Below are 71,632 nucleotides of genomic sequence, written 5' to 3'. Positions count from 1 at the left end.
GATACGCTAAATTATAGCAAATTGTATTCATGCTTGTATCGCAAATGAAGAAACGTATCTCGATATTCTATTCTGTTCGCGACAAATGTGGCAGAATGTACATGTAAGTGTACTAAATGTCAAGATGATTTTATGACACGATCAAGCGACAATTTTTCTTAATCCCTAACTTCTAATAACAAAATGAAAAAAAAATCGTCTTTCTTTGTGGAATAATAAAATCACATCGTTTCTTGTGACGTGTATCAACTTATATTCGAATATTAATCAATAATACGTTCGCAAAAAATCGAGATTCTCGTGATGACATGTATGAATGATAAGAATAATACAATTAATTTTTTATATGTAATTAAAAATATAATTACAGTATCAAATAAAAATTATATAGTCTGGTGCAAATGATGTCTAAATGCATGGTGACAGCAAACGTACTGAGCATAACACTCTGCTGCCTGTACACTAAGAAAAAAATACTTGAAAATTTATTTGTGAGATATAAGTATTTCACGAAAAAAAAATTTTAATATGATGAAATAAAATTTTATCTCTATTAAATATAATGATCCATCATATTTATTTTACTAATGAGATGTATTTTCAAATTAATGAGATAATTTCACAGAAATGTATATTTCGTCATTATACAGTTAATTTTTCTTATAATCAATAAATATTGAAGAAAACGTTTTCAACAATATTTTTTTCTCAATGTACATACGTTTGTTTAACTTCAATATATTTGCGCTGCATATAAATTATTAGTATAGTAAAATGATGAAGTTTCCGACGAGAAATGTAAAATCATTGACAGGTGTTAATTCATTCATTCTCTTATAGCTTCCGTATTTCTGCCGTCATGTTCAAATTAATTCTTAATAGTTAGTACCAACAAGTGGTATTCAATTTATCCGTAGCAAACGGTTAGCAACGTTTAATATTTAGATTGTTATCTTTAATGTATTAATACTGGTACGTATATGATCCGTTTTTGCCCAGAGAATCGATAAAAATCGCAATAACCGTTATTTTCGCTTAAATTCAAATATGTCGTCTGTCCACGACAATATCATGAATGTTTAATTATGCTTATTCAGCATCATCTGTCAATTAGCAGGATGTCATACGGGTAGTACTCAAAGTAAGGCGCCACCTGTAATTTTATCATTTGGGGTAACGTATGTTAATTTATCACTTTGATAAATACATAGTCATTAAGTAAACACATTATGATTATATCTGTGTCTCATTATCCCGATATTTCTTATATTCGCTCATAAATTAAAATTTTATGAATTGCCACTATTGCAAATTCTCAGTCATCGGTTCTCTACGCGTGTCAACAGTATATTCATATAATTTTAACAGTTTTTGTATAATGTACAGCTACAACTAAATGTACGAAACTAAACTATTAAATATCTATACTCTTGTATATCTAATACTATTGTTGTATCTATCTTGACGTATAATTTAGAGAATTTTTTTTTGTAATAGATCGCGTGCATACACCGGAAAAAGAATTTAAATTCTTACTTGGAAGCGGGTAGCAACATAAGGGACATACATGACTCGTTGCAATCTGATAGCAAAAGAAGGATATGTGTATTCTTTTTTTCTATTTTATCTCTAATGATTCCTCAAAACGAGCTTTACGTCTTGAACGGCTTATCCGTATTTGGCGCGTTGCTTTTATCGCGATGTTTCCTATACTCATCACCGGCTCGAACCATAAGGCGAGAGTAACCGACAGGTGGTACCGATCAGTCTGAAGACGAAGAAGAAAAAAATTAAATATCGTCATGATGCTCTTGTCATTATGCCTTTCATAGAGACATAAAAACAAGTCTGATCGTGGCAGGTAACCATTTATTTCACTTGATATTTTGAGTTTTCTCACGATAGTGAAAATAAAAATATTCTACCGAATCTTATCATTATCAATAATATTTCAATCTTATTATGTGTAACGTAATTGTTAAAATATATTAAACATATTTAATATTGGGTTATTTTTAAAATAAATTTGAGAGAGAGAGAAAAAAAAAGAAAAAAAGAAAAACCAAAAGAAAATAGAAAATCGTACGTACACGTAAATAAATTTGATTCTCTATAAATTTAATTAGAAGACGAATTACTTATAATTCAATTACAGTTTATCGTGTAAAACTTCAATTCTAACTATTCTAACTAATGTAACTATATTCTATTATATTTTAGAAATGACATTCTTTAAAAAACAATTTTAAATATAGATACCTATCTTAAATGAATTAGATATTAAGAAATATTTGACATGAAGTTCTACGATGTCATTGAAACAAATAATTTTTTATTTCAATTGTCTCTCAGTGTGTGATTGATTAATTCGTATGTATGTCGATATATTTAATTGTGCGTATTCAATTCACAATTTATGGGGCTCATGCATAGTGTCGCCTGTTCCCGGAATTTTAACACGAATAGTATTATGTGCTTAGAAAAACTTAAGTGGCAAAGCGGGATGGCGATCAATTACTGCGAATTTTCCTTAATTAATTGCACGCCACGCCGGGCCATCGCGTGCTCGCGAGGCACCGCGATAAATACCGGGCGCTCCGCGAAAGGCCAGAGTCGATTCGTCACCGTCGCCCATTCGAGAATCACGCAGGCGGTCTTACGCTCGATCGTATAATCGCATCGAGTTCGAGAGCGGAAAAACTACGTTTCCTAGCACGGCGGAAAAGGCTTAATGCGCTCAAGAAATAAATCCTGTATTCAAACAGTTATACGATCCGACATCGATCATACAGGAAAAAGCACCCGCTCATTGCGATAGAGAAAAGTTAATGACAAAGTACGACGATAGAGTAGCAACGTTCGTCATTTTTGTTCTCAGTAGTTAACGATGATCATATCCTAAGGGAAGCATCAAGCAAGGATAGTCAAAGAACTACAGCCATAATATCTAAAGAAGATAGATGAATGTGTAGATTTTATAATTTTACTGTTTTTTTCAAAAAGTTACATTAAAATTAAATAAATATATTTCGTTTTTCTACGATTTAATTTTCAATATAGGATTGTACCAGTAAAAAAATTAAACGTAAAATTATATGGATATAGATAAAATAAGAACATATATGTAATAATTAAATATTAAACAGAGAGAGATATAAAAAGAAATTTCATAGTTTCTCTCTGTTAAATCTTAAAATAATTATAATTAAATAAATAAATTAATTTTTTAAAATAATATAAAATTATTTTATTGTAATAAAAGTATAATATTTTGAAATCATTATTATTGTGTTTATATATATAAATATATATAATTAATTAATCCGTAAATATATATATAACATAATCCTCGTGTAAAAAAAAAGTTTAAATCGTTCTGACTTCTGAACCTCACATACTTTTTAATGTTTTCAAGTTTTATCATCTACAATTATTCTTAAAAATGTGACAGCAATAAAAGGATGGCGGTTCCCTGATGTGATTTAGTTTACTGCTCAGTGATAATACAACGACAATGACAAATCTACCACGTCTCTTATTACCACTGGTATACTGAAGAGAAGAATGGCAATACACAGAGGATACCGAATCAGTAAGCAAAGAATAATTTATTCTCATGAAACGTAGTTCACGGGGTTAATCGAATACTCGTGTCGTGGACGGTTTAGCGTCCTGGTGCTAACCACCACGGACGTTTAGTTCCTCGAGTGCCGTTCTTCTTCTCTCCTCGCAATATGTACGCGGGCACGGGTATGTACGACCAAGCCAACGTGGTGAGTAACCAACGATCACATACGCCTACGAGATAAGGCAGATTGTTTGTCAAAGCCTTGCCGATTCGTCTTGCCGTGCCAACTTCAACAGACGTATATTGTCGCCTCGCCCACGTGCATATGAACGAGATTTTCTCTCTACACCGTGTGTCATCGCTTGCCTCCTCAAGGATGCATTTATTTATTCAGTACCGCTGTCCAGCTGTGTTTGAAATGCGAAGAAAGTGTACCCTGCATGATAACAAGCATGTAATAATATTGTGTGTAGAGATTACAGCGTATGCACAATACATACTTTGATTTTCTTTTCAAGTATATAACATCTTAAAAGTCGATCACAAAACTTTATTGTCCTAAAGATGCAGATTGTGTGAGACAAATCTAACATTTATTTAAACATTTATATATTATAAACGAAAAATCAATGTCTTTCTTTTATTATTATTATTATGTCTTTCCGTTTAAAACAAGTCATGTTCGTTGTTAAAGATATACAAAATAAATTATCCTTTATATATCGTGATTTGTTTTTTTATGGTTTACCATTTGTTATTTACGATCAAACTAGGGCGTACCTAGTTCATTAAGTTTTTATATGCCGTTGCGCTATAGCAAGAGTTCTCACATGCTCATTGTAAAGAACGCAAACATAAATCTCTCAAGTGAGATACTATAAAGTTTATTTACGTAATACGTTACACGTGGAGTGTTATATCCGCATATTGCAGTTTTAGCGCTCTGTTCACGAATGCTCAAGACGTTATACCTCCACTGAAACGTTAAAGTTTATATAGCATCTATGTTAATCTGCATTAGCAAAACATATTAACCGATTATTAATGTGCTATTTTTCAAATCAATTTAATATTCATATCCAATATTATATGTATATATTATAGTTATAATATTATTAATTTTTATAATAAAGACTACTCTCAATATTAGGTAAAAATCGACCGATGAGATTAAACACATAAGTGAAAAATACTATATTCGATACGTCTTATAAGTTAGCGGAACAAAGTGAGCAAAATCGATTTTAACTAACATTTTTATTTGTTGCTCATTTATTGCTCTTGAAATATGCAAGTTACGAATTTGTCGCTTGCAAAATAGGTATAAATAATAACAAAAAACTTCAGCGTACTAGTGGAACAAGAGTAAAGTACCAGTAAAAAACTTGTTGTTGGCTTAAATTGGTACTAAAATATCGTCTAAAATTGTTTAGACTTGTTTTACAAGCAACAAATTCAGACGACATTTTCAATTTTAAGCGAGCAACAAATCTTTCTTGATAGGCTCTGCTTCAGCAACTGTACGATAAAATTACAGATATCGGAGCTTAGATCTAATGTCAAATACATGAAACTAATCGAATTAATTATTTATTTTCAATTAAACATCATTCAAATGTTTACGTTTTTCATGACCTAGCAATCATTTCCAGGAAATATAATTTTGATGGCATAATCGCGCGCGTCGATTTCTTGCTTAAAGACAGAACGGGCACTGCATCCTTCCATTAACTTTTTGTTTAGAATATGAGCGCTGAATGCTAAGTGAAGTGGCATGATGGAGTAAATTCCGTCGCGGAAGGGTAGTGAAGACGTACGGTGTCACTTTCCATGTTGTTATAAACGTTGTTTTGAGTTACAGGAAATTATGCACAAGGCACAGATGCAAGCCGTCAGCCAAGCTGTCAGCCGCTAATGGCGGCATCATACATTCCACGTAACGTAGCGTGGCGTCGTAATTATTATTAATAGTAGCTCGTATATTCCGCAAACAGAAGTGGAGATCGTTTTAAAATGCGCGAGCCTAGAACTAATTTTATGTCACGCATACTGTCGGTGCAACCGAGTAATTGTACGGAACAAAAGATTGATATTTATGAGCCAGTTCGCGGCAGAAATGTAAATCGCGTGATACGGTTGTTTTATATAGCTGCTGTGAATTAGAACGTATGTATAGCTTTTTTTCTTTGTTTTTGATTGAGATAAAAATCAAAGACAAGTACATAGAACTAAGTATGTGATACATGACAATGTATGATTTGTAATAATATCACAGAGAATTTACGCGCTTCTGAAATTACGAAATTATTGCAGAATAAAAAGCACCCAATAAAGCGATCTATCATTCTTTTTTATCCTTGAGATAAAGTGACTTTTTAGTAGGTGTTATCAAGAATATCTATCTTGGTCAGTAATAATAATCAAAGGAAAATAAAAGTGTCAGTTACAGAATAAAATAATTTTATATATTTCTTACGGCTTATATACTAGAAAAGTTAGTTGGAAAATATAGCGATTCATCAATAGGAGATAAATGTACTTTGATAAATTATAAGTAAAAGCGGCACACAAAAGTATATATTGCGATGTAAAATTTGTGTATAACGTGTATAAAATTATATACCCGTTAAATAATTGCAGATGAATTCTTTAACCTTTTTGAAACGATCGCTGCGAATACAAGCAACTGGAAACCACACGGTTCTACAATGTCGATCTTCAAAGAGTTAAGAATATATAAGGTGATTAATAAGGAAAAGAAGGGGGCGAATAGCGTTACGGATACACGTATGCGAATAAATTGAATGATATTGCAATAGCACAATTACATATTTATCCCTTTCGCTCGAATATCATAAGAACCGATCCAAAAGTATGATCATCGCGCCTCGGGGCCGATGTTATCTCGCGCTGCCGTGGCATCGGCTGCCTACGCACGAACGTCCCCGCGTGACGGACATCTGAATGTACATGCGCGCAGCTGCGCTTCACACGCAGGACACCCACCGGCAATTATGCACGCATTGTAACGTACGAGAGCGAAAAAAATCGTTCGCGCGAATAAGGGTGAGAGAGAGAGAGAGAGAGAGAGAGAGAGAGAGAGAGAGAGAGAGAGAGAGAGAGAGAGAGGGACGCAGTCCATACGCACGTAAGTATGTATGTATGTAGGTATACGTAGGAAAGACAACTCCGAACTCTCTCGACTATTTGTCAACGGCTGAGAGACGGCTGCTGATTTCTCGCGACTTCTCTCGTCGCCTTATGTACCGCGAATGCGAGTAAAAAGAGGCAGCGAAACATCGCTGCAAGGGAAGCCGCGAAGGCATCGTTCTCCGTCTCTTTCTCTTCTCGCGACGAGATGGTACGCGTTCTTCTTGCACGTGGATCGCAGGTACAAATCGTCGCGGTGAGATCAAAAACCGGCGCGTATTCGCCGCAACACCGTGTGCTGAGCAGAAAGCTATGCACGCGCTCACGTGGTCAGATAATCCGCCGTATAATTTCGTCGCCGCAAATGCAGCACCGCGCACCGTTATGGATGGTGCATCGCGTGTATCTGCAGGACGGGTGGTTCTTGCCGACGTAGAGACTCTTCTGTGAGAAGAAAATATAGAGCACAGGCGTGATGCGAATCTCATGCGGGTGGCAAAATCAATATTTTTCATCTACCTGCGCACTCGGAAACCTCGTAATCCTTTGTAGCTCTCTGCGACGTTGAGGCCGCGGCTACGTCAATGCAGCGTTAACGAGTATCTGTTCGCAGATATACGATATTGCGGATTGTCTCGGGAAAATACATATTTTACTCCGAGGCGTAAATAGCAGTTAGTTTCTTTAACTGTCTAATAATAATGCCAGGGTGAAACGAGCTCCCTAGGCTCCTGCCGCTGCAGGTCGTTTGAAAGAACTCAAAGATTGTTTATCACGGTGTTGCCTCACAAAGAGAAAATCTCCCGGCAACGTTCTATTACAAAGTGGCGACTACATTTTATCGTATACGCCTCATTGATGAAATAATAGAAGCAGAAACCGGATACACTCTCGCGCAAACGGTATTTAAGCAAGCCCCCGATAAAACAGAGTGTGACACACGTGAGCGTGGATAAGCGGTAATGCTTCATTCGACGTGGGCAAAAATAGAATTGCCGGCTCCGCTTAAAACTTATACGTGCCTCCAAATGCCATACATTCTCAGGTTCTATCTCGCGGTCTAGTGGGAAGACATTTTTCTGCGGTCGGTTAAAATATGCCGACCCGCTCGATATCAGCCTTGCAAGGCTGCCCATGACAAAGAGATCTCGCTTAAAATCAAGTAGTAAACCCGTTGTGGCGTGACGTATTTAAACGCGCTCCCGACAAATCAACGAGAGGCCGGCTCTAAACCGGCTCATATTTTGCAATTTCTATATTTGTGTTCCGGCATGGAGCTTTAACGCGGCGCGTATAATAACTCGGCAACGCAAGGAAAAACGGGACTTGCGAAATTTAAACGGGCGCGATTAACGCGTTATCCAGCTGCCAACTCTATCTTCCGCTAACCTAGGTAAAACGTGTGAGCGTATTTTATCTAGTTGTTGAATTATGCATGTACAGAAGATAAAGTAAGATAAAACGAAATTCTGCAAGGTTGCAAAACAACCATCTAAGAATTTAAGAACAGTTAAGAATTTTTATTACACACGTATTCTTATGTATGTAATACTAAAACTGATCAAAAAGACGAGTTTGTCTACACTCCATAAGATCCTGGACGGTTATTGTGTCATAATTATGACTCATAATTATACTGCTTTCATACGTCAATGTTTAAGAAGAATAAACATAAATAGGATTTATTAAGACAATCACAACAAAATGTTGCAACGTTTAGCGTACACTTTTTTGCTTTGTTAATACCTAACTTGTTGGTAACATTCTTTTATAATTTTCATATGAAGCATGAAATTAAAGATTAAAATTATGGATGATATTCAATATAATATAAATAGAAAAACTGATTGCCGTATGAGTCATGAGGGTAATAGGTGTACGATATAATTATTGCACCATATATCATAATTATATGTATATTCATAATATCGAAAAGTTTATATGATTATGTTTCTCTCTATAGGCAAACATCTCTGACCTGAATGGAAAGTCCAGTGTAGGTCACCGATGACCCACGCGACACGGAACATGTTAAACAAGAGAGTCAGCAATGTGCAAACTTGTCAGGTGCACGATGTACGTTCTTTTTCTATAACGGTAAGTTCTTTATTACGAACAGCATTCGAACAATGTGTACATTGGTTATTGCGTATATTCAGGAGACAGATGCACGCACTTCCCATCAGTCATGATCACAATCCTCATTGCCATTACGGTCATCATCATAATCCAGATCAGACCTTCAGGCAACAAACCTATCTTCGTTCAAAAATCTAAAAACGAAGCGGATAAACGTATACTGAGAATCCATTGCAATGCAGATAATACAAGTTTTTACATGGCCTTTGGCAACATTATACATACCTATTACAATTAAACATTTGTAGCATAAGTTTTATTTAATATGTAGTTAATATCGTTATGTGGATCAAAATGAAAAAGATTACTACAAATGTATTATCATTTATCAATGACTATATAGCACTATTTTTTGTGCTTAATTATTATAACAAATTGTAGTAATAGCAAAATTTGCTATTTATCTATAAATGTACAATACGCCAATGATTAATAATACGTATCTAATGATACATGTTTTTATGCTAATATTTGTTTTAAATTATTAACTATCAACAGTCATTAATAACCATATCCGTAGATAACATAAAATAATATAACAACTTTTTTTATACATATAAAATACGTATACGTATAAAAACATAATTACGCCAAAAGAATTATACTGTGTATTTGAAAAATCATGTATATTATTTTATTGCAAGAGCATATAATTTTCTTCCTTTTTCCGTTTTTTGCATATTTGTGCAATATGTCAGAGCCAACGGGACTCTGGTATATTATTTTCCATATTAGAGATAATTACTCGGCATCAGAGTAATATGTACAAAGTAATGCATACGAGAACTTCGCACAACATGTATGGCAATGTTAACTGCTGGCATCTGTTTTAAATTCGAGAGAACCTCGTGTGATTCTTCGTGTAACCACGATTGTGGTATAAGTTGTGCCTTCTGCACGTCCTGCATATTTTCGCGTACGCACACTCATTGTATGCCTGTTACAGGCATTGCCTTAGACGAACCGAGTTCCCTACAGTTCTATAAATACTCGCTTGTTACACACTTTTTAATAAAGACATAAAAACAAATGTCCTTACAATACGACTTCTTCATACTTAATTAATTAGAAAAATTGTAATAAACTTTAAATCATAAAAATTTATACAAATAAAAGAACAAAAAAAAAACAAATAATGCTATATGACATACAAAAAAGTAAATCACAATAATTTTATTTCTTCATTACTAGTAAAAATATTTAATTCATACAAAGTAAGATTGGAAATGTTTTAAAATTTATGAGAAAATTTTTAGAAGCTTAATGAAATCTTGAGATAGTGTTATACAATATGGTTAATTCAGACGACAATAGTCTACGAGTATTCATTGTAATGAATAACTGCATAGTAATTGCATATCTTATCGATAACGCAATTAGCCGATACTTCTTTATACATATAAATAGAGGAGTGTCATGGAATATTATACGGGTATTATGAAATTCCAATTTAACAGATTTCTGATTAAGTAAACGCTCGTTTGTGTCTAATGATCTAAATTCCACTAGATCCCGCTCTAATTGTTATTCATGTTACTACACCACGGCAATTTCCTTTATAGTCGGTTTTTTCGCGTGCGAGGCAACTCGTTGATGAAGTTGTTTAAACACGTGGTTAATTAGCAAACTTCAATAAATCTTTAATGAATACCGTAACCAATCGGTTTTACACACATATTCAAACAAAATGCTCTTGACGTTAATATCATTAGCGTCGATATTATTAATGTCAAAAATACTCATGAACATGTGTTTAAAACCAATTGGTTACGGTATTCATTAAAGATTTATTGAAGTTTGCTAATTAACCATATATTTATGATCAGAACAAGATATGTGATTATTTTTAAGTACGTCATTTCCTTTATATTTTTTATTTCTAATTTTAAATAATAATGATGAAATAGAATGCCCAAGATATAAATTAAATTAACCAAATCAACTACAAATTCAAATAAATAAAATGTAATATTACTATTGATACAGCTTCTTAATAATGTCGCAACATTATTTGAAATCGTATATTAAAGCTATACACTCAAACATATGTGAAGTTAGATTTTCAACAATAAAGATCAACACCAAATTTCAATATAAACTACCATTGTCAAATTCGTTACATATAAAAATAACTTGCGTCGAAACTGTCAATAAAAATAAGAAACAAGAGCATTCCTCATACATATCTTTGTAAATCTAAGAATTTCTGTAGATCTTTATATTTATAAAATTATATTTCACAAAAAATTAGAAAATAGAAGCAGTGTATAGAGGTATAAATAATTAATTTACATATTGTATATACCTTCTTAAATTTACTAAAGCTAGATGAGAGTTGCGGATGTTTGTCGTTTTAAGAAGTGGGTCGAGATCTACACAAGTTGGGAAGCCCTACTCTATAGTATATTTAACAGTTTACTAAGGAGTAGCCTTAACGAATCAATTAGCGACGAAGAAGGACAAAAAGGAAAAGGTGGACATAAAGGAAGGGAATAGGAGGATCGAGATCGAGGACTCGATCTTTGCGGGGTCGATGCTAATTTCTGGGGTCGAATCGTGCGCCAACCACGCTCGCGATTGGTCTATGCAAGTGGCGGCCCCTTTTTGTTCTTTTAGCCAAGAACCACCGACATATATATATATATATATATGGAACAACCTGGCGACGATCGTGATATGTCAGCCGGCACCCACGCTCCTGCGACTTTAGTCTCGTTTGCCACCTTTGCCGCTAAACCTTTCCGACCCTGACCTGTCCTATCATCACTTCAAATCCTCTCATAAAAATTTATGTCCTATTATTTTTATGCTATCAGATTACAAATTAAGATTTTCATCCATACTTTTTCAATTCTTAGTAGAGTTTATATAATAATAACATACGCAATAAAATAATTTTCACGCGCGCCGTTCAAGTTTCTGTTAAATTAATATAAGCATTGCCACATACAATAAATTTGACTACCTACTAATCTAATCGCATTATTTCCAAAAATTCTCATACAAAATATAAATGCGTACAAATTTGAAAATATATCACTTTTCACGTACACTTATAGATATCATAAAAAACACATTAAGAATATTTGCTTCAATATCAAAATGTGAAATATTTTGTTTTAGAAATTAATTAATTTCTAATTAGAAATCAAAAGTTTTTAGGAACTTGGAGTGGATTCATAATCGAATCTTATATTTTAAGACTATCTTAAAGAATAGTCTTAAGAAATCTCATGAACCAGAGAGTCGTATGTATTAGCATCTTAAGATATACATATTACTGAAGAAGGTTTTAAAATAAAGAACTATGAATATACCGCCCATAGTATTTAGAAATATATAGATCAATAACAAGTCTGGCATAATTATATCAAATCATGATCTATTATCAATTTCATTTATTAATATTATTACATTACATATACTATATGTATTGGGTTGTAAGTCTGATAAAAACGGCTAAATTTTTATAAATAAAAATAAGACCGTTTATACGAATACATCACCTAAATCTGAGAAGAGCCACTACGATCAAAATTAGATGTTGAACTAATACATATATATATTCTTTAAATGAATTTATTTTAGAATTATGATTATGTGCCGCAAAATGGAAAATATGTAGTACTACAAACAAGTATCGCATCAAATTAAATAAGAAAATACTAGAAAAATATTCCACTTACATTACTGGTAAACAATAAAAACTAAGATAGATAATGAATTGAAAGACGTTGTTTGCGCCTCTCTGCTGTATTTTACTATCGCTGATATCATTCTTGTAATGTAACAATATTGTTATTCTAATCGCCCCTTCTCTTTTGCAGAAAAGAAGGCGCGATGGCTGACAATTACATTCGCCATCCACTACGATTTTCTCCCACTACTAGCACTTTCTGTCCTCCTACTCTGATGCCAGTTGGGCCACCTCTTTCTGAAAATGATGTACCATCACCAACCATTGGGTGCAACTGAAATCAAGGCTACTGATTGGACGGCCTCTAACGCTCACCTAGGAATGCCGCGACCTCGTATGGAGATGCAGATTAACGTAATCTCCGTGAGCCGTACGTTATCGGACCGCGATCGGCGACGCCTTCGAATTGCTCTATGCGAAGGATTTATGTTAATTCTAAGTAACCTTCGCTGAAATTAACCGTTTTGCGTAACGCTTAAAGATCCTTCCCGGATTGAGAGAGAACCTTCAATGCAATCAATTTTTTGTGCAGATCTTACAATTAAAAGACAACATGATATGTCAATATTAAAATTCTGTCAATATCATAAAATCATGCCGATTTTTATCTGATATGATAATAATAAACAACGTGAAATAATTAAACATATATGATGTGTACTCAAAGTGTTTATACATATTCAATGTTATAAACATTTTAAAAAATGCATTTTAAGACTCTGTTAATAAATGCACTTCTATATTTTTAAAATTTAAGAAAGCGCAATATTTCTGCAAAGGACAAATTATTTTCTACAAGAAAAATATTTAAAATCCAAAAACATTTAAAATATTGTCTATTTATATACTGTAGCAGTTTACTCTCTTCCTTAATATTAATTTAAAATATATTGATATAATCAAAAAATTTCTATCGCAATTACATCAAAATAAACTATGTAAGTAAATTGATATCAGTAGAGTATGTCATATTAATATTTCTATAAGAAAGAATTTTCTAGAAATACTCTTTGTTTACGTATCATGAAATAATGTTATATCATTCCTAAAGTATTATTAGATAGACCTGTTCGACGATGTCGCTTTTATTGCAATCTAGCTGAAATTATTCGAGATATGAGGAAGTATCGGAGTTTGAACCGACGCGACAGGGACGATAGGAATGAACGGTTGATGAGGAGAAAGGTGGAGGGCCGTTAAAGCTACGCGGGAAAAGAAACGGTACGTAAGAGACAACAGCGAAAAAGTCTGGCAAGTGGAATGTCGGTTAATTTGTAGCCAGGTCTAGTCCATGCCATAATCTCTGTATGTATCATATTCTCATACATGCCGAGACACACCGATCAGGGTGTCGCGTGCATATGCACATAGAGCATATATTATTAATTATCATCATATAAGAAACAAATAATCTTTATATATTATATAATATTATGTTGCAACAACAGATTATCGTCAAATGTCGAAAGATAATCAATTAACCGCGAATTCGCGATTAGTTCTCTATACTTGACAAAATTGCAAAACGTAATTCACAAAATATGATGCAATAATATTTTAATAAATAAAAAAAAAGAGAATTATTAATTTGTGTTCTTGACCTGGGAGGTTTATTAAGTTTAATTTGAGAGAATTATTAAACTTTAATTTTGATTTTTTAATGTACAATTTCTTGATATCTATAAATATTTTATAATTTTTGTTGTAAAAGAATATTGTATTCTTGTATTATTTTAAAATAGAAATTTTATTATAAAGATTATAGTACACTAGGTCAATATCATAAATTTGATATTATAAATTATAATAGTATTTTAATGTAAAATATGAAAATTACCTTTTTAAAAAAAAGGAAAAAAAGGCGCCAAGTGTGTTAGCCTCACAAAATAAAATGAAATCTTTTTAAATTGCGCCAATTATGAAACCTATGTGATCAAGTCACCAAGCGAAATATACAACAAGCATTTACCGTAATATTCAGAATACCGGTACATAAGCGGTGTCTTAACTATGGCAGGAATTTATTACTAGACACCGAGAATATGTTACAACGTTTGCGCACTTCGTTATATCAACGCTGTTTTTCCAGAAAACCGCGGAATGTACGAGATCTTCGAGACGTGATGTGAAAATAGAAAATGCTTAAAAACGTTTGTTGCTTGATTACGTGAATAGATACGCAAGAGAAATAATTACATTGCACATTTCATGTTTTACGCTCTAAAAATATTATGTATTTATGCTTTAACACATGATTTTAATCTTAATGAAAGAATAAAAAATATAAACTAAGCGCATGAAACAGTGAGAAACACTGACCAAATGGTAGTTACAATCTTGTAATACTTTATCGTTCAAGTGAAACTATTCTACGTAAGACCGAACGGAAAGCTTCCTTCTTGCTCGACACTCTCGTATAAGTAAGCGATTCAAGTGCCGCTCCGTACAGAGAGCTACGAAACGTGAAACAGAGCACAAAAAGAACAATCCACGAGGTGGATGAGAAGGGCACATAAGGAAGCCGAGTTTACGAGATGATTGTCCTACGGACCCTATTCATTCGACATGAAATCTCCAGGTGGATCTCTATTGTAGATTATTGTGCCATTGTCCATTGTCGCAATCCAACTGATCTTTTTAGATCTTTTTGACATAAGCGGAAAAAGTTCAGTAAAAATAAAGAAAAAGAGAGAGATGGTAGCATTAGATTAAGATGTTCGAAATAATCGGGTATGTTAAGTTAGCACCCCAACTATAGTACTCAGAAGTTCTGATTAGAGTTCCCACTTCCTTTCGACGAGACGAAGAGTTCCCTATAGTTAATAACAAGAGTTCCGCTCAATAAACATTCTTTTTACATTTTTTAAAAATGGGGTGCTAACTTTTTATCGAATTTCGAGATGGAATAGTTCTGAGCGGCTTAATAGCTTCAATTTGCGATTGCCTAGAGTTCCTGATATGTAAAAAAAATTTTCGAACATTAAAAAAAAAATTAAAAATTTTTGAAAAATTAATTTTTAGATACAATAGTTCTGATGATAATTTCTGCTTCTTTTTGACAATACAAAGAGTTCTCTATGATTTTTAATGACATATGCGCTTAATAATCATTTTTTGAAAATTTTTTGAGAGTACCGAGTAGTTCTGAGTTGCGTTTCTTATAGTACTTGACGAGTTCTATCGAAAACTGTAAGGTGGAAAAGCGATTGGACCAACGGTTTCTGAGATATACTCATTTAAAAATTGTATGATCTTACAAATGTAACAAATGTCGCTGTATCTTATAAACCGTTGGTCCAATCGCCTTTTCACCTTACAGTTTTCGATAGAACTGGTCGAGTACTATAAGAAACGCTACTCAGAACTACTCGGTACTCTCAAAAAAATTTTCAAAGATTTCTACTATTTTTTTATAAACTTTATTATTCTTCAAAAATGTTTTTTATTTATCAAGAATTCTAGGTATTCACAAAATACTTCTGTTAAGCTGATTAGAACTATGCGACCTTGAATTTCGTTAAAAAGTTAGCACCCGATTTTTTAAAAATTATTAAAAAATGATTATTAAGCGCATATGCCATTAAAAATCATAGAAAACTCTTCGTATCGTCAAAAAGAAGCAGGAATTATCATCAGAACTATTGTATCTAAAAATTAATTTTTCAAAAATTTTTAATTTTTTTTACATATCAGGAACTCTAGGCAATCGCAAATTGAAGCTATTAAGCCGCTCAGAACTATTCCACCTCGAAATTCGATAAAAAGTTAGCACCCCATTTTTTAAAAATGTAAAAAAAATGTTTATTGAGCGGAACTCTTGTTATTAACTATAGGGAATTCTTCGTCTCGTCAAAAGGAAGTGGGAACACTAATCAGAACTCCTGAGTACTATAGTTGAGGTGCTAACTTAACATACCCGAAATAATCAAGATTATAAAGACGCAAAATGCCTTTCTGCATTAATTCACTAATAATATATCATTTTTAATATCTTATTGTTTAAAATTCAAATTTTTCAATGCGTTTCGTAGTTCAGTATTAAACAAAATTAAACAAATTATTTTAAATATGAATTTAAATGTTAGCTTTATTTTCATGTTTATTTAAATTATTCGAAAAATAGTGACTGTGTTTTTTTTATATATTATATATTGTAACAAAAACTATCATAAATTCGTACCATTCAATTCAACATTTAAGTAAAAAGTTCTTAATCGTGTCTTAATTTCAATTATACTTTCCAATTTAAGAGCAAAGTCGGCAGGGATGTTAAAATTAACAGTAATTAGCAACAATTAACAGTACGTGCATCCCGCGGTAGGCGTTTAAGAGAAGAAAACAGCTTACACGCAACGCGAGCGCGGACAAGGAGGTTTTACATCCTACGGGACAAACATCGATGGAAATATCGAATGATGCGGAACAGGCACCTGCGTGGGTACAGGCAATTACGTATGAATAACTTCGACGAAAAAGTTGCCGATGCGATCGCACACTGACTCCGATCTTATCGACATGGTGACGCGCGCATTGCCGAAGGTCCTAAGCCCAGTATGACGGTGCAATTATCAATAATTGAGAAATTTTTTTCGAGTAAAATTCAATATAATGAACTGGTACGCTCATTAATTTGATATTATAAGCACTGTCTCCGAACATTCCCGTTATTATATTGCGGTAAGACCATTAACCTCTTTTCGCGATACGCAATTTATGTTTTTTCTTCTTTTCTTTTTAGTTGCGATGCTCCGTAAATTTCGAAGACAAATGTAATTTGGGTCATATGCATGGTTTCAAGATAATGCCCAAGTTATTCAAAGGGCATAAATCAACAGATGTGTGCAATCTCACTTTAATTACTCATATTAATTAAGAAAAGATCAATTGATTATATACATAATGTATATACATATATATATGTATATATGAATATGATAATACATATAAAGATTATTAACAGAAACATGTACTTATATGTCATCAGATTAAAGTAATTATGTATGAATATTAAAAGTCTTGTATAATTACTGACGGAAGCCATAATGAAATTTACCATTTTTAATTAAATAAGTGTATTCATATAATTCTTATAACTCTTAAAAATCATTTAAAATTATATGTAGTACATATATATACAAGCAAAAAAAGTTATTCCCAAAGTGTAAGGTCGCAAGTCGATTTTTGGTGGGCCGCGAAAAATTTTTTAATGTTAAATTACGTTTCATTACTAAACGCGTTTTCAAACCTATGCACATGCGACAAGTGCGTGTACATACATATACGAGTATGTATATGAAATTGGCTTTTCAGTGTGATGGTAGGAATTAAAACTAAATTGCAAAATAAGTTACAAATATCAAACTTCACACATATTTATTTAAAAAATAGTTTAATAAAAGTATATTTAATGAATAAAATTTAAAAGAAAAAAGCAATAAAATATAAAGTATAGATAAATGAATAATAATCAGCAAAACAATATCTTAATTTAAACGACCAATAATTAATCGAGCAAAATGAGATATGTTTCAATAATTTATCATTATTCTATAATATACTGAGGAAGACTCCGTGAGTCAAAACGTGTCTCTCTTTAAACGTATTAAATTATTAATTATTGAATTATTAGTTATTATACTTATTGTTATAAGTAATAATCAATCCTCTCTCGCTTTTCCTTATTTACTAAAGCTAGGTCAGTCGCGGAATTTGCTCTATTCTAAAAAGTGAATCACGATTCACAAAAGTTTGGGATTTTAGTTTGCATCATTTTTAATATTATAAAACTTTTAGGAAATTAATATGGAGAGAAATAAATTATGTATATACAAAACAATAAACAATCTCATAAGTTACAGAAATTCACTTGTTAATTAAAAACAATCCGAAATCGAGAGAACTGGGATTACATTTCGAATGAATAATCAAAAATCAGGAAATTATATCAATTACACAATCACCTACCTTATTAAGCCGGTCTCCTTTTGCTTGCCAATGAGGAACGTCAATACACCATCAGTCATCTGATTCGCCCATGGTGGTTTTATCCAAATCAGATTCTTAAAATGACCCGCGTATGCTGCAGGCAGAATCCAATTCTCGATGCTGATCTCGCTGAAAAAGCAAAATGCTAATTATAGATAACTATCCGCTTACAAAATTCGTTAACAGATTGGAAAATTATGTATCTCCATATTTTCTTTTATCTTTCCATTTTTCCCGGTCTACGTTATCAGAAGTGCACATTATACACTTGCACCATAATTAAATAATACTAATCTAATAAATTACTTCTGATATATTCTGCCTAGAAAAACTAATATTTTTTAAAAATTCAAATTCGAATACAAATGTAATCGTTTATCAACTTTTGCCAAAAAGCAAATATAAATGAGAAATGGAGAAAATCATATTCGATGATCCTTCATTGAAATATCATACAAGACCTACAAATGTGATTGTTATATGTATCTAATACGTACGACATACATACCTGAACAATTGATTTTTCTCCCACACTGTATCGGCTGGCATCTCCTTCGGTATCAGCATATCAGGATGTGAATCCAGATGTACGAAGGTGTTATCTTCGAAGGGCAGATGCTTCGATCCCATACACCGATATATAAACGGTAAAGCCTACGAGAAGATGATAAAAACGACGTATTTTATTATCAAATATATTCGTTTAAAAATTGAATCACGCGTCGCGTCGCAAATTCGCGGATTTGATCGACGCGCTAACTGGCGTCGAAATCTCGAACTTAAATCTTGAAATCGACGATTTGAAGTTAGATCAGCTAATCGCAAATTTTCAACTGACCTCCTCACTCTAACTTCAAGACAATCAAAAAGTATATTCGAATTCAATTAATTTCGTTACAAAGTTGTAATATGTATTTAAAATAAGCACTTATTTACATTCAATTTATAATATTTATTTATAAACAAATAAATTTCAGAACCGCCGAGATTTATACATTACATGAATATTACAAAATATTGAATAATTATAAATTATAATCTTAATCAAATTTGGTTGGATAAATTTTAGTGCTCACCGCGGTGCAAATTAAAGCCGTAATGTAATTGATTGAAGTTATCTGAGTGTAATAAAAGTAAAATGCAAATATTTTGAACTATAAAATACATATTTTACCTATAACAACGTAAACGACATATTTTAGAATTTTAGACGTTTATTAGTCAGGTGGGATACTCCGATACATATATAATACATTAGAGAGAGAGAATACATTTATAATCTTTTATTTTAATTTTACATAGTTTGTATATGATTTACATATAGTTTTGATCTTTAAAACAGGAGACTGTATGTATGTAACAATAACAATTGGATTATTATGAGAGCGCACGCGCGCGCACTGCACCACTAATGCCGCGACATCTAGCGACGCAGAGCGTATAGCAAAACACAGCACCGTCCGCGGCGTAACGAACACAAGAACGGCGTTCGAACCCACCTCATCGTGGTCTTCCACCACGTAGACCGGCGTCCTCTTGAAGTATTTACGTATATACGACATATCTCCCAGTGGTCGGATACCCGGATCTAACTACTGACTGTCGACGGAACACGACGATCGCTGGACCGATAAAACGCGCGCGTTAAACGATCGATTTTCCAATTAACGGCACGACAACGATATGTACGCGGACACTGGGAATCGCGGGCACGCGACGCACTGCTTCGCGCGGAAGCACGTGGTCACCGACTGAAATTTGCTCTTAGGCGCGCACCTCAAACACAATCATTTCGCGAATAAAGGGACAGGGGCACCAGACAAGGGTTTACTCCGAATTTCTCACGAGACGAGTTTCGTAAGGTAGTTCCCCTTTTTTCTCTTGCTTCTAGCCCGGACCTCCCCCTCCCCCATCCCCCCTAAAGATGAGGACGCCTTAGAAACCTGATCCTTCTAACATAGCCGGCAGGGGCGACCGAATGTCGTAGAATATTATTCGACAACTTAGTATGAATAAATTTATTTTCAGGCAGCACGAATAGTGCTTTTAACGAGTCACTACCGAATAGATCTCGATAAGTTTTAAACATTATATATTTATATTAATGTTTTTACTCTTATATTCATTTCTACTAAAAAGTAAATATATTAACTTTTAATTTATTTTTTTTATCCAGTAACTATGCGTTTCACGGATATTGTCCAAATCTATTACTAGAATGCTAACATTTCATAAATTTACAGTTCACTTCATCAAGACTACGAGTAATGTCTTTGATGCTGTAACTTATTCTTTACCCTTTTCTAATGCTTAAGACTAGAAAAAGTTAAAAAATTAAACTGAGATTAAAGTTAATTTGATAGAAACAGGCATTAGTCAAATTCACATATTTCTCTCTGTATTCTATTTTATTCATTTTTATTTTCATTAAAAAAATGGAGTGTTAAAATAAATCAATGTTTTTAATTAAAAGTAAAACTCGATATTTGCCATTATAAAATATATTTACAGATAAAAAAATATTTATATATAAGAAAATAATAAATTGTTCTTATTAATCGCTCAACATGTAGATCGTATATGATTTGTTAATTATAAAATAAATGCATGATATTTACATGTGTTTTAATAGACGTTAATTTATATAAAAAAAGAGTGATTGTACATAGTAAAGTATCCTTACTGCTGACAACCGACAATATTCGATCGATGAGACTATACAAGACTCAATCGCAAAAGATCAACCTAATTGCATAACCGCAGGTAGCGTCGAATCGGTAGGAAAAGGTTACCCTCGGCACACAGTTCAAGTCTCGTCGATGCGTATTAAGTATCAGCGATGCGTGACCTTTCGCTATCGATTCACATGTCATTCTTCGCCGCCGCTTGATCATAAATACATCGTGAGAAAGGATTTGACGAAAATGCGCTCGCAGTACAATTTGAATGTCCCTCGAATAATTATTCAGACTTAGTATCTCGCTTATTAATCTAATTATACATGATAAATTAATCACACTTATTGACTATTGTTAGTCTAATTCTCCAACATTTGCGATTTGTAGATCTCCAGATGCAACTGATCAGTTTGCATTCTCAACGACGATAGAAATCGGTCGATATCTGTTTCACATGAATAAATATTGTTTACTAAATCATCACCTGATTTGTGAGTTTTTAAATTTGTATAATTATCATTATCCTGTCTCAAATATCGTGGTAGAGCGTGATTGGAGCGTGACTGAGCATGTGAATATGCATGGGAAGAACGTGTAGATATATGTCCATTCCAGTAATTGTGATACATTTGATTTGACAAGCACGCTTCCTCTTCTGTACCTAAATCGTAGCATAAATTAGTATCTGGAATTCGCGTATGGCAGCTTTGCACTGGATTCAACATAGATTGAAGAACCTTCTTAGCATTTCTATTTGTACGTGAATTTAGTATCCTTGAATTCGCCTTTCTTGTGGAGGCGATCGAATTACTTATATCTGTGCTATTCTTTGTTTCGAATTTATGAGACTTTACATGTTTATTATATTTGCCAAACACACCCACATTATTGTAAACAACGTTATTTGTTTGTATAGGTATATATCCAGTTTGTATATTTTTAACTTTATTATGTTGAACGGTTTCCTCATCAGATTCTTTTTGACTACTACTGTCGGAGAGCAATACGTTCTGTCGATTGTTTAAAGTAACTTTATCAATACTTGGATACATAACATCTTTCTCAAATGAACTAAATAAGATATTTTCGCTTGAAGTACTGTGGTGAATTTCTTCATCTTTTTCATCATTTATTTGCAAAATTTCTACCTTCTTGTATCTTTGATCGGAGAATGCATTAGTGGAAACGTCATATCTTGTATTTTGTTGTGCATTGTGTTTATCTTCATTGACAATGTCATTGGTAACTTGATAGGAACAAACTTTTTGCATTTTCTTTGTCTTCAAATCATTTTCCTTTATTGTATTCATTATTGGAGCATCTATTTCAACAGTCTTATGCAATGTATCATCATCTTGATTTTCCAAAAGTGGCAACTCCTCACACGCTTGTGAATACTCCGTCAATTTATCACTTTTCGAAGAATTTTTAGATAATAAATCTTCCGTTAATTTATCATGTTTTTTATTTCTTTCTACTGTTTCTTTAAGAAGCACTTTCATATCCAAAAATGACAAATTTTGTTCTCTTACTTTTTTAATCAAATCACATGTTTCAGTTTCATTTAAACATGCTGTATAATCTATTATTTCTAATATTTTTTCATTGGGATTTTGATAAGTTCTAAAATATTGTAATGCATTGCGATATTCTTCAATCTCAGAGTTTGATATCATTAAATTTGGCATATCTTCATCAATATTTATAGGATAAGGAAAAAATGCATTAAATTTAGTTCCTAATATATAGAAACGACTCTTAAAATCTTCTATTTCTTCGTACATATCTAACAAATTATTATCTGCATTAGATGCTGAATATATATAAGTATCCTGTACCTCTTTATCATTACGAAGTTGTGGAAAAACACACAAGAAAGCTCGTTTTTGTATATTAAGAAAAGTTTTGAGAGCTGAAAAATGTTCTTTATATATTAATTTAAAAAAAGAATCAGTCATGCCTTTATATGTATTATCTAATAAATTAATTTCAAATTCAAGTAACTCTTTCCACTTGGAAGCTATGTTCAACAAAGATTCTTCATCATTACAAACGTTATTGTCGTTATTGACAACTTTTGTAGCATATATTAATAAATAATTATTTACTATTGATCGTATGTAATCATTTTCATTATTATCCAATTCGTTTATAGGTAAACTATGCACAAAATCTGGATTTTTTATAGAAAAAGTACTCTGAGAAATTTGTGTAGACATTTTTTCATTTTTATCCTCTTTATTGTAATTAGACACTGATGCATTTTCTTCTTTTTTATTTTCTTCCTTATTTTCTTCTTTGTTAATTAAAGAATCCTTCATATACTGAATAATATTTTCAATGTCTGTATCAAATAATTTGCGATTATTCGTATCTGATAGAGCTACTTCAAATACGACATCTTTATTTAATTCTTCCAAAGCAGAAGAAGCATCAGAATTAGATGTTATTGTAAATTGATATATATTTTTTGATTTAGATGAGTTTAGAATTGGTACATTGTTTTCTTCAGAATTTTCAACTACAGATTCTACAGTTGATTCTTCTTTACATTCTTTAGAAGTATTAACTGCAGAATTAGCTTTGTTTTGAACGTAATGTTGAAATAATGAACTAACTTTTATTCCTTCATCTAAATTAGATTTTGATTTTATATAAGTATTATTTCCAGAAACAGTTTTACATTTCTTTTTTGACAATTTATGTTTTCCATGTTTTTTAATATTTTCAACATTATTATTGGTCGATAACATATTGGTCGTCGTGTGTTTTGGTGAAACACTTTTACATTTGTCATATTCTGCTGACCAAATGTTACTGTTTGCTGTGCCATTGTTACATTCTTCATGTTTCATAGTAGAAATATTTGCAACATTATTTTCTGATACATCATCGACTATTGAAGAAAATACATGTTCTGTAGGTATTGTTATAGGAATACCATTTTCAGATTCAAGAACAGTTTTATCAATGGTTGGCAATTTTGTGAGACTTCTCTCAGATCCCAAATAAATTTTTTCAAATACTGAAGTATCATCAGCCCAAACATCTTTCGTATAATCAAAATTAAGCTTGAACAAGTAAAAATCCACTCCACTAATCGAAATTAATAATTGTTTGAACAATGGAAGCTCACTTTCGGTAACAATTGTAATAGAAATTCCATAAGATCCATAACGGCCAGCTCTACCAATTCTATGTAAATATGTCGCCGGATCCGTAGGTATATCCAAATTTATAACCATGTTAACATTTTCTATATCTATACCCCTTGCAGTTAGATCCGTGGTCAACATAATTCTACATTCTAAATTTCTTAAATTTTCAATTGCTTCCAATCTTTTAGTCATGTCTTGATTTCCAGCAATATATGAAGATGAAAAACCTAATGAATTAATTTTATTGCTTATTGACTGAGCCCTGTAATAACAGAAAAAAAATAGAATAATTAAATTAATTAAATATTAAACATTAAAAAATAATTACATACCGTGATTGATAATTTGAAAAAACTAGAGTTTGCTTAAATGGAATCTTGGTGAAAATTTTTACCAACTCATCAATTTTTGTTTGTACCTAAAAATATGAACAGATGGATTATATAGAATATTTGTTAATAAAATAAAATTTTATTAGTTTTGTGATTAAAGAAAATAAGAAAAAAAACCTGTTTCATTGCATTAGGATGAGTCGGAACCACAGCCACAAATTGTTTGATTCCAATCAAAACTGGTCCATCAATATTTGGTGATGTTAACACTGGAGAAGACATATAAGTTTGTAGAAATGTTTCTAAATCTCCAGGATAAGTAGCACTTGAAGCTATAATTTGCTTCTTAGATGGTAGTTTAGAAAACATATAACTATAAAAAAAACATTAATATAATTTTATTAATTTACAAGACAAGTTTGTATAATAACAAATTTAATTGGATACAATAATATATATCAAATAGCACACATTAAAGTCTATTAAACACTAATCTATCTAAAAATCTAAAAAATTTAAACATTTTTGAATAATGGATTAACATATTGATAAAATAATATAAATAATAGACTAATTATAAATAGAATTATAAGACTCATAAGATTTATAACTTTATGTAATATCTTTATAGAGATAATTTCTTGTTAGCCATAAGATTTACAAAAAAAGCATATTTACAAATAATTGTATATCTTATGGTATATATGCATAAAAATTCAGTTATATGTTCTTCCAAGTTTTACAAGAACAGCTAGAATCTAATGAGTGTGCTTCGAATTTAAAATTATGTTAATCAAGTTTAATCAGCTTATATATGTTATGCATATATTTCTGTATACAGCAGTCTTTAATATGTATTAATATATTATATGTACATGCATACATAAATTTAATATTTAATTTTAAATTCTATACTAACTTGATATCCTTTTGAAAATTAATTTCCATTAATTTGTCTGCCTCATCAAGAACAAATAATGTGATTTTTGAAACTTGAAGAAATCCTTTCTCAATTAAATGTTTTATTCTGCCAGGTGCACCAACAGCTATGTGACATTTCTTCAGCTTTCTTTTATCTTCTTCTATCGACATTCCTCCCACAAAATATTCAACTCTTAATCCTAAAATGACAAAAATAATTGACAAAAAGATAGATACAATTTGTTTTAGGAAAAGTGTGTACATATGTGTATATATATATATACATATAACAATTATATTCAAAATTATTACATACCTTCTATTTTTGAACCTATTGTTTTAATGACATGGGTTATCTGAATTGCAATTTCCCTTGTAGGTGCTACAATTAGAACTTGTGGTGATTCTACCAAAATATCTAAAGTTTCAAGAGCTATTACACTAAATACTATGGTTTTTCCAGTTCCTGATTTTGCACGTACTATCAAATCTGAAAATTATCAGCATTTTTAAGACAGATAATATCATAATTACTCTTTAATATTATATAGATAACTATAAATTATATTACCAAATCCATAACGACCTAACGGAATGGCTTTCAACTGGATAGGAGATGGTTTTTGAAATCCTGCAGACATTAACCCATCCAGAATATCTCGTGGAAGTCTCATTTGAAGAAATGTAACATCTTCTTCTATTTTTATATCACTTGTCCTCTGTTTCTTATTTATATCGTGTGCAATATATTGAGCCATTTTTCTAATAATATTTATATATATATAAATACATGCAAATGTAAAAAAAATACCAATTAAAATAAGTAAAAGCATAACAAAAAAAGAGCATTCCCATTTTATATGACATTATTTATATTAATTTCAAAAAAATTCTATCAAGGAATAAATATTTTTCCTTGTTTATTCAAATTCCTTCGCAAAATATATTAAACGTGTTAAAAACGATATAATATAACCAACAATATTTATTATAATTTTTAACATAACATTAATATTCAATACGTAAATATAATAATGCAATTTATACGTATAGTTCTACAAACTTTTATGCCGGTTTATTTCACGTGTTCGGTGTTCTCCCACAATCTGACTGCTGACAAAAAAGATGCATTCACAAGGTGCATTCACAAAAAACGATGATGCGATGATCACCTTCTGGAAAAGATCTAAAAGCATACACCAATTAAAAACCTTTTACTTGATAATTTGGATCTGCTATGTTTGGAAACGCAATTGTAATTACAGTTTCTATTACTATCAATCGTTACATCTATGTGTTTATACTCCAAATAACTTGAACGTAAATTCGGAACAATATTGTCATAATAAGAACGTTCAAAACTGATACTTGAAAACCAAAATTCAAACACTATCAGTATTCTGCATCAATTCATCAATATTAACCACACACGATTAGTAATATTGTCAGTATTTGTTCTTCTTTTTAATTTAAAATAGCCCAGGTTCCGGAGGTCAATATTTGTTAATATTGACAATATTATATTGACTAATTGATCACGTAAGGTCGCCTTTATAGGTTATTTTTGTAATGTATGTTTTTGATAAAGCGACTCGTAGTCGATAGCGGTGAATTTTATAACTACCTGCAATTTTCTGTAGGATAAAACAGGTTAAGGCTACTTCATCAATCATGTACTAGTTTTCCAGTCAAATCGTGTCTTCGGTCTTTGGAGTATTGGGCGCCCTGTTTTCCTTGAGTCAACGTAAATAAAGTTGAAATTTGCGAAAGTTTATTGAGCGCATTATTATTCCGATTGTTACGAAAAATATATAAAAAAGTCTGTGAAAAATGGGACGCCGTTCGATCAACACCACAAAAAGTGGGAAATACATGAATCCCACTGATCAAGCACGTTAGTAATTGAGAACATAACCAAATCGAGAAACATTTTCAAAAAAATAATCTTTAATTAAATGACTGTTGATATTTAATTATTTTTTTCTTTTTATTTATAGGAAAAGAAGCGCGTAAGAAGGAATTAAAAAAGAATAAAAAACAACGACAATTAGTTAGAGCGGCTGTTTTAAAAGGCAAAGATCCAGCGCAGATTATCGAAGAAATGGAGAAGATTGATCAGATGGGTTAGACATTATAATTTTAATTTTTAGAACATATTATATGTAGGGGATATATCTTTATATATATATTTCTTAATTTTTAGAGTATAATGTAATGCAACCACCTCCCTTGAATGAGAAAGTATTGAAAGATAAACGAAAGAAACTTAAGGAAACTTTAGACCGTGTCTTAAAAATGTATGTAAGTATATAAATAATATAATAATAAATTTTCTTCAATACAAAGTATTGGTAAGCTTATCATGACATTAAAAATTGGATTTTACTGTAAGATAATCAGTATATTGTTTCTTTATTTTTTTTAGGCAAAAGATGATCAAGAAAAATGGGCTGAATTGAAAGAACAATTAATACAGTATGAACGTAGAAGAATAGACTTAGTTTCCTATTTTGAAGCTGTACGACATGCACAACAAGTGCAAGTTGATGAAATTCCATTGCCATCAGCTGCCACTGACATATCTAGAATGTATCCAGGTAAGTATATTTAAATATTAATTGAAAAATTCTGATGAATTATGCAACTAAAAATATAAATTTTTATTTAGTATATAATATCCAGCAAAGTGAGTTTGATAAAAATGTTATCACTTTTTTTAAATAGTTACAGATAGTGCAAACATTTATTATCAAATTTATGAAATAAGTAGGGAGATATATTTTGATGACCTTAAATAACTTTAAAATGTTCTTGGTTTTTCATTAATAAGAAAATTTTGTTTGTAGGAAATAGTATTTTTTGTTTATCTCTAATCATTTTCAAATATAAACTTTTTATCAGACGCACTCTGTGTATATTTATAGTATTATGAATATATAGGTATATATTCTATCTTTTATGTGATACATAATTTTATAATGTATTTTTACTTAGTATAAATAATATAAATCTCTTTTCACAACAGGTTCTTTAACATCACAGATTCCATTACCAGATATGCCACAGCCACCTGCACACATGTATCCACCTCATCCTCATTATATATCACAACACCATACTATAATAAATATCCCTGTACCACCTAGTATTTTGAAAAAGACCAGTGCATATGCAGCTTCTCCAGCTGTGCCTACATTGGCACCCAATAAAGAACCGCCTGGTGTACCACCTTTTCCACCTCCGGAATTATCAAGCGATGATGAAGATACAGTTGAAAATGTATGTAAATTGACAATTTTTTGTTTTGCTATAACAGAAAAATTTTGTACAATAAGTGATTAAAAAGTCTTATCAGTCTAAGCTGAATCTTAATATTTAAGTAATACTTTGGTTGTGAATTTATATACATATCCAGTTCTATAATAGCACAGCAAATCATATTCAATTTTTAAACAATCTTAAATCAAACTAGGGTAGTAATATCACAAATTAAATTACCAATCAATAACAATAGTAATGTTAAATAAGCATCTTAAAAAACTATAGTTCATTGCGATAAATAATTTCAATATTTATAAAATCAACAGGTAAAAGATCCACCAATAAAATCAAGAACAATACGATTTGCCGATGACAAGGAGGACAACAAACAAGAGTCAGAAAATAAGGAGAAAGATGCAGAAAAGGAGAAAGAGAAAGACAGGGACATGGCGAAAGTCAAACCGACCACATTACAGCAAAAAATGTTGGCAATGGCGGGACAAGATATCGATCAGTTTATGCGAGAAATGGAAGTTGTCCATAAGAAAAGAGAGACCGAGCGTGCTCAAGATCTAAACGCGCGATTGTCGCTGCTCGAGACAGAAAACGAACCCAATGCTAAATCTAGCAATAATAAATCTAATAAAGGAGAGTCCGAAGAAATAGAACCGTCTGGGGCATCGGAGCATCTCTCCGGGCAACACACATCTCATTCTCACGCTCAGCATACACAACATGGCACAATGCCACCAATGGGCATGCCACCTCCGTCTCTACTTTACAGGCCACCTCCACCACCGTTGCATCTTAGAATGCCACCACCGCCGCCACCTCGTATCGGCCTCCGATTACCACCTGGTAATATACTAAAACGTTTTCTTTGCATTATACTTAAATTTTTTTATTTTGAAGTCTGCAATAACTTTCAATACAAATTTGACTTAATTTAAACTGTAGTTACAATGTATTTGTACATATATAAAAAGAATACGAATCGGATAATATAAGGATACGAATAATCATTTTAGGTCCACCACCTGGAATGCCGAGAATATTGAGACCTGGACCTCCAAGTATACCTAGAATGCCACCACCGCAAATGCAAATGTCGAATATGTCAAATATAACAAATCCTCAGATGCAAACGCAATCTGGAACTATCGCACAGCCCAAAACACCCAATGTTCTTTCTGCTGCACCACAATTAATCAATAGAAAGGATAAAGATGGAAAAAGTACCACTACTATAGAGGCGAAACCACAAATTAGGAATCTGGCTGCTGACGTTACTAGATTTTTACCGACATCTTTGCGCGTGAAGAGAGATGATAAGAAGAAATCCAGCAATATTTCTAGGATTACAGATAGGATACCAGAAATCCAACCACTTAGAACAATGCAACCTAAGACAAAGGATGATGCATATATGCAATTTATGCAAGAAATGGAAGGATTACTCTGAATTTAAAAAAATGTATGCTTTATTTAATTGGAATCAATATATAAATTTTGTACAATATATAATGTATGTACATGATATTTTTCTGTTATTTAGTATCATTTAAATAATGTCAATATTTTTTTTAATTATGTAATGAAAATAAGACGCGCGCCGCGTGCGCAAACACACACACATACAATTCTAATTAAAGAACTTGGAGAATCAATGTATTAATAAACTATAAGAATTATTTATAAAAGATTAATATTAATACATTAATATTAACTTGTATTACATTGACATTAATTAATGTTTTATATTTTATTTGACTTTTTAAAATTTGTTTTTAAAATGCACACACAAAAATCTTTTCTTTATAATTTAGCTTATAAATAAATGTATAACTATAGTAATTTTTTTTTATATAAGGCTTTTTACCTCAAATTTTTTTCAGTGTTGAAGAAAAGAAGTGAAAGAACAAAAATTTTTAACATGTCTTTTTTGCTGTTTATATAATGTGATAGAAAACTTAAATTATAATAAATCAAATGTTAAAAAAATCCCCATAAGCAATATTTTCAACCCTGTATTTGTAAAATATTATTTATCATCAAAATTAATTATATAAATTATATCTTGGTTTAGAAATGGAAAGAATAGATCAAGAAAGCATCTGATGAACATGAAGATTTACGATATATATGAAACATTTGTAGAAATTGTTAACAAATTAGAATTAGCATTTGATATTAAATTAAATCCTAAAATACAACTTTTTTCTTTCTCTTATTCTGGCATTATTAAATATTAAAATATTTCCTTCTTTCTCTTGTTCCGATATTATTAAATAAAATTAATCATGATGCAATGGATGCAATGTCTCATATATAAGTTAAACCTAAAGAGTGTTAAGATCTCTCTTTGAACACAAAATTTATTATCAAAACCATAAAATCTGATAAATTAAGGGCGAATGAGAGTACAACATCGTTGTTGGTACGTACAGTAATAAGAAGTGAATTTGTTCAAATTACTCCTTTGTTCTATTGAAATAACAAAATTTAAAACATTTCGACTCTCTTTGGAGTCATCTTCAACTAATACAAATTTAAAATAGTGTAATTGTTTATTATCAAAAATATTATTTAGCTTTAAATAATCATTAATTACAGACTAAATTTCTCACATAAACTTGACTGGATAACATTTTTAATATCAGACGAAGAATACAATATAAAAAATCAAGAGCGGCGCAGCAGTGAAGCGGCGAGCGATAGCCAATGAGAGCTTTGCTATTGCTGGATTCACACTGCGTCCGAGTTTCGTCGTACGACGACTGCAACCAATCAGGAAACAAATTTTTGCTTCGTATCGATGATACGATTTTTCTGATTGGTTGCAAAGTCATCGTACGACGAAAATCGGATGCAGTGTGAATCCAGCATATGCCTTATCACGTGAGAAAACGCAGAATTTTCATTGGATACGCTCAACGCATCTAGTGTATAGTATAGTACATTAGGTATTAAGGCCGCAGCACACACTTTTGCATGACGCATAAGAGAATCAACCAATCAAAATGCTTCTCTTCCGTGAAGTGGGAGGAAAAGAAGGATTATGATTTGTTGATTCTTTTACGCGTCATGCATTATGCGTCATGCAAAAGTGTGTGCTGCGGCCTTTACTTCCGATATTCCAAAAGACAACGTCATTTCCCCTTCCTACGTGACACAGTAGTAAAAGCAGACTACACTGGTCGACGACGTTACGTATCACGGTGGTGAAACGTGCATGAAGCGATAGTTATTCGATTATCACATACATAAGAGCAAAATCTTCGACTGCGAGATAAACGTTTGACTCAACTCGTTTTCTTTACACCGATTTTGTTTTTCACATTGCCAACTGAACGCAGTTTTAATCGAGGTTGTTCTACGTAGCATTTATTGCTCAAAGATGTACACACGAAGCAGACAAAATCAGAACTACGGTAACGGTATGATATTTTCAATAAAGTAAACATTTTCGTTTATATATCATCGTATATTGTATCGTGTCGCATCGTATCGACGAAACGCAATAAACAAAAGTGATTCCTTGTAGAGGAAAAAAATCAATACCGTATACGCCGGTTAGTGCGAAAATGGCGGTCTTTCGTAAGCTTTCTCGTTTGTGCTTGTTGAGAATATGGCGCGACGTCATGCTTCACCGAATATAGTTGATTATCATGAATTGTCTGCAATTTTCGCTTGGTTAATACAAATATCCGGGGATGAAAAATTTTTCCTTTTTTTTTTTTATTGAGAATTTATTAAACAAAATTTTTGTGATTTGAAATATTCTTATACTTTGAATATATTAGTAATTTGGTATTGCAGGACGTCCTACAAATAGTTCCCAAGGCCAAGGAAACCAAGGAAGCCAAGGATCTTATACAATGCCTGTAAGTTCTCTTTCTCTTTATTTTATGATGTTTATGACTAATTTTTACATATAATTATAAGATGCAATTCATTTCATACTGAAAATGCTTTGAAATATTCTTTGATAGATTAATTTATACAATTTTTTCTCCTGATTGGTCTACAAAACATTTACAGTGTTAAGTGGATTGCACCTATGGCAATATAAGATTTATTTGCGTTGTATACTCCAACATGTTCCTATCATAACTCCTATAAACTTAAAACATGCTCATTAGAATGGGTAGAAACATAGAACTTGTTGGAGCATGTGATACAAAGAAATCTATAGATCAGTAAAGATAGGCAAGTTAACTCTTAGTACACATGATGGAATCTATACATTTAGATTCTATATATTCTTTGAAGAACTAGAAGCAAATATAGCTAGTTATTATATTTATGTACAATGTTTTTAAATACACAATTTTACAGATATTTTCTAAAAATGTTTAAGTATATTAAGAATTACTATTGTCTATTTCCACCAATGTAGATTAACTTTAATGTCCTCTTTTTAATTCTTAAAACTAGAAAAAGATAAAAAATTAGTTAATCTATATTAGTAGAATTAAGCATAAATAATTTTTTTATATTTGTTAAAATGATGAAAACTGATTTGGGAAACAATCCATTTTGTGTATAATAAAAGACCAGGGCCTCCATTCCTGAAAAGAAACACTTATATATGAAAAACTTAGAAAATAGTATAGTATATACAGGGAGGGGCATTTAAAACAGGTCGCCTGAAAAACTCGCTTGTTTTTGACAATAGAAGAAAAAATGTCAAACAAAAGTTGCTTGGTTTCGAGGGGCACATAATGTGATGTCAATAATTGTTTTTGCAAAAAACACATAGTTGCGTATTTAAAAAATTATCCATTTTGTATACATATTTGTTTTAAAGCAACTATGTGTTTTCTTTACACCATTTGATTTATCTCATTATTCTGTTCACAAAAGTATTAAGGTACAATAATCAAAAAGTCAACAGTTTACGAGTTATTTAACATTTTGTGTCAATATGTATCAAAATAAAGTGTAAAATATCTCGAAAACTATTGGTTTTTTGGTATCTCTACCTTAATACTTTTATATGCAAAATAATTAGGGAAATCAAGTTATCTAAAAAAAATTATATAATTCTGTTTAAAAAAGTGGAGGTGACCTTTATATCTTTTTAGCGCCTCCACCACAAAAACAATTATTGACATCACATTATGTGCCCCTGGAAACCAAGTAACTTTTGTTTGACACTTTTTCTTCTATTGTCAAAAACAAGCGAGTTATTCAGGTGACCTGTTTTAAATGCCCCTCCCTGTATAGCATACTATAGTGTATTTCTCTAGTTTTTCATATATATTTGTCTACAAGTTTGCTCCCGCCGTTTTCATATAGATAGTTTTATACCTGTAAAAATGGCAAGAGCAAACTTGTAGACCTATATTTTCAAGAATAGGAACCTAGAGAATCATTGTGTGAACTAAGAGTTAATGCAAGCCGAATGCGATAATTTTGATTTAAAATTATTTTATGTAAGCACACCCATTGTTTTTGAAAAAAATAGGAATATAGACACTACCACATGTTTATAAAATTACATATATATTTTTAGTTACATATTATATATAGGATAAAATTTTAGATACTTTGGAAACTTTCGAAAAGATATAGGAAGAAAGTTTTAAAAGTATTACATACATAATTAATCCTTATAGGTATAAATATATTTACCAATACAGAATATATGAACACTTTATGTTTCTTCAAATATTAAGTCTTGTAATTTCAATAGATTCATATTCCCTCAATATCGATGCATTTATTTTATCGTTATGTACATATAATACTATATGTAGTAATATATAGAGCACATTAAAATGTGTCCAGATTATCAAGTCAAACTTTATTGTGTCTATTGTAAGCCGAACATGCACAAAACACACAATTAAGAATGGACCACAGAAATCTCAGACGCTCTCATGAGGTTTGGCTTGAAGCTTTTCTCTATAGGTTTATCTCTCAATTCAACTCAATAATCTGAACGCACTTTTATAACATACATAATATTTATTAAAGTTTGAACAAATTGATGAATTGCTCTCATTTTTCTTATATAAAGAATAATTATTATTCAAGAACATATTAAAATATGATTAATGATGCTCTTCTCACAACATCAGATAATCCTATTTAAAAATTAAATTATTTAATCTTTTGTAAAAATATTATTTTAGAACATATTATAATTTTTTTACAATTAAAAATTGATTTAATAATTTTTATAAGTTTTCTTACAAAAACTCAAATTACTCATCGGTTGGAATTTGGATATTTTAATAATATATAATTGATTATATCAGGAGACACTTTAGTATTTCGATGCTAAGTTCGCGCAACAATGAGATCAAATATATTTCTTAAGTCTGTAAAAACAAAAATATGCCGTAATATTGCAATTTTATATAAATGTGGAGAACAAATATTAATTTAAAATTTTATAATTACTTAACAGCTATTCAAATAATACAATTATTTGATAAGATTTATTGTATTATAAAATTGACTTTTCTATTATAATTTTGGTTAGTATCATATTTGTTATTATTCTTCTTCAATATAAATACTTCAGAAAAATCAATTCTTAATTTATAATATTATTGCTATAAATCTATTTATATAAAAATAAATATTTTTTAATAAAAAATATTTACATTTAATGTAAATTTTAATTTATTTTAAAAAATAAACAGACTCAAATATATTATGTTAAATAGTATATGTATTTAAATTTAGTATATTATACAAATAACAAGCATTTTTGAGTATTGATTTAAAATATTGATTGCGAGAGTAAAATTAAAAAGTACAATAACATGCTTGTTTCTATATACATAATTCAAATTCCATGCTGTCGATAAGATTTCCAATTGCATGTACTAATTAGTGGTCCCTACTGTCCCTTTCCCTGCAACGCAGGTACTAGTAGCTATACAACAATACCGAGGAGGTGCATTCGACCAAAGACTAGGTCGTCAGTTACCCACATAGCATACCCTACCGTAGGCCGTTTTCTTGGTAGTTCGTGCTGAACTCGTGCCTAAGCAAATTTTATTTTCATAAAGATGCTATATTATTATAAACATTCTTGCTGCATTAAATGCTTGATTCCTAGACATGTTTAAATTAAATAAGAGATTATATGGATCTTTTAATTTACAATATTTACATTAAGATACACAATATAATATAATTTGTTGCTCTCTTTCTACTTTTTAACATGTATTATAAATTAACAATAAAAAACATAATTTACTTTCTTCTCTTCTATAAATATCTACTATGTACAAAAATGCTGTTTAACGGTATACTTTTAATTCCACAAACTTAGCTCAGTCATGAGTAAAGAGACGTTGGCCACAGAGAGTAAAGGTAATGGTTGGTATGAGCTATAGGGGTAGCATTTAATTATTTTAACATACGATACTAGACCTTGGTGGGGTAGCACTACCGTAGAGGTTCCTTGTGTAGCGGCGACCCACCCTATGTTTTACAGTATAATACACAAGGAAGTTACCAATCATCGCAACCTACGTCCATTCAACCAAGCAATTATAAACAAGACAACATACAAAATTCACAAGGATTCAAATCACAGCAGCAGCAGCAGCAGCAGCAGCAACAACAACAACAACAACAACCGTCAACACAAATAACAGCAGCTGCAGCAACACGGCCTGTACCAACTATAGCACCTACACAACTAAAACAACTTCAAAAGCCTCCTCAACAACAATTACAGCAGCAACAAGGACAACAGCAAAAGCTACAAATGCAGCAGCAGCAGCCGCAGCCGCAGCAGCAGCAGCAACAACAACAGCAGCAGCAGCAATCACCGCAGCAAATAAACCAATCACAATCAGTTATACAGCAACAACAAACGTCAAATGCACCTCCATTGCCGCAACGATTGAAACCGATTTTAAAACATACTACAATAAGCGCGCAACCTACTATTGGACCAACTGTTACTCCTCAGCCTTCTATAGTTGCTCCGAACACATCTAATAATAATTCTGAGATAGATGATAAATCTGAAAGCATAGATGTTGATATGCAAGATGCCCAACCAAGATGGCGAAGAAAAATACCTGGATGTAAGTTACAAAATAACAGAAATATATTATTTTGTACATTTTTTTAATCTATTTAGAATTTGAATATTTAGAACAATGATATAAAAGTAAATGATATAACAAAGATGTGTAATCCTATTATAATGTTCTAGTGCAAGTAATTAACATAAAGTTTTAGTAGATTTTTGATCATTTTTTGTGATACATTATCATACATAATAATCGTATATAATTATGTATAACATTAAAAAAAATCTTAAGCATAATTATAATGCTGATTCTTCGTTACTTGCATCGTAGCAAGCGTTGCAAATCGATGTCAAGCTAGCTCGACTCTGATTGAAGCGCAACACTTGCGACACGCTTGCTGTAATGAAAATAATGTAGAACTGGCTTTAATCTAAATAAATTAAATAATTTATGATTAAAATAATGAAAATTGCAGCAAAATTCATAATAGAATAGAGCAGGGTTTTTCGTCCATTTCTCATATTTACATTTATAAACAGCACACGTTGATTATTTAAAGGTTGTGTTTGTGTTCTCAAGGAGATTATAATTATATTGTATAATGTAATTATAAGCACGTTACTACAAGCAAATATTGTTTGATACCGTAAATATTTGTATTTAAAGTTGAAACTGGTGAAATATCCTGCTCTGTCTTATGTGATTAGAAACTGGTGATGACATTTCACTGCGCAAATTTGAAGATTCAGGGCTTGGAATGCTCTTGACACAATTATATTTGAGCATAGACTTCTGTAATCAATGTGAAGTTGTTTACTGATATTTAAATTACATTATAATTCTTCATATTATATTATGTACATATATTACTAATATAATGATTTTTGTAGTTAAAGTAAATAAAAAATTAAAACGTCTTCGTATGAATCAACGTCTAAGAAAAACTCTACAACCCAAAAATGCAATCATGGTATTAAACGAAATGAAAGCTGGAGTCCAATTTACATTCCCTGAAACACAAGGACCCATGCCGAACTCACTTTATCTTGTTCATGCTGAAGTAATTATTTTGTTACTTTAATTAACATTTTTTCTGATTCTTACAAAAAATAAATGTTACTTAACATATAATATGACGTTTAACATATTCTATAATACAATGTTAAAAATCTCATCTTTAAAATGCTTTAATAATATTTATTTATAGCTTGATGGTAAAACTTATGTTGGACAAGGATTATCTAAACCACTAGCTCGCCAAAATGCAGCTGAAAATGCATTAAAAGCTTTATTACTGGAAAAAATGACAGCAGCATCTATGAAAGCACGTCTAGATGCTGAATCAGATGGACAAATTACTAATACATGTATGGATGAAATAAAAGAAGAAAATGATGATAGCAACGTGATGGATACAAATTCTGAAGATGAGATTCCATGGAGTTCATTGGCCAGTTTTGCACTTTATAAACTCTTTCTTGAATGGCATAATCAAGGAACATCAGTTCCGGTCCCTCGACCTGGTTTACCAAATGCGAAAGGAGTTAAGAAAGAAAATCCTAATGTTAAAACTCCTACTCAAAAGGAACTTCCACCTAATCCTACTAATATGCATCCAGTTATGTTACTGAATCAAATGAGACCTGGATTAACATATGCAGAGATCAGCCGTGTTGGTAACCCACCAAATACAATGTTTACTCTAGCTGTTGAAATTGCTGGAATTGAATATTCAGGAACAGGTATGTATATATTCTGCGAATTATTATGAACTACTTTTGATATCATTAACAATAATTTTTATATTTATTTTAGCTAAAAACAAAAAGGATGCAAAGAAAGCCGCAGCTAAAGCAGCATTACTAGCATTATACAACTTAACTTATCCGGAAGATGTTAATAAGCAGGATTTAATGGCAATTGGTTAAAGAGTAAATATATCTTATACTTCAATATAAACTTTTCAAAATGTTATACACAGTTTTTTTTATTTGATCTTTATTATAAAATATTAATAATTGTTTTGATGATACTGCTACTTGTATTACTTACCCACGCTGACAATCTTGAATTTTTTGGCATAATACTTCGCATTTTACTTTTCTAAGTATAATAAATGTATACATAATGAAAGTTAACATATGATTTTGTTATCTATCAAAATATAAATATACACATTAAATCACATGATTAAAAGAAACTTAATTAAATTTACACCTAATTTCTTGTCATATTATTTTCTCAATTTAGTTTTCAGGAAAACACTATGTGACATAATTTACAATATGTATAAGAAAAATCAAATATTTGTACACATAAATAATATAGAGAGCAATAAAGCCAACGTTGAGTGTCAATAGCGAACATTAAGATTCTTTGTCAACGGTATAATATATTATATAACAGTACAATATATTATACTGTTGACAAAGAATTTTTCAAATATATAACGTTCGCTATTGACACCCAGTGTTGTGGTTTTATCGCTCTCTCTTGTTTGTATTTATATTTTCACAGCCACGTTCTCTTCTTTTTTCTTATTGTTTAAACATTTGTATATAAAAATGTTTAAATCTTTAATAATTTTGCATAAATCTAGACAAAAAAAGGCCATTATCTTGAAAATTGTAATAGATATGACAAAATGCCATAGAACTATCTTGATTTTTCTCAATAATACTTACGAGAAAGGTCCTACGCGTCGAACCACATCTGTCATTGTTCTCGAGAAAACTATCCCCATATTTAGACCTATGCGAAATTTTTTGTCAAAGAATGTATATTTTTCATAAATAATTATACAGTTATATAATACATAATTCAGGCCTGTCCAAAATTTAGTTTGAGAGCTCAAAACTTCCTATCCATCATTTCGTTGAACGAGATAAATAGAAGATAAAAATGATAGAGTAGCTAGTCATTAGACAGAGCTTTGGCGTCTGATTTTTTATTTTTTCTCTCTATTTCGCTCGAGACGATATAGAAGAAAAAGTGTTTAACTCGCAAATTAGCTTTGGACAGATCTGAATTATATACAATTAAATATATAATTATACAATATATATAATTAATATGATTGTTTAAAAAAATGTACATTTGATGCGCTACTTAATAATATTCGGAATGCTTATAGAAAAAATAATATTATAAGAAGTTGGACATCAAATTATTTAATTAACCATACAAATATGATGATATGTGTTAGTGGGTAATAAAATACATGTTAGAATTATTTGTAGCTTATATTTGAAGTATTGTTTAGTAAACATATTTTTACATAATTTCATTTAGAATTTTAGAGAAAAATTTTACTGTAAGTAATTTACATCACAATAGCAAAATGTACTTCACATTTTTAAATGAGCAAATAACCGTAATCAAATTACATTTTTATTTTATATAATCATATGTTAATTATTGCAATAATAATGGTTATACATAATCTATGGCTGCATTACATAGTGTTAAATATACTGTTAAAAAAAACAGTAACGAATGTATTAAACATTTAATGTATTCAATAAACTATCATAACTTTACAAATGACGTATATTCATCTTTTCTGCATATTTTATGTATAATTTACACATTTTGCAATACATGTTGAAGTGAATACTTGCAAGATATATCAAAATAAATTTATATATAATGTAACTTAAGAAATAGTTCGTATATTTCTTTAATAATTTATTATAAATACTTTACAAAGATTGAGCAATCATTCATGAATCAATCAAGTAATATATAGGATGTCCCATTTTAATTTATCATTTTTATTTTTGAAAAAATTAGATAAAAATGGAACGATTTTTGAGGATTATGTGTGTTGGTCGCGTTGTTTTTCTTCTAGGTAGAGGTGCCAAAAATATATGAAGGTCATCTCTACTTTTTAAAATAGAATTATATGATATTTTTTGCATTAATTCTCTAAATATTCTGTATATAAAATACTAAGATAGAAATATCAAAAAATTAATAGTTTAATTTAAGAGATATATAGGTTTACAGGTTATCGCCGTGTCGTAATCCATTACTATTGCCAACATTTCATGAACTTTACCGTTCACTTCATGAGAGGGCGGGAGGGAAAGCGAGAGAAAGAGTATTGATCTCTCTCTCGATATTTATATTTTTACTTCATTCTGACACATTGATATCAAATATTAAATGTCTCGTAAACTACTCGTATTAATTTTTTAATAATTGTACTTTAATACTTTTTTACGAACAATAAGACAATCAACTGGTATTAAAAAAAACACCAGTTGTTTCAAAAAGTACAGGCAAAATAGATAATTTTTTTAAATAAGCACATGTGTACTTTATTACAAATTGCTTATTTCTACATTTTAATGAAATCTTTGGCAACACTCTCATTCTCTTTAATGTCGCGATTAATTAAACTTAAATAATTAATCTTTAGATAAATCTGTATGCACTTCTATTGCAATATATATATATATATATATATATATTTAATGCATTTTTAATGTATTCGATATAATTTCAATTCAAATCGTATAATATGTCTTCAATTGCTTTCTTAATAATGTTGTGTGTATATATCTAGACAACGGTTGTTATAGCAACAATTGCCAAACAATGCATTCTATATTGTTGTACATACTCATCAGATGCAATGGAATGTTAACACATACTTGCATTTACTATTGTTAAATAATGCACACATTAAAATTAGTAATGGTAGGACCAACTGAGGTAAGATTATCCATAAATTGAATATTTGAACAAATATTTTTAAAAAGATATGAAAACGTTTTATTATCAGGTCTTATTTCGTCAAAATTATGTAATATCTAAAATACGTATATAAATATAATACAAGAAATAGAAGTAACTCGTTATTTGTAACGAAGTTATAGTTACAAGTTACTTTTTGGGTAACTTTACTGATAACTGAGTTACTTTTTTTTGTAACTGTTACGTAGTTACATTTTCTTATAACGGTAACGAATTTTACAATTACTTTTATCATTATTTGGCACACGCGATTGGATACAATTCAACTGGAATTATTTTACATTTCTACGTGATATATCGGATAGACATTTCAGTTTGCCGCATATTGTACATGTTTCAGAATTATTAAATGTTTCTAAAAAAAAGTAAAAAAATTAAAGTTGGAGTGTCATTGTATCTTGTTTTTATTAACATTTAAACTGATTTTTTAAAAATAATGAAAAGTTACTTTTTCAAGTAACGGTTACTGTAACGAGTTACTAAAATCATTATTAATAACGATAAGTAATTACTTTTTCTACTCGATATCGAGCAACTGTAACTTGTTACTTTTAAAAAGTAACTTTCATTCCTTGTACATGTATTAAATTTTATGTGTGTGTGTGTGTGTGTGTGTGTATACATACATATACATATATGCTTATTATTTAGAGCGGAAAGACCACAATAGCAAATTTTTTGGCAGAGGCTACAGAAATTCCGTTTGATTATCATCCAACTCAAGGTGTTCGAATATTAGAATTTGAAATTAATGATATTGAAGTAAATAATGAACACATCTCGAAAGATCTCGAGTTGTGGGACTGCAGTGGAAATTACAAGTAAATAACATTATAAATGCTTTTGTAAAATTTAATTTTAAAGGAAAGAGAGACAAGATATTGTAGAAATACATTTCACAGGTTTAAAAATTGCTGGCCAGCTATACGTAAAGATGTAGACGGCGTAATTTTAGTGTACAGTGCAAAAATGCAGGATTCTTCAAGAAAATTGAAAGAATATTACGATTATTTTGTTAGCGGAGCTAAATTAGGGCCAAATAGTTGTGTAATATTCTTCTTCGATCCTGATAATACCGCAACCAGCGCATCAAAAAATATTTGTAAGTGCTTAAATATATATAATTTAATTTTTACAAAATTTCGATTTCTAAATCAAATTTTTCTCTATTTTCCAAATTTAAAATAAAAATATCATGTATATAAATTAATTTTTTAATTATTACATGTGTTTAAGTATCTAGTTTTTCTAATGTCTCTCATGTGAAATGCAATGTGGACGATGGTGGTGACAAATTAAAAGCCGATTTTCGATTGTTTCTAAGTGCTCTAATAACAAGGCATGAAGATAAAGAAGAAAAACTGATAATGAGTGACAATATATTATTTGCTAAATAATGTTTATACCTTTTTATAACTATTATACAAGTAATAAAAAATAGTATTCTTTTTTGTTATTAATATCTATGTATCTCTGATATCCAGTTAATATTTCTCTCATTAATGCACATCAATATTTTAATTATAAATTGTATATCACAAAATAATTAAATGTTATTTATCAAAAAGCCTAGAATTTGTTTAAATCCTTTTTATTAATTCTCTCCATGCTCTTTCTACTTGTACCAGGGTTCTTTCATAACTCCACGAAGTACATATAACAATATTGGCTTCCTTAACTTGCTCCATAGTACTTGGTTGCATGTTAATTCGTAACTTTGCTGCTTCCTCAGACAATCCATTTCTATCCATAACTCGTTTTATAGCCTACAAAAATAATAGATTTATGAAAAGATTTAGATTATATAAACAATTATAAAAATATATGTATATTTAAATATAAAATATAAAATTTGGAATAATATAATAGCTAAACAAATTCTTATTAGTATATATGCATAGGTAAAATATAATTTATCTGTGAAATACGAAGACATCTAACCTCATTTTCTGGAATAATACAAGTCCAAATTTCATTGCATTCATTTTGCCACTCAGCTTGAATTAAAACTGCTGCTTCCAGTACAACAATATAATGATGCTTCTTATAAAAAATAGTTATTTCTTTTTTAGCTTCTTGTAGAATTAAAGGCCAAATTAATTTGTTCAATTTTTTTAATTGCTCCTATGTAAAATACTTGTATGAAATAATATATATATTAAATATTATAGAATATAAGACATCAAATACCTTATTATTAAACACAATGTCACCAAGTAACTTTCTATTTATACATCCATCTGAGTCAAGAATAGAAGAGCCAAAATATTCAATTATTTTATTAAAGCAATCTGTTCCAGGTAAATATAAGTTATGAGCTAATTTATCACAATTTACAAGACCAGCGCCAAGCTGTTGCAATTTTTCAGCAACTGAAGATTTTCCACTTGCAATACCACCCGTTAAACCAATGATGTAAGGTTTTAAGATATGATATCTTAAGACTTTACTTTTTCTCTAATAGAAGAAATATTAAATTATTAAATTACGTAATAAAATGCAATTTAAATAAGATTATATATATATATATATATAGAAAATTTCATATGAGAATTATTTTATATTTTGTTATATTGTAAACATTCAGTATAAAACCTACAGGATCTTGAAGTAATGTACCAAGTAATCGCATTCTGTGATTACTAGAGCTAATTTTAGCCTCTTCATGTTCTTTATGGTCTTCATCAGCTGCTAACTCTACTACATGAATATCCAATTTGTTCAAATTTTTTTGCAAACGTAATTCATTGATTTTATCACCTCCACGTTTTGTTTCTTCAGTTACAACTATCATTTCAAATGTTGGATCTTCCTTAGTAGGTCCATAAATGTCATTAATAGGAACAACATTGTATGATATTGATGAATCTATATCTTCCAAAAACTCTTCAACTTTTTTTATTCTTTGCGTACATGGTTGTATGAGTTCCCATAACACTTTACCTAAAAATATTTATTTGATGTCTAAATATATCATTGTATAATTGTGATATCATTAAATCATTTCATACTTTTTCTATCTAAAAATTATTCAAAAGCATTATTATACATTATAAAATAAATCTCAATTAAACTAAGTAATTATAAAAATTTGTTACCAGTAATCATGTTAGTATCTGTCACACCAACAGTAAGTTTTTCTGTACATCGCAGTACAGCCTCGCTTAACAAAATCTTGTGTCCATTGTGTAATCGATCAAATGTACCACCTAGTACTACATTTTTGTAAGTTTTTATTTTCTGAGCATCATATTTTATATTTTTACAATAGTTCTGATGTGTACCAAGCATGTGGTTAATAAAATGATAATTCACCGACTTATTTGCTAAACAATTCTGAATGAATGTATCTGCATCTTCTTTACTACACTTTTGATCAAAGATAACTACTTCTACAGGTTTTTTAGTATTTATAATAGATCTATTGGGATATTTCAAGTTTGTGAGCAAAACACGAATATCAAGACCAGAAGCGATTGTAGAAATACTTTTGTATATGTCAATGATCGTCTTAGAATACTCAGGATCTTTTTGTTGTAATATTGTAGAGTTATAATTTCCTGCAAAAATATTCTTCCCTGGAAGATATTGGATGTACAAAGTTTTTAGACTTTTCTGATTCTCGATTATGAACAGTAATCCCTTCATTTTCGAAGGATTTGTTAGAACCAATAGACCAGTATTTGTCATATTGAAACAGATATATTTTAAAATTACTTCAACTTCTGAAATGCACTTTTCGAATATTTCAAATCACGGTTAATTCATTAATTTTTAATTTTTAATGTTCAAATTAGAATCAATTTTTGTTCCAAACCTTATATTAGTTTGAGGATAAAATTCTTTTACGATAAGACAATTATTATAATCGGGAGCAATAGTTTAGACGTAAATCATGGCTCTAATTGGTTTTAATAGTTTATGCGTAAATTTATACAAATGTTTTTGAATGATCTCATTTAACAAACAATTGATACAGTCAACAATGACGAATCAACTCATAATTAATGGGTGCATCCAGAAACACGACCGATCACTGAACGCTCCAGGGCCTCTTTCACCAACGCCGATTAACTTAATCGACTATTAGTCCATTGGAATTAACCAATCGCATTTATCATTTAGTTTTGACGACAGATGCGATTGGTCAATTCCAATGGACTAATCGTCGATTAAGTTAATCGGCGTTGGTGAAAAGACTCTCAATGAGCTCTTGAACCTATTTGGTTTATTTTTCAAGATCTAATGGAATATGCCAATCAGATGGAAGTGCTTATTGAGAGCTCAGTGAGCGGTCGTGTTTCTGGATCCACCCAATGGGTGCAATACGATAACCGCTCACTGAGTGCTCATGAGTTCTTGCACGTGATTGGCGTATTCCGTTAGATCTAAAAATATGAACCAAATAGGTTCAAGAGCTCGCTGAGCAAATGGAAGGCTCCATTTGTAGTACATGTTTAAATGCGACCCCGATTTAAGCGTAGTATCCCATGAGCGGTTAGTGGGTTTTTAAATCTTATTTAAATTAATTTTAAAATATATATAACTGACAGAGTTGTCGTTCATAATGCACCGAATGTTGTTACAAAGAATGTAATAGTTAATGCGTAACAAGTTCATTATTTTTTTAAGTGTATCTTTTTTTATAGTAATTTTATAATGTATGCGAGTATAAATATATTTGAATATATATGGCAAACGTGGTTTTCACAAATTATTTGAGACGTGGCACATTTCCGATACGATTTGAAAGTCTGTAAAAACCTTTTCTTTTGATCGTTTCACACATTTGGTGATTTTTCAGACATTTTAGTAACTTTTCAGGCTCCCATTTAGTGAATTTATTTTTCGACCTGCGGCAACACTGGTCTATCTATTATGTCTATGCCCGTATCACACTAGTGATTGGAGATTGCGTTTACGTTCGCGATTGCGTCTTTTTTGTAATATAGAATAATATAGAATGGTACAAAGTAGAATATTTGCGCGGAATCGAGCGCTCGGATATGTTAGTAATCATGTACCTGTTGTTACGAGGTACATTATCAGAAGAAAGGAGCATTTTATCGTCACATGTGTAGGTAAAGCGTTCCACACTTACAGTTGTAAACACTTTACTCTTCTGAGTGTCTCACGTCTGCATGTTGATGATATCACTTGCTTGGCTACGGATACATTTCACGTATACACGGCTAGTGCGAATAACATTTACGCGTGGCGTAGAGGAACTGAATTGAAACATACCTACAAAGGTCATGACTGTACAGTCCATATTCTGTTACCATTCGGCGCACATTTGCTCTCTGTCGACGAGAACAGCACCGTTAAGGTCTGGGACATAAAAGAGGAAAATCTTTTGCTGGAGTTGAATTTCAGCAATAACATTTTCAAGATAACTGCGCTGATGCATCCTAACACCTATATGAACAAGATTCTGCTGGGCAGCGAACAGGGCCAGTTACAGCTCTGGAATATCAAAATAACTAAGATGATCTATACATTCAAAGGATGGCAGAGTAGCGTGATTGTGTTGGAGCAAGCGCCTGCGATAGATGTGGCTGCTATAGGTTTGAATAATGGCCATATTATTTTGCACAATCTCAAGTATGATGAAACCATCTTTGATCTAGTACAAGATTGGGGTCCAGTGATATCTATCAGCTTTCGTACGGATGGTCACCCTATCATGGCAACAGGCAGTTTAGGTGGACAGATTGTGTTCTGGAATTTAGAGCAGCAAATGGTAGAGAGCCAGCTCTGTAATGCACATGATGCTGCTGTCACAGGTTTGAGATACATACCTAATGAACCATTATTGGTTTCATCTTCACCTGACAATTCTCTAAAACTATGGATATTTGATATGATCGACGGAGCTGGTAGACTCTTGAGGATTAGAGAAGGCCATGCTGAACCTCCAACGATTGTTCGATTTTATGGAAATGATGGTAATTACATGTTGACCACAGGCGGTGATTCTTCTCTTCGCATGTTTTCTACTGTCACAGAAATACTGAACAAGAGTTTAGGTAGAGCCTCATTTAACAGAAAAGCTTCTAAAAAAAAGGGTCTATCAGTTGATGATCCAATGTTAATGCCACCAGTGACTGTACTTGCATCTGAAGTAACACGAGAAAAGGAATGGTGCAATATAGCAGCAGCTCATTCTGGTTTGGGTATGGTCACTACGTGGTCATCTCACCTTCAGAAGATGGGTGACCTGAAGTTACTTCCCGAAAGATTTAAAAACAATTACAATGCTATTGCGACTAGTTTATGTTTAACAAGATGTGGAAACTTTGTTGTAATCGGTTATAACACAGGTCATGTTGATAGATTTAACATTCAATCAGGAATACATAGAGCATCTTATGGAAATGAGAATGGCGCTCATAAAGGTCCTGTTAAGGGTGTTATGATTGACGACTTAAATAAAACTCTTATTACAGCTGGCAAAGACGCAAAAATTAAGTTCTGGGATTTTAAACCTAGAAAAGGTAACACTTGTACCATAATTAATTATATTTCCTTCAAAGTAAATGATATTTTGATGTAATTTTTATTTTTCAGATATAATTATGGCAAGAACGATATTAGAAATACAAGAATCAATTGAATGGATACGTTGTCACAATGAGAGTTCTCTTGTGGCTATAGCTTTAGAAAATTTTGATATTATTTTAATGGATCTGGACACAAGGAAAATAGTTCGACACTTTCAAGGACACGAAGGACGAATAACAGATGCATGTTTTAATCCTGATTCTAGGTGGTTAATCACAGCATCAATGGATTGTACTATCCGAACGTGGGACATATCATCATCACACTTAATAGATATTTTTCAGGTAAATGTTATTTCAGAATTATAAATAAATAGATAAATAGATGGATTCTTGCAAAATATAGTGTGTCCAATAAGAGCGTTATCACTATTACTCATAGTAAGAGATGCACTGCCAACTTTTTTGTACTGATTGATGTCACCTTTTTGGTTGATGTATTATTATTAGCTACAGTTTAAATTTTAGTAAAAAAAAAGCATATTTAAAAAATTTAAAATGAATGTCGTTTATACATCATTCTACGAAGCTGTTTTTTTTTTTTTAAATACGTGCATATAAAAATATATATTTTTTTATAGAAGTTGACCACTCTTATATACATATAAGACAGACTATAGATTACCATTTACTCATATTTCTTTTCTCACTTTTCTAAATATTGTTTAAATTTTTTAATTATTTGGATTGTGGAAAATATGTATTAATGATGAATCTTGTGTCTCTTGTAGGTTCCCGAAGCTTGCATATCTTTAAGTTTCTCTCCAACGGCAGAATTTCTTGCGACCGTGCATGTACATAACATAGGAATCTTCTTATGGTCGAATCGTATGCTGTATTCGCATGTGTCGCTAAAGGCCATTAATAAAGACGATATGATACCTGAGGTAGGACTTCCTGGATCTTCTGTAGAAGCCGAGAAAGTCGATGAAGATGATGTTATCAAAGAGCCTGATTATGTGTCTCCTGATCAGCTAGATAGCGATCTTATAACCATGTCCGCCGTGGCCCAATCCAGATGGCAGAATTTACTCGATATCGATATCATTAAAAAAAGAAATAAACCGAAACAGCCGCCTAAAGTTCCAGAAACTGCGCCGTTTTTCTTACCTACGATTCCATCGTTGCAACTGCGCTTCGATTTTTCGAACGTTGAAACCAATAAGAACACTGAAACTACCCTTGTTCATCCAGCCTTACAAAATCTCACTTCGTTCAACAAGAGTCTGCAATCAGTCAATACTAACGATTTTTCAGACGTAATAGAGAAATTGAAGGCAATGGGTCCCAGCAACATTGATTTCGAAATTCAATCGTTGTCTTTAGACGAGAGTTCTGCCGAACTGTCAATGATACAATTTATGCAAATGCTTCTTTGTATGATGGAACGACAGACAGATTTTGAATTATCACAAGCGTATTTGGCAGTATTTTTAAAGTGGCATGGTACAGCAATTTCTGAGAACAATACATTACGAAATTATCTACGGAAAATCCAGAAGGCACAAACGAAAAATTGGCTAACACTACAAGAGAAATTATTTTATAATTTAAGTATTGTACAAAATATTAAAAAAATGTAAAATAGACAAAAATTATTTTTGTATCATGTAAATATTTAATAATTAAAATTTACTATAAATGTTTTATTTTTTCAAAATTATAACCCCTTTAAAATTGATCATTTATCTAAAAAAAATTACTAATAATAGAAGATAATCCTCAAATTAAAAACAAACTATTTATTCACATGTGTTACAAATTAAAAGTATATACTTGACGAAAAATATATTGCTCTCTGTTTGTATTTATACATATAATATAATCATACAATTATAAACTTAAACATGTATATTTTATTACAGAAATTTTTATCTATATCCTCTTTTTACATATTTTATTTCTTCGCGCGCATAAGTATAATAAATATAACACATGTTTAATACATAAATGTAATTATTGAAAAAAATAACTCGAATTTAATAAACCTAAAATATAGTGTTTTTTGGCAGATTCAAAATCTCTTAATCATAAAAATACACTTTATAACAAGATATCAGTATTTATAAACTATTCCTTATAATTAAGAAAGCCCTGCAATTGTTCTATTATTGGAAGTTCAAGAGACAAGTCATTAATGTATGGTTCAAAGTTTGTAACAATTCTATATAAACTACGCTTTATCGCACTTCGTAAAGATGTAAAAATTTCCCTAATTAATTTATCATCTGCTTGCATTTTTCTTGCAAGCACAGCTGATTTTGGTAGTTTGTCCAGAGCCTGCTTCACAGACAACAGAGTGTTGATGATGAGTGGTACATCTTTTTGTACAATACCATATGAATCTTCCCTTAGTGAAAAGACAGTCAAAGATGAAATAGCTTCGGCTGCCCAAATCACCAATTGTCCATTTTGTAAAGTATAACGAATTTTATTGTCATCTTGTTCACCAAAGATGTAATTGATAAGTGGTTTAGACAACAAATATGCTATAAAAGCATCTTTTTTCTGCTTGATAAACTTTCGAATAAATGAACCACTGTAAGGTGCTTCCCTTGTATCTTCTTCTGATACTAACATTGGTGTTGCATCTTGTACTAATTTCCGCATTTGATATATATATTTGCTTTGCTGAACTTGTGGGACTCTTGCTGTCAATGTGCTATAACAGGATTGATCTTGAGATTTTGTAGATATCGCATTGAGGTCCGACGAGAACTTCTCGAGAAGGTTTGTACTCTTTTGCACTATACAGTTCCAATTATATGGATGACCACCTGGTTGGCTGAGTGTAAATAATATATTTCTTCTCATTTTCTCCTTTTGAGCCAAGGTAACCAAGTCTAAGTAACCCAAGTGCTGCATTATAGGTATCTTGTCCATTGATAGTACATCAATAAGGGTAGTCTGTGAACTATCAGGAGTGTATGCACCACTCAAGCCAAATTTGAATGGAGCCCATTCAGTCAGATATATTTCAAATAGCGTGTTTGTGTTGTTGATAATCAATATAAATATAAATTGATAAAGCCACAGTTGCAATATCAGTGATAGATTTAATAATTTAGATACAGAATCTAAAGGTTTGACCTCCATCTGCATGGAAACTGACAATAACGTTTCACGGAAATATGATCCCATGAAATAATAAATAGACATGAAATACAGAGTCGACCACATGGAGGAAATCATCATTGTTGGAAGCATGGTATAAAATCTTTGTCTCAGTTGAAAAAATTTGGATTGCGCTATAATAGGAAATTGAAAATATTTCTCATTAAAATTGCCAGTTTTGAGCGAAAAATACAGTCCACTCCATAGACCACTGAATAGCAGAAAGTAGTATTCTTCTAGATATGTCCCATACACAATGCTACAGGCAGCAGTCGAAGAGTTATAGCTTTCTTTCTTCAATGACAAGTGCAACCAGGTCAAGATACCACCGATAACAATATACAATGCTCGTTGAAGTAAGCTTTGAATCCTAAGAGACATATACATCTTGGCAAATCTGCTCTTATAGTACAATGGAGGATGCAGATAACTTTTGCTGCAGAAAAAACTCTGCAGAAAGGTCACCATAGTAATAACGATGAAATAAGCCCACATTCGGAGAGACATTACAATGGTCCAAGTTTCCTCGAGCCAGTGTGCATAGTCCGTGCTTAGATTCGTGAGTAGAACGACACAACAGACGACGAATAGTTGCAATATTGTACTCGTAATGACGGCCAAGGTCATCCGCTGTATCAGTAACTTCCTGCAGCCCTTTTTGTCTGTCTCAATCATCGTGTTCGTCAAAGCCGGCTTATCTTCGCGCGTCAATTAACCTCCAAATCTTCACTACCCGCTCGCCAGATTTCGTGCAATAAATGTACTTCAAGCTTCCTCGCGCTGTGTAATCAGTTATAATGTGGCCATCATCGCTTCTGTAGGTTTTGTCCGGAATTAAATATCTGTTACGGTCATTTGTGTTGTCAGAAAAAAATACATTAATAACAGAAAATATTTTAAATAATTCAAACGATTTTAAACCGTACTAAACTTGTCCCGCTCAACTTTTGGATGCGTTCCAAAACTTGACTCTGTCAACTCCGAGGATCTTTTATCCTTATTCATCATTCAATAAATAACAAAGATAAAACATACTCGGAGTTGATAGAGTCAAGTTTTGGAACGCACCCTTTTTTAGGAGCCTACAGACCAGCCTCTGGGGTACACGTTCAGAATCGTCGTCCGGATGCAACCAGATGTTGTTTTACACGAATGATAAACAAGGATAACACAACACCTGGGTGCACTCAGATGATGATTTTGAAAGCAGCCCTGTATTTTATAACTCGTTAAAGCCCATGGCATATAGAAAAACGTAAGGCCGTAAACGTAATCAGTAAGCGAATTGACCAATCACAGTTGAGACGTAAGAGGCGGCCGTTTACGTTCTCAACTGTGATTGGTCAATTCGCTTACTGATTACGTTTACGCCTTACGTTTGGCTCTCATTGGCTATCGCTCGCCGCTTCACCGCTGCGCCGCTGGTCTGTAGGCTCCTATAATCTACCATTGCCCGATTTGTCGCTTCAAAAAAGGTTTCCAGTAGAGTCCAGTAGAGATCGATGTTCTGTTTGGTTATTGTCATTACGTGATCTAGTAACCAATCATAAGACTGATTTCTTGGTATTACAAATGGCTGCTTAATGCGGATGATTGGCGAATGAGCAATATTTTGGAACGTAGTTCGGATTGGCTCGGATAGCTATAACTCTGATCCGCTGGTGGCGCTGATAACACGCACTTAGAAATTAGGACATATAACCTCAATTAGAGAATAACCTTTCATTGTTAATAATTAGCATTGAGAGTTTTGACGGTTTGACAACTTTAATTTTGTAAAGTATCTGCTACAGAATTTTTTTAAATTTTTGTGAAAACTAAAATATTGAGAAAAAAGAGAACAGGCGTTTATAAACAAGAAAAGGAAAAAACTCGAGTTTGATATGTGTACGAAGCATAATCTGATTTTTTTTATTGGAATAACAATAATCCTTGAAAAGTTGTTAATTTATATTTTTCAGGTAACATATATACATCCGAGGTCTTAGAATAAGATAATCTAATTGCAAGAAAGAAATGGCAGAAAATAACACCATCAAGTCAAAAGACGGAGACACAAATATTAATGTAGATATCAGTCGTTATTTAAACAGTGCTCCGCCCACGATTTTCGATGAAATTATCGCATTTCAGAAACCTGGTTTATTCGATGTACAATCGGCTACTGTGAATCGAGTTTCTGACTATGATCCCTTGTCTGATGGTGGACAAACAAGCGCCTTTGATACAGATTCCCTGTGTACATCTACGACATCATTGTTAGATGCCACAGTTGATCGGATCGAGCACAGTACATTGAATGATGCTTATAGAGACATATGGATACCATCGGAACATACTCGCAAGATATTACGATCTATTGTAACCACTGCGACTGGCACCAGTCATCTGGACCGTGAGAATCTCACTATGCCTGGACTGGCTGTACAAGGCGATATGCCTGATTTAATCAAGAATGCTTCTATCCACTTCCTAGGTGAAGATGAGAATATCCATCGAAACGTGCTCACAGCGTCCGACGTGACACAGGATGAACGTGGTCTAAGGAATCTGATACAAGCTAGCTGTTATCGAGCAGCGGTCAATTTATCTGGTAGACTGTTGGCTATCTATGCTCAGGGCTATGGCAAGATCAATCAACCTAGCAAGCACACACCCCATTCTCTGCAGCTCTGGTATACAAGACTGTCACTATTGGCCAAATTGCGACAGATAGATGTGCTGGAAAACGAGTCAAAGCCATTTGGCAATTTGGACAAACCTGATATGTATTTCACTTTTTATCCTGAATTGTATGGCACCAGACCAGGTTCCATGGCATCATTTGCATTTAGATTATTACTGGCAGAAATCCCATCTTACTATGGTAAACCGAAACAAACATTAGAAAATTTATTCAAACTTTTGGCAACTGTCAATCAGATTATAGCCAATTTCCAAGCTGGTTTCAGTGGTGAGAGAGTGCTTACAAAAATCAGCGAATCCGATCAGCAAGATGCTGCAAAATTATGGACTGCTAGGAAATCTAGAATTTTGGTCTCTATCGTCAATTGCGCTATCGGCATGAGAAACTATATTCTTGCAATAGAGATACTGGAAGATCTGTGCAAATTACCTGATTGGACGATAGAACAAATAGGTATCCTAAGATCAGCCATAGGAAGGGTACATTTATTTCTTGGTGATGTTACAGCAGCAGAAAAATTTCTTATCCGCATTAATAAAGAGGAAAAGGTAACAAGTATTAGAAAATTGGTAGACAGCGGTTTAATGGCAGTTGCGCAGAATTTCTTTCAAGAGGCCTACAACTGTTTCCAATCTGCATCGACAATGGACCCATCTAATGTAATGTTGATTAATAATATGGCAGTGTGTTTGTTATACACTGGTCAGCTAAAAGCAGCTGTGTGGTTATTTGAGAGAATTGTCAATAGAAATCCGTTGAAAAGTCTGCAAGAACCAATTTTACTGAATATGTGTACGTCTTACGAATTACATACGACGCACTGTAAGCAACCGAAGTTACACCTATTACGGCAACTAAATAGATACAAAGGCGACGCGGCTGATATTCAGTGTTTAAAACTAGCGATGTAATATTAGTCATGAATTATATTGTTAACGTTAACACATTGCGATCCGAGCCTGTTGTTTTTACGAATTATATTTTGTAGTTTAATTTATCAACAAGTGTACATAAATACTATGATTAGAGGATTCTATGCTAATAGACAGTGTGTGTCACCTTTTTTCAAAAACTTAATCTAAGTTATAAATTCTATCAGTTTTATTAAAAATTACGTGTTAAAAATTACAACAAATTAAGTTAAATTTAATTTTGCGCTTTTTTTTACTAATTTTTTTATGTTTGAAAATGAGACCACTGATATTTTGACTAAATAATTTCAAGTTTTACTACAATTTTTTAGTACAATTGTTCAAGCTGTATTTGGGGTCGGATCTCAAAGCGTTAGGCCTCAGGGAAGATGTAAATGTGATATTAATAAGAATAAAAGTATGTTTTGTTATATTCAGTCTCTGAACTTTTTTCTCTTTTATTCTCACGTCACGTTAATGTATAATATGCCATTTACTATGTTACGTTCTACCAATGTACTTTGTCTCGTACTGCAAATCGATTATATAAAAACTACACGTAATTACGCGTCCCGAATTTCCCTCCCAGGGTTATCAATCACACAAGAAACACAACAGCGGGGCATCAAAGTAAAATAGCCTTTATTACATCGTGAAACGAGGACAATTTAACGAATGTTCAACAATTGCTATAGTTTTCTCTCCACCTCACACTCTCTCCCTCGCTCTATTTCTCTCTTTTCGTTTTTTTTTGCTCTCGCTCGCACGTGTGATTTGCGCGCACGTATTTTCCTTTCTTCGTTTTACTGGTTTCTTCGCTTTTTTTATTACACAGTTTTTTTAATTGAAAGAATACGGATGTCACAGCGTTCTCCGAAAATATATTGTATATTATGCAATAACCCGGTGTCTTTTTGCTCTTTCTTGCGTTTATAGTGTGTGTAATTTCTTCCTGATGATTTTTTCTGCTTTTAATTTATCTCACTGTGTTTAATTCCTCGTTTTCCCGTTTTCCTATCATTTTACTTTTCTTATTTTTACTTTTTAAACTGGCTAGTTTACTCTTTCGCGCGATTTCTCGCTTCTCTCTCACTCACTCTCTCTTTCTCGCTCTTTTATTATCGCGCGATTACATTGTAGCACATTATTATTGGATTATCGGATTCCAAAATTGCATTCTCTCTCTCTCTCTCTCTCTCTTTCTCCCTGCAGAATAAAGGCACGAACTGGCGGAAAAGTCGGCCTAACTGTATAATATTTTCATTTATTTATTATGGATGGAACTTCGTGTCACAATACAATTATTTTTTTCTTTATTTCCTCTCTTTCCCCACCGTCGTCCCATGGGCCTTACGGCGGTTTCGGCCCGTTTGAATTGTTAGTGCCGCGTAAGTTAACGACATAGTGAGCGCAGCGCAAGAATCTCTCCGTGTCGATATATATTTTTAATTTATTTATATTAATTTATTTATATTAATTTGTAACTACACGACTATCTCAAATGCCCATTGTCGACGATTGAATTAGGACCGTCTTTCATTAAATTAATACAAGTAATTTAGTCCCTTTTATATATATATAACAATAAAGGTATTTGTTAGATCATGAAAAAAACGAAAGATTTCTCACTTTAAAAATATCTCTCTTCCCTTCTTCCCATAGAATATAATTATATTAGAAACAATTAAAATATCGAGAAAAGTGAAAATATTTTTACTACTTGTTATTATATGCATGAATATTAATCATAACACTAGGAATTGGCAAAAATTACTATTTTTATCAGAAAAAATAAGTTTTAATAATTTTAATTAATAAATTTCATTTAAATAGAACTTGTTACTTTTACAGAAACATAGAATAATTTTTTACTTATTTCGCGTTCAATATTTTAGAAAAAGAATTATAGTAATAAATGAGAAAGAAATAAAAGAAACTTTATACGTATACATAATTATTTTCATTAAATTCTTGATTCAATTTTGCGCTATTTACCCTACTTTAAATAAAGTACATAAATATTAAGTATGTTAACTTGATTTACTACACAAAAAATATAAAGCTAAAATAATTCTTCAAAATAATTTTTGAGAATAATTTATATTATATATATATATATATATATCTCCTACCAGTAATTATATTTTATAATAGTGGCACAAATTTAAATTTACTATGTATGCAAATAACAGTTTGTATGTGATTCAATATTAATTTACAATTCCCCAATCTGATAAAATATTCAAAAATAGGAGAGATCTTTGATACGTATTTTATAAATAAATCCGTTTCCCAGATAAGTGACAATTAATTGATTCGAGAAATATAATATTATGTTAAGTTTTGCGGAATTTTGGTGCGAGGCGGCTCTTAAAGATTTACATTACGAATTAATTATAAAATTATATCGCTCGGAGCTTGCGCAACGGGCACTACATCGTCAAAAAGAACCTTCAGGTTGTCCCTTTCTTTCCTCTTTCTCTCGTACGAATACGTTCACACTGCGTTTTATTACAATAATATCCACATCGCTATTCTTGTCAATTAAATGTAATTGTATATATATATATATATCTAATATATAATACATACACAATTGTGTATATAATATATATACATATATATACGTCAATTTATATAGTAAATTTATCTTTTTACATTTACAATATTTATATAATATATTTATATATATATATATACTATGGTATAGTATGCGCTTACGCCGTCTAATCTCTAAAAAGAAACGGTACATTATTGTCTGCGGTATTTTTGTTTTCGAGTATTCATATATATATATAGTATATATACAATTCACATTTTTGGTATTCATATAATATAATAAATCAATGAAAAGCTCAATGGCGTGACCATGTAGTATTCATTGAGTACAATAAGTCTGAAAATCCGTGCGCTTCGCGATACTCCTTGTATATAATCGGTTCAATCGATTTCTTCATAAAGGATTGAAAGGGAGAGTAGGGAGGAGAGCGGTATTTTTCGCTGTCTTTTATTATACTTTACTCACGAATTTTATTCGTTACACGATTGCCGATTTAAAGAACGAAAATAAAAGGGGATGGCACGTGTGTAATTCAATCAAGGAGAATCGTGAAGGTGACTCGGCTCTCGACGACAATGTCGCGCTAACATTTATGTAATTTTTCGTTTATCTTGGCAACTAGGCAAGCTCGGTCGTTCACGGAAGGCATCGTATGGTGCTTATTAAATCGTTGCTTCAACAATCGTAACAATTTTCATCACTTTTCCCGCTTATTATTTTCGTTTCTAATTATTATCTTCGCTGTTGTCACTTTTTTATCTCATTATTGTTCGTTATTGGGAGATAATATGTCGATGCACAAAAGCTGGCGCGATTTATATTACGCTTCTTTTTTATCGTTTCGTTATTTAGTAGTACGTACATTATATTGAGGCAAGCGGGTCGCAAAAGCTCCCGAGAATTAGAGGAAATATATAATATATATTTTATATATATATATATATATATATTATCTATACGTATATAATATTGTCTTCGTAAGTTTTCTGCCTTTCCATCCTGATGTTCTAACCCGTTGTTGGTCGTAAAGTTATTTAAAAAGTCAAGATATTAATTAGGGAAACGACACAGCTTCGTTGAGCTCCAAACTCTTCGTTGAACCCATCGAAATTATATCACTTTCATGAATTCTTGGTGCAAGTACAAAATAGAATGATTTGAAAATTCATTGAATATTTAATGTAAGAAACATTACAAACAAAAATCTCTATCTCTCTTTCTTTTTCTTTCTGGAAAGAGTAAAGCTTGCTTTTAAAAAATTTAAAAAAACATAGGAAAACGTCGAGAAACGGAAAAAAGTACGCACTGATTCACTATAACGAGTGGATACAGTTAGAAACGACTTGTCGCTTGAAACTAAATGAAATGCGATGAAATGGAGAATTGTAAAATGGGAACGAATGAGAACGCGGTCCGTATCGATAGAGAGAAAATACAATTCTACGCGCCCGTATCGGATGTAAGGAAGAGATCCGTTGCAGCCGGAATTATCCGTCGCTCGATCGATTAGTGTACTATGTCACGCGTATTCGCGTATATAATATTACATTATAATTATATAAAAATATATTTCTTAATCGTTAACACTATAATAAATGAGTATTATAAGCATTATATTTGCACATTTTTTTATCTTTCTTTCCTTTTCTTTTTTCGCATAGTGGTAGTAGTAAACACGATGCCTATCGCGGATAACCGAAGCTTCTACACGCACGAAACGTCGAGGAAGTACAACCGTGACGTACCGGTTTGCCGTATGCCGCATACACACACACACACACACACACAGGCACACGCACGCACATACACACACAACATACACACATACACACACACACACACACACACACACTGGCACAAAATTTCAATAATACGGTAATATCTGTATCTCATCTTTCTTCTCGTTATTTTCTTTTTTTTTATCAATAACAATATCACTTATCACTTGTAGTACTCGTGTAAATAAAAAGACGCATAAACTGTTATAAAATACATTCTCGAGTATTATCAATCTGTAGAGTATATATATATAATATACGTCCTTATCTCTCTACGCGTTCGAACGAATAAAATCATATAAACGTCGTAATATAATAATTTTAATAGTACAATATTGGAAGCATTTAATATCATACTTAGGTGTTACGGTTATTTTCGGGCCTCGGATTTCGGTGAAGAGATTATTGCGAGGTTTCGGTGCACGTTTCGTGTTTCTTTGCGCCGCACCTTTCCATACAAACGTAAAATATGTACAAAAGACGAAAAGACACTCTGGAACATTGCGAATATCCTTTTGATATACATTCTTTTGGCTTTTTGTGTCACATGAAAATCGAATTTCCAAACTACCACACTATAATCTCTCTCTGCCACGCGGAACGCTCGCGTCGCGCGTTTCGAGAGATATTAATTGCTTTTGGTCTATTTGACAAAAGCGAGGTCAGGGTTAATTCTGATGAAAGGTGCGCTACGCAGTGCTTATTCGTTGCAAGAGGAAAAGGTGATAAATAAAATGGAAGAGGCCCTGAGAAACGGATCCTCGCGGAATGTGTAACGCATTTCACGACGTACTACGTATTTCTCATCGTCTCGAACAATTATCACGTTAGACATTACAGGAATAACGCATCATCAACTTGCCACCTTGTAAGTACAATAGTATAAAAAAAGAAAAGACTTTCTCGCATGACATCGATCACCGACCCGCATGGCCCTTAAATCCAAACTTGCCTATTTCGCTCTTTCTCTTTCTTTTTTCTTTCGTTCTATACATATAATAATATAGAATAATAATATAATAATATAGCCTGCTTTTTTCTCAAGTTATTCATTGTAAGGAAGTGGAACATGAGATTCTAATCTCCGTCTTTACAATCGACAAAATTCCTTAATGTTTAAGCTCAATTAACAGCTGTACCCCAGACATATTTGATTTGGTAAACTCAATATATCCATCTTTACTCGTATAGAACAAGTACTCGTTACATTACGCGCGATCTCCATTCTTACACTCAAATTATCATTTGAACCTGAGTTTTGGAAATTATTTGTCGAGGTACATGGCACGTACTTCGCAAAGATTAATTGGTTAAAAACTTTCCTTTTCCATTCATTTCGATCGACGAATCTAGCTCGTATATTTTTTGCGAATGGACATCGCGCTCCTCATACGGACGTAGCTAACAAATTTGTACATTAATTAGTTTTCTTATTATTGTCATGGTATATATAATATTTTGTTAATAAAAATACTAAAATATTATGTATATTATATTATATATATATATATATAATAGATTATTGCATTATGCTTTTTGGTACCGTTACATGCGTTTGGCTTATTTGTCGACACGCTTGCCGCGAATAATTTTCTTTTTCGTTTGTGTTCACCGGTTTTTATTTATTTGAAATTCTAAAATAAAATTAGTAAAATATCTCTAAAGTCGGCTCAGACGATTCAAGATGAAACAATATACTTTTTTTTTATCTCAGTTACAAGATGTAGTATATATATTTTGACATCTAAGTTTTCCGAATTGCATCGTCTAAACCGTTTCATTCATCTTTTTCTTTGAAGTACGAACCGACGAGCATGGCTTTATAATGTGATGTCGCGCAGCATCTTAGATATATATTATCTATACTTATAGCTTCACGAAACGTCGCGGCGTTTCTTAAAATTTACCGCGAGAAGAGAGTATAAAGGCGTTCTAGCGTTTTCACATGGGAGCTTCGAATAAACTCAGACAAAAGAGGAATTCTTAACGTAAGAAAAAAGCATAGTCTTATATAGATCATCCAGTAAGAGCAAAATGTCAGCAATAGCTAGCAGTTTGTCAGTAAATTCAAGCAGAATACTGTGACATACATACTGGTATCAGTTGCATCCGTATTAAGCTTATATTCTGCCAGCAAAGCCTGCCGATACAAATACCAAGCAAAATCTGTTATTTCATAACCATTTAAATATAATATCTCCAAGTAGGAGTAGTATAGTAAAAAGAGTTGTGGCAAGCGACGAATAAGAAAAAGAAGAAAAGAAGGAGGGGATTACTATGGAAGAGTAGAAGAAATATTTTTGTACACATTAGTGTACACATACATTAAAAGAAAAATGATTGTAATTGCTATAATTTATAGTCAAAAGTATCAAACATTTTTCTCTTAGTACAAGATCCAGTTGCAAATGTATATATGTACTTGCAACATTACTTAAAATGATTGAAGATCATTAATTGCTAAACCGATCAAGTTTTACTAATAAGCTCGATTGATAGCTTGGATTTGAATTATAATAAAATATACACGACGATATATACAAATGGTCTTACAAACTTTAATAGAAAATTTCAGATCGTTTAGTTCAAAATATAAAGAATATTCAAAGCAATAAAATATGTTTATTTAGTTTTTTTAAAATAAGCTATCAAAGTTTATTGAAATATATTGTGACATACTCATGTCATGTAATAGCGTTCTTTATTGCAGGGTTTTAAATCGACCTGGATTTGATTGACATTTTGCTACTAGTTGACGTTACATGCTCTACCAATAGTAGAGTTTATAGCGTCATTAAATCAATCTGGATCGGAGCAAAACTCACTATAGTTGAAAACGCCGAAAAAAGTACATCTTATGCTTAAACTTATAAAAAATATAATTTAACATTCCATATAGTTTAAGAATCTATATAGTTTAACATTCACCTGACACAATGATGACAGTTAGAATAGTATGTACAAAGTAATATTGAAAAGATCAAATTTAATACAGTAGGGAAGACGATATGCAAGATCTGTCAAGGGAAGGGGGCGAAAAAGTCATGAAAGTATAGGAGCTATGTGGGAAATAAAAGAGGGAGAGACGAGGAGTAATTAATTAAAGAAAACAGAAAATATGAAAAGAGAAAAATCATAGATTTTGCTTGGTTTTTGTTAGCATTCTACTAATAAACTTTATACTGACATCTGTCTTGGAAATTTTTTTAGATAAATTTAGTTATTTGAGAGACTGTGCATTCTTACAACTGATGGCAACATTGAAGGACAGAGATATACATAGTCACATATCTGTCACACAATGCTCTGGAAAGAACTGATGTAAGAAAACATAAAAATAAAAATGAGTTAGTTTCATGTACCAATTTGTTGGTAAATTTCACGGTCAAATATGAAATTCATCTTTATTTTATGTACGTAGGTTTAGATGTTTCGATTTTATATGAAATTGATTGAAAAGTGAAAGATTAAAGAGATACGAGGTAAATGATAATCCATAAAAGTTGAAGAAAGAGAGGATAATGCGCATTTCTTTCTAAGAACAAAGAAATGATCGCTTCTTCTTTTTCCTTCTCTTCTTCAACTGCACCAGTTGGACAAGAAAAGTATCTAACCGTCTCTTGTCCTCTCTACTAATTTTGACTTCTTGCCTCCAACGGGAGAACACCAGTCTATCTATATAAGTCTATGGGAGAAAAGTATAATCTAGGTAAGCGGACGAGCCTCACATAAGAAGACTGAGTACTTCTATTCTCTGTAGGGTTTGCAATAAGAGTAACGATGATTCATGTGTTGGCTATAGGAGCCGGAGTGAGAGAAGCGCTTGAGGCACTTGGAGCACTGGAAGGGCTTTTCGCCGCTGTGCAGCCGCTTGTGTTCAGTCAGATGATGCTTGTGCTTGAACGCTCTTGGACACTCCACACATTTGTAGGGCCTTTGCCCTGAAACATTTACCAATCTCTGTTTTATTCGCGTGATCGTAATTATTTAGAAAACACAATAGCTCGAAGTAAAATAAGATTTTTAAGCTATCTTAAGATTCCTTGATTAACGTTCTTCAACCTTTTCAACTTGTATACATTAAATAATGAGCCAAATTATTCTACGCTAATTATATTGAGAATTAGATGAAATGAATTAGTTTTCATAATAATGTAGCTTATAATATTTCTAGTGGAAAAAAATGTTTACAAAAAAATACAGAAAAACTATACATAGATTAAGACAAGATCTTGGAAATTTTTAATTTTTCGTACATATTCGTAGTAGGACGTAGAGTGATGAGGTTTGTTTATCTTAGAAATTCTTAATTTTTCGTAGATATTTGTAGTCGAACTTATATAATTAGAGCGGCGTTGTTTCTTAGAGGGCGGAAGATTTTTTAGTTTTTCAAACAAACAATGCCACTCTACGGCCGGTATTCATAATCAGTTCTTATTTCAAGACCGTCTTAAGTAATGTCTTAAGACGTTAATACGGCCCTCTGATTGATTCATGAAGTCTTAAGGCTATACTTAAGACGATCTTAGATATAAGTTTCGACTACGAATACCGGTTCTACGAATTTTTAACTTACTGCTAGATAATGATTTTCGTTGCATACTATTATGAAAACTTGCAATAACGTATATCACGATAACAGTAATGCACTTACCGGAATGTTCATACTTGTGTCTCGTAAGGGAACTGTGTTTGGAAAATGTTTTCTCACACCGATCACAGAAATAAAGACCCTGCTCGTTTTCTGTTGCTGTAGGGATTATTTCCGATTGTGGTGCAACTTCGTTTTCGCCTTTTGCGTTCGCTTGATTTTGATTCTAAAATATATAATACAATAAATATGAATTATACGTTTGTTAATAAAATTGCAAACCATTCAATCTTACTTTCTTTCATTACCTTTGTGATTATCTCTCCACAGTCTCCACTATGAGGTGTACGCTTAATTTCAATGGGATCAGTAGCGGTTTCTTCGTCTATTACCAAAGGCGAATCCTCGAGGTCATCGTTGTCGGGGGAGACAGTTGGAGGTGCAATATCGTTCTTCTGTTCGCACGGAGACGAGGTATTTCTGCTTGATGTATCACTTTCTTTGGTCGCCGATATAACAAGCGCTTCCTTCTTCGATAAATCTAAAGGCTGTTCAATAATAGATGGATTCTCTGGAAGTGCTAAAGGTACCAGAGCTGGTGGCATTTTCGATTCTCTTCGATCCCTGGCTCGAGAATTTTGAAACCAAACCTATAAAATCATATAATTAATAATTAATTATCATAAGTTTATTAAATAGTTATTTTAGAGAGTATTTTAATTTTCAATCTAATTCTCTCAATATAGACAATTTAATCTGTCTTTATTTTGCATACCTGTACGACGCGAGTAGGAAAATTGATGTAATTAGCGATCATAATGATCTCCTCCTTTTTAGGTCGTGGATTGATGGCATAGTAACCTTTCAAAACAGCAAGTTGTTCATCATCTATCAGCGACCTAGCTCTAACTCTTCTACCGTGGTCGTTCTGAGTCTGGTTGCCTTCTTCTTCATCTTCGGAATCCACCTCAGAACTTTCCTCCATTTTTCTCTTAGCTGATCTCGATGTCGGCTGATTGATATTCTCGAGCTTCGCAGCTAAACCTTCACTTTGTGAATCGTATTGGTCCGTTATGCCCCAGTCTGGACAATGTGTCATCTCACTAGACATTTCGCTATCTTGATCCTATAAATAAGATTTTAGTTCATAGACATAAGTGAATATATTTCACGATTTTGTTTACCAATGCCTACGCAACACATTCAGAAATAAAAAGTAAGGTTTTAAAAATTTTTTATTTTATCATTTTGGAAGTAATATCATTGCAATAATATTAGTTTAATTAAAATGAAAGCAAATTCGATATAATTTAGATAATTTTTTAATTTAAAAAATATTTTTATTTCGTATTTTTCACTTACTTTTTTTTACTTATTTCTAACTTCATCACTTTTTTTTTATTTAAAAAATTTCGTGATATACTTGAATTAAATACCAGTTGAAAAATCTCAATTTATTGTTAGATAGAAATATATAAATTTGAAGATATTTTCTCACATAATTCTACGGTCATTATGTCCTAATAAATAGTTATTGTTTATACATAATGCTGCCTGAAAGATGTGTATATTCCTACATATCGCGAGAAATATTACTAACACCTCGTTAGTTTAAAGGTTTAGAATGGAAAGATAGAGATCAACTCCTGTGGCCGAAGTAATATTTTTCACAATAAATTTATTTACGGACTTTCAATATATTAAGATCTTCTTAAAATATGTCAATTGAACATTAAATTATTAAATTTAGTACGTACCTGGTAATCCTCTTCGAACTCTCGTTTCATCGTGGCCGGAGACGTTAGCTTCCGCATGTTCGCTTCAAGCAGCTGCTTCGTCACGGAGGTGTTTACAGTTTCTAATATTCGTCGGACCGCATCCAGACCTTGCAATGGATCTACCGGCGCGGGAGACTCCTTGCCTTCAGTGCCTTCCGTTCCCTCAGAGTCTGCTGTCGATGGACTCATCACTTCTCGATGCGTCTCAAATTGCTCGGTAATGTGGTCGAATCGCTTAGCGTGCAATTGGTTCAGCAACTTGCCTATCGAAGACTGCAGGAAATAATTTCCGAATCCCATCATGTGAGGCAACAGAGTTGGCACGTCATAAATACCTGCATATTACAATTCAAATTGAAAAATTATTCTCATCGAACTGACAGATCTGAAATCATTTTAAAATAACTCTAATACCAAAATACTGAAGCAATAATAGTTTTTTAATATAAAGTGTTTAAAATCAACTGATTAAATTGTTCGAAATTCGTGTGCTCAAATATTATATAGCACGTTGTATAATAATAATGATTTTTATGCATCAAATCTATTCTTGAAAATTCACGAATTTCAGATAATTTGATTGATGAATTTTAAATATTTTTTATCTGAAAATTATTATACCCTCGATATTTTTTTATTTATTATGATTTTTTAATCTCAAATAATTTTTTAACATAATCGAGTCTGTCATCACAGGAGGTCCGGAACATTCTACACAAAAATTGATCATTATCTCGATTTTTATTACGGTTTGTTCAAAATTGCTCATCAAATTTATAGATGAAAAAAAAATAAATATATAACACATATACAATAAATAAATATATATCTATATTTTTAGAAGAAATATTGATTTAGTGATAAAATCAATTACCTGTTCCCTCCTGATACTCTGACGGCGATAATTTCGGCAGAATCGGCAGAAACGTGTTATTGTTGGCTGTCAGTAGATCGACGTCACGTCGTCCCGATAAAGCCTGATGCGTCTTTTTCTGTCCCCGATCGACATTGGTTATGGTGTTCTGCCTCGATTTTTTCAGATTCATTATCAAGCATTTTTTCGCTGTCATGTGACTCGAATACGATCCAGAATGAGAGAAACGCTTGCCGCAATTGTTGCACTGGAATGGCTTCTCACCGCTGTGAATGCGCAGGTGTTCCTAAGAGAAATAAGGGAAGATGCATTTAAATTTACATATTTTTTTTTTTACGATTCATACAACACGCAAACAGAAAGAGAAATAAACTCAAAATAGAAATAGATAAAGGTTTAGAAAATTAATAAATAATAAGATAAATGGACTGTATAAAAAAGCAAGAAATATAAAAGTAGGAAAAAATAAAATAATGTTATACGTCATGACATGCTCATTATTAATTCATAATAAAAAAACACCTTAAGATGATGCTTGAACTTGAAGGCCTTCTCGCAATGAGGACATTTAAACTTTCGTAGAACAGCACTTTCATCATGGCTGATCATGTGCCTCTGCAATCGGTAGACGTTGGCGAAGGTTTTGCTACACACCTTACAGGACTGTGGAATCATTGACAAGGTTAGTCAAACACAAAGAGTTATACTCACAAAACTGGTTAATTTATATTATTACAGAGGCCAAAGATATTTGTTTGTTTATATGTTACGTAAAGGATATTCATCGAGTGTTTTCTTCAAATTAGTTAATCATAGATGATTGCTGTGTAATATACTTGATGATCACAGTTTCATGAGTATATTGTATATAATATCTATATATAATTATCTTATAAATTCAAAATGTTTTAATACATCATGAACACACTGTATTAATACTTAAATTTTTCTTCGAAAACTAGGTGTAACCATCAGTAACAAAATCAATCGATCCTTTCTACTTATTTCTCAAAAAAGAACATTCTTATTTCACTGCTGGTTAATTTAAGAGAAATATGTCAAAATACATATTTATTTTAATCAATTGTGCGTATTTTTTATTATCTCTATCGAAATTTCAAAATCTACGATACTCCATAAGAAGAGTCGATTAAAGCACATTCGTATACAAAATTAATACGATTTGAACACATACAATTTTAGATAACATTGCATCATAACTGTAAAAAATATATGTAAAGTATGTAATATAAAAGATTCGCATCACTGAGCAAAATTATATGTATTAAATGTTAATTGAAAAAGAAAGTAAAAATATAAAACAAAAAAAATGTAAGAGACTCGTTTAATTGTCTCAATACAATATCGTAAAATTAAATATATAATTAACCATGTATCACTTGAGTTATACAATAAGTAGAATTATTATCAATAAAAATTTATTTTTAATTTTATTTACCTATTTATTTATTTTATAAATTGCAAACTGTGTACTTCGTACCCCACACTTACAACTTTACTCATTTGTAAGCTCATCCCGCGTGATTGGTTAAAAAAGTAATTTAAAAAATAAGACACAGTAGCACCTACTACCACCACCCTATTTACGGACATTCGTGTTCCCCTTCCTCGCGGAAAATCGCGTGCGAAGGACGAAAACGGCGCCTCTCAGCGGAAAGCTGACTGCCGCTTTTGCGGGGATATAATCGATAAGTTCGCGCGCGGGACGCGGCAAACAAGGGGCTCTTCCCCGGCGGAGTGTGTGTCCTTGACGGGTCATCGCGATCACTCACCACTTGGGAGAACTGGGCGTTGAGATCGTGCTTGTCGATGGTACAGGACGTTTTGTGCGTGTCCTCGAGGTGAAGATGCAGGACACGGACGTCCCGACAGGGGATGCCGCACTGAGGACAGCTTACGCCACCCTGCTGCTGCTTCGCGGATGATCCGCCCTCGCTGTCGCCGCCGCCACCCACCCCACCGCACGTACCACCGCTGCCGCCACCACTTCCATCGCCGGCAACACTTCCACCTCCTGCGGTTGGCGCTCCACCCGCGCAACCTCCGCCCACCTCCGTATCCACGACACCTGCGTCGTCCTCGCTACAGCCTGTAACACGCGCACACGTGGCACGGTTTTTATATTTCACCTCGGCAACGCGCCATCGCGCAAAATACACAGATCGAGCGTCCCCCCCCTCCACCCACGCATTCAAATACGTATACGGTGTTTCACCTGTTATTATTTTACGATCAATCTCTTCATACTTCCGAAATTTATACCATTTATTTTTCTATTGATAAAAATCAAAGATAATTCGGAATTTGATGTACCTACATCTCTTAAAAAATCCTAATCTCATTTTTCAGATTTAAATTGATGCTTTTATTTTCTTGAAAAGAGTTGTGCTTCAACCGCTTCAATGGCGCTTTAACGCGTATGAAAGAAATTTTGTTACAATACGGATAAAAACGATAATAATTTCAGTGAATCTATAATTCGATTAATAAACACAACATAATATTATATGAGCAAACATAGGAATGATCTCTATGTTTATGTCTACAGAAATACTCGGCAAAAATAGCATATTTTCAACGTCATAATAAATTAAACTTATTTGAATGTTATTAGTTTTAATTATCAGATAAAATTTAATTGATTAAATTTTTATATTTTGCAACGCAGATACTACGACTGGACGATATGCTATGAGATTGAAATCTAGGATGCTTCCATCAGTCTTATGAGGAATTAAAACTCGTAGATATAAATACGCTGACGATATGTTCGAATTTTAACGTCACGGAGAGATAAACATAATCTTCCACGATTATTAATAGTGAGACCCAATCGATACAAACTTTTTTCATCTTTGTCGCATTAAAAATTTATATATTTTAATTACACGCGCGCGACATTTGGTTCCAATTATTTTCATATAAACTAGAGAAAGTTACCGATATACTGACATATAGTAAGCGACACTCCCTTATTTTTCAGACAAATTATTGCATTTTATTAATTATTTAATAATAAAAATATGATCCGTTTAGTTAATTAAAGAAATATAAACTCATAATTCACATATTTATATAGTTTGTTTTTATATCAAATAAGCTAAAAACGATTTCTACGAATGTGAAAATAAAATTTTTATGATATTCTTTTCTAAATTGCGTAATTAAAATAGTGACTATGGGTGCTTTCCAATTGATGACACAAGTCGACACAAGTGTCGTTTTATCTTTGTCAATCTCTGAATGTCAAGAAAGATAGAACGATACTTGTGCCGACTTTTGTGTCATCAATTGGAAAGCACCCTATGTTATTGATAATATTATGATACCTATAAATGCTTGTAGAGAGAGTTAATTCCTATTAACTATACGGTTACTATATGTATATAGATATCTAATGTATAATAATTAATTAAATGGTTTGGTTCTCTAACTGATTTCATTAAATGTTTAATTATTTGTTATTAAAAATGTATATATCTAACATAAGTTAATCCAGTTTTACTGCGTTAATTAATATTTATATGTACATCTGAGGATGGCTCGAATATGCAACCGAAACGTTATGGTTTGACTTCTGTTTGCGTGCGCATTTATAGTGTGAATTTTAGTTTATTGTTATTTTATTTTAATTTATAATATATTAAATGTTTTATTAGTTCACACATATAATATTGACTCTTAATTGCCTTTTTATTTCATTGACAATTTTTAATACTAAGAGTCCTGTATATTCGTTTTATTTTAATCCAGTTTACTCTATTCCCTTGTAGAAAAGTACTATTGAGCACTAGGAGCTAGTATTTTGAGACACTCTACACCAGCGCAGTAGTGCTCTGTAGTGTAGTAGTACAGTAGTGCTGGAGTAGTGCTGTAGTACAGTAGTGCCTGAAAATACTCCTAGTGCTCAGTAGTACTTTTCTACAATAAGGGTTACTATTTATATTTAATTCGTTATAGATTTTCGTAAAGTGCATATCATATTTAGATGATACGTGTTTTTTGTCATCGAGATATTACTATTGCTGCGTGCTCGAAGCGAGACAACAAAGTCCAGCGGCTGGGTATTCGGAATTCCGAGTTGGACCGCACGTGCAAGATTGGCGGCGATCAATCAGCTACGCGTATCTGATGGCGGATATCGGTTTACATGTGCGATGCGCGGAGTTAATCGTGACTACCTTCGGCAATTGCCAATACGCAACGGCCGGGTCATCACGTTAGTCGCATAATCCCCGACATGACACACGTGCATTGGTGTGCACACGCATGTATGGAATGCGTAGTATATATCCATTGGAAAAAAGACGCGTGCGCGATAGATACAATCGAATCGCGTAGATAGGGCGTAACGCCAGAAGGAAGAAAAATACGCGATGAATATGCTGCCAAATGTGAATGTCGATGTCTAAGCACAAAAAAAAATTAATGAAATCGAGGAAGTTTTCGACGAAACGAATATCTCGAGATCAAAGGTAAGTTTTACAGGTTAGATTCGATCTAACGATTCTCTTGCTGCCATATTTTTGATTATTATTATAAAAGTGGTGTCCCATGTATTTCGAATAATTTTACGAGAAATATTATAAAAATGTTTTACAATATATAGAAATTGTATATTTAGTGAATTATAGTTTATAGAATCTTTAAAAATAAAAATTAGGAGAATGTGTATGTCCTAAATTTTGTAAATATTATACGTTACCAATTAGAAACATATCGTTATACATGACGAAAATTCTATTTTAAAATTCCAGTAGATCAATTTTATTGTACTCGCAACTTATACTCAAAGAACTGCCATATACGAAATGAGCAAGAACATCTTTATAGATATCGAATACACGTCTCTGATACCTGAACAAATTTTTCACATATGTTAGGGCTAAAATGCATTAGTCGCAATTTTTTGTATTTTACTTATGATATTTTTGAACTCAATAATCATTAAGATCGTTAATATCGAAGAAATGGAGGAATCGATGAGAAAATAAAATGATAGTATATAGTAAAATAAGAGAGAAATAAATATTTTCACCATATATTTATCAATATAGCTTCGCTCTTGCTTTTACCTGGACATCACACGTGTCATAC

At 31.9% G+C, this 71,632-nt stretch overlaps 10 protein-coding genes across 11 annotated transcripts in view; 5 read left to right on the top strand and 5 right to left on the bottom strand.

Moving 5' to 3' along the window:
- Positions 1–18,514: 18,514 nt before the first annotated feature.
- Positions 18,515–20,246, bottom strand: MESR6 (misexpression suppressor of ras 6). The gene is made up of 3 exons (XM_018536825.1): positions 20,039–20,246; positions 19,048–19,193; positions 18,515–18,668 (listed from the first exon to the last, which is right to left on the bottom strand). Exons 1-3 carry the CDS (start codon positions 20,099–20,101, stop codon positions 18,515–18,517), a joined length of 363 nt encoding a protein of 120 aa, XP_018392327.1. The 5' UTR covers positions 20,102–20,246.
- Positions 20,247–21,167: 921 nt separating this feature from the next.
- LOC108771529 (probable ATP-dependent RNA helicase ddx20) lies at positions 21,168–26,735 on the bottom strand. The gene is made up of 8 exons (XM_018536843.1): positions 26,692–26,735; positions 26,200–26,390; positions 25,945–26,118; positions 25,627–25,828; positions 24,885–25,080; positions 24,708–24,793; positions 23,901–24,637; positions 21,168–23,849 (listed from the first exon to the last, which is right to left on the bottom strand). Exons 2-8 carry the CDS (start codon positions 26,384–26,386, stop codon positions 21,577–21,579), a joined length of 3,855 nt encoding a protein of 1,284 aa, XP_018392345.1. The 5' UTR covers positions 26,387–26,390; positions 26,692–26,735; the 3' UTR covers positions 21,168–21,576.
- Positions 26,736–27,302: 567 nt separating this feature from the next.
- On the top strand, positions 27,303–30,414 carry LOC108771536 (WW domain-binding protein 11). Its single transcript, XM_018536850.1, has 7 exons — positions 27,303–27,522; positions 27,626–27,751; positions 27,832–27,929; positions 28,054–28,225; positions 28,654–28,907; positions 29,216–29,747; positions 29,918–30,414. The coding sequence occupies exons 1-7, from the start codon at positions 27,459–27,461 to the stop codon at positions 30,349–30,351; spliced, it is 1,680 nt and encodes a 559-aa protein (XP_018392352.1). The 5' UTR covers positions 27,303–27,458; the 3' UTR covers positions 30,352–30,414.
- A 1,664-nt stretch (positions 30,415–32,078) lies between these two features.
- Positions 32,079–38,951, top strand: LOC108771537 (mediator of RNA polymerase II transcription subunit 15). Of its 2 annotated transcripts, none has more exons than XM_018536852.1 (6): positions 32,079–32,320; positions 32,709–32,773; positions 36,349–36,949; positions 37,789–37,958; positions 38,106–38,640; positions 38,714–38,951. In XM_018536852.1, exons 1-6 carry the CDS (start codon positions 32,287–32,289, stop codon positions 38,824–38,826), a joined length of 1,518 nt encoding a protein of 505 aa, XP_018392354.1. In that variant the 5' UTR covers positions 32,079–32,286; the 3' UTR covers positions 38,827–38,951. The 2 variants fall into 2 exon arrangements, with proteins under 2 accessions (XP_018392354.1, XP_018392353.1); XM_018536851.1 differs by having other exon boundaries at positions 32,079–32,326.
- A 2,648-nt stretch (positions 38,952–41,599) lies between these two features.
- LOC108771513 (intraflagellar transport protein 22 homolog) lies at positions 41,600–43,056 on the top strand. The gene is made up of 4 exons (XM_018536824.1): positions 41,600–41,617; positions 42,311–42,480; positions 42,562–42,761; positions 42,896–43,056. Exons 1-4 carry the CDS (start codon positions 41,600–41,602, stop codon positions 43,054–43,056), a joined length of 549 nt encoding a protein of 182 aa, XP_018392326.1.
- Positions 43,057–43,205: 149 nt separating this feature from the next.
- Ppat-Dpck (Bifunctional Phosphopantetheine adenylyltransferase - Dephospho-CoA kinase) lies at positions 43,206–45,411 on the bottom strand. Its single transcript, XM_018536841.1, has 5 exons — positions 44,758–45,411; positions 44,259–44,602; positions 43,850–44,116; positions 43,601–43,783; positions 43,206–43,425 (listed from the first exon to the last, which is right to left on the bottom strand). The coding sequence occupies exons 1-5, from the start codon at positions 45,347–45,349 to the stop codon at positions 43,240–43,242; spliced, it is 1,572 nt and encodes a 523-aa protein (XP_018392343.1). The 5' UTR covers positions 45,350–45,411; the 3' UTR covers positions 43,206–43,239.
- Positions 45,412–46,622: 1,211 nt separating this feature from the next.
- LOC108771521 (WD repeat-containing protein 36) lies at positions 46,623–49,805 on the top strand. The gene is made up of 3 exons (XM_018536835.1): positions 46,623–48,156; positions 48,230–48,507; positions 48,954–49,805. The coding sequence occupies exons 1-3, from the start codon at positions 46,623–46,625 to the stop codon at positions 49,803–49,805; spliced, it is 2,664 nt and encodes an 887-aa protein (XP_018392337.1).
- Positions 49,806–50,292: 487 nt separating this feature from the next.
- On the bottom strand, positions 50,293–52,286 carry Ndc1 (Nuclear division cycle 1). Its single transcript, XM_018536844.1, has 2 exons — positions 52,263–52,286; positions 50,293–52,178 (listed from the first exon to the last, which is right to left on the bottom strand). Exon 2 carries the CDS (start codon positions 52,009–52,011, stop codon positions 50,293–50,295), a length of 1,719 nt encoding a protein of 572 aa, XP_018392346.1. The 5' UTR covers positions 52,012–52,178; positions 52,263–52,286.
- A 909-nt stretch (positions 52,287–53,195) lies between these two features.
- On the top strand, positions 53,196–55,016 carry LOC108771526 (trafficking protein particle complex subunit 12). Its single transcript, XM_018536840.1, has 2 exons — positions 53,196–53,223; positions 53,298–55,016. The coding sequence occupies exon 2, from the start codon at positions 53,353–53,355 to the stop codon at positions 54,931–54,933; it is 1,581 nt and encodes a 526-aa protein (XP_018392342.1). The 5' UTR covers positions 53,196–53,223; positions 53,298–53,352; the 3' UTR covers positions 54,934–55,016.
- An 8,002-nt stretch (positions 55,017–63,018) lies between these two features.
- zfh1 (Zn finger homeodomain 1) overlaps positions 63,019–71,632 on the bottom strand; it is a 20,950-nt gene continuing 12,336 nt past the window's right edge. Inside the window, exons 2-9 of the mRNA XM_018536842.1 lie at positions 68,308–68,624; positions 67,037–67,177; positions 66,515–66,800; positions 65,620–65,975; positions 64,638–64,988; positions 64,171–64,512; positions 63,926–64,088; positions 63,019–63,212 (exon numbers count right to left, since the gene is read on the bottom strand). Coding sequence (XP_018392344.1) covers positions 63,019–63,212; positions 63,926–64,088; positions 64,171–64,512; positions 64,638–64,988; positions 65,620–65,975; positions 66,515–66,800; positions 67,037–67,177; positions 68,308–68,624 — 2,150 coding nt within the window. The remainder of the gene's footprint in view (positions 63,213–63,925; positions 64,089–64,170; positions 64,513–64,637; positions 64,989–65,619; positions 65,976–66,514; positions 66,801–67,036; positions 67,178–68,307; positions 68,625–71,632) is intronic.

The sequence above is a fragment of the Cyphomyrmex costatus genome, unplaced genomic scaffold, assembly GCF_001594065.2.
Source record: "Cyphomyrmex costatus isolate MS0001 unplaced genomic scaffold, Ccosl1.0 scaffold16, whole genome shotgun sequence".
NCBI classification, from domain to species: Eukaryota; Metazoa; Arthropoda; class Insecta; order Hymenoptera; family Formicidae; genus Cyphomyrmex; species Cyphomyrmex costatus.
This window is presented reverse-complemented; position numbering and strand designations above follow the sequence as displayed.

Excerpts from the sequence above, each read along its gene's own strand:
- LOC108771521 (XM_018536835.1), top strand. The coding sequence starts at position 46,623 with ATGGTACAAAGTAGAATATTTGCGCGGAATCGAGCGCTCGGATATGTT. Across the intron at positions 48,157-48,229 it reads GGATTTTAAACCTAGAAAAG|ATATAATTATGGCAAGAACG; the intron begins GTAACACTTGTA and ends TTTATTTTTCAG. Across the intron at positions 48,508-48,953 it reads ACTTAATAGATATTTTTCAG|GTTCCCGAAGCTTGCATATC; the intron begins GTAAATGTTATT and ends TGTCTCTTGTAG.
- LOC108771537 (XM_018536851.1), top strand. The coding sequence starts at position 32,287 with ATGTACACACGAAGCAGACAAAATCAGAACTACGGTAACG. Across the intron at positions 32,774-36,348 it reads AAGGATCTTATACAATGCCT|TATAATACACAAGGAAGTTA; the intron begins GTAAGTTCTCTT and ends TATGTTTTACAG. Across the intron at positions 37,959-38,105 it reads TTTATCTTGTTCATGCTGAA|CTTGATGGTAAAACTTATGT; the intron begins GTAATTATTTTG and ends ATTTATTTATAG.
- LOC108771513 (XM_018536824.1), top strand. Across the intron at positions 42,481-42,561 it reads GACTGCAGTGGAAATTACAA|GTTTAAAAATTGCTGGCCAG; the intron begins GTAAATAACATT and ends TACATTTCACAG. Across the intron at positions 42,762-42,895 it reads CAGCGCATCAAAAAATATTT|TATCTAGTTTTTCTAATGTC; the intron begins GTAAGTGCTTAA and ends CATGTGTTTAAG.
- LOC108771536 (XM_018536850.1), top strand. The coding sequence starts at position 27,459 with ATGGGACGCCGTTCGATCAACACCACAAAAAGTGGGAAATACATGAAT. Across the intron at positions 27,752-27,831 it reads GGAGAAGATTGATCAGATGG|AGTATAATGTAATGCAACCA; the intron begins GTTAGACATTAT and ends CTTAATTTTTAG. Across the intron at positions 27,930-28,053 it reads ACCGTGTCTTAAAAATGTAT|GCAAAAGATGATCAAGAAAA; the intron begins GTAAGTATATAA and ends TATTTTTTTTAG.
- LOC108771529 (XM_018536843.1), bottom strand. The coding sequence starts at position 26,386 with ATGGCTCAATATATTGCACACGATATAAATAAGAAACAGAGGACAAGT. Across the intron at positions 25,081-25,626 it reads AATTTTCAAAAGGATATCAA|TTATATGTTTTCTAAACTAC; the intron begins GTTAGTATAGAA and ends TTTTTTTTATAG. Across the intron at positions 23,850-23,900 it reads TAAATTGTCAAAAAAGAAAT|ATGAAGGAATAAAAGTTAGT; the intron begins GTAAAACTGTTT and ends AATCTAATTTAG.
- LOC108771526 (XM_018536840.1), top strand. The coding sequence starts at position 53,353 with ATGGCAGAAAATAACACCATCAAGTCAAAAGACGGAGACACAAATATT.
- Ppat-Dpck (XM_018536841.1), bottom strand. The coding sequence starts at position 45,349 with ATGACAAATACTGGTCTATTGGTTCTAACAAATCCTTCGAAAATGAAG. Across the intron at positions 44,117-44,258 it reads GTACATTACTTCAAGATCCT|AGAAAAAGTAAAGTCTTAAG; the intron begins GTAGGTTTTATA and ends TTCTTCTATTAG. Across the intron at positions 43,784-43,849 it reads ACATTGTGTTTAATAATAAG|GAGCAATTAAAAAAATTGAA; the intron begins GTATTTGATGTC and ends TATTTTACATAG.
- MESR6 (XM_018536825.1), bottom strand. The coding sequence starts at position 20,101 with ATGTCGTATATACGTAAATACTTCAAGAGGACGCCGGTCTACGTGGTG. Across the intron at positions 19,194-20,038 it reads TGGTGGAAGACCACGATGAG|GCTTTACCGTTTATATATCG; the intron begins GTGGGTTCGAAC and ends ATCTTCTCGTAG. Across the intron at positions 18,669-19,047 it reads GAGAAAAATCAATTGTTCAG|CGAGATCAGCATCGAGAATT; the intron begins GTATGTATGTCG and ends TTGCTTTTTCAG.
- Ndc1 (XM_018536844.1), bottom strand. The coding sequence starts at position 52,011 with ATGATTGAGACAGACAAAAAGGGCTGCAGGAAGTTACTGATACAGCGG.